General features: G+C 55.5%; 5 protein-coding genes across 17 annotated transcripts in view; 1 reads left to right on the forward strand and 4 right to left on the reverse strand.

The window, feature by feature from the left end:
• NUDT18 (nudix hydrolase 18) overlaps nucleotides 1-1006 on the forward strand; it is a 2659-nt gene extending 1653 nt beyond the window's left edge. Inside the window, exon 4 of the mRNA XM_032855906.1 lies at nucleotides 1-1006. This exon is cut by the window's left edge and continues 33 nt beyond it. Coding sequence (XP_032711797.1) covers nucleotides 1-563 — 563 coding nt within the window. The 3' untranslated portion in view covers nucleotides 564-1006.
• Nucleotides 1007-2391: 1385 nt separating this feature from the next.
• FAM160B2 (family with sequence similarity 160 member B2) lies at nucleotides 2392-18799 on the reverse strand. Of its 3 annotated transcripts, none has more exons than XM_032855871.1 (17): nucleotides 18683-18799; nucleotides 14730-14808; nucleotides 12297-12469; nucleotides 8831-8935; nucleotides 8611-8733; nucleotides 8169-8396; nucleotides 7867-8063; nucleotides 7474-7582; nucleotides 7175-7251; nucleotides 6639-6828; nucleotides 5979-6124; nucleotides 5752-5880; nucleotides 5492-5582; nucleotides 5141-5284; nucleotides 4647-4787; nucleotides 4326-4426; nucleotides 2392-2846 (listed from the first exon to the last, which is right to left on the reverse strand). In XM_032855871.1, the coding sequence occupies exons 1-17, from the start codon at nucleotides 18725-18727 to the stop codon at nucleotides 2696-2698; spliced, it is 2229 nt and encodes a 742-aa protein (XP_032711762.1). In that variant the 5' UTR covers nucleotides 18728-18799; the 3' UTR covers nucleotides 2392-2695. The 3 variants fall into 3 exon arrangements, with proteins under 3 accessions (XP_032711762.1, XP_032711764.1, XP_032711763.1); XM_032855872.1 differs by lacking the exon at nucleotides 2392-2846 and adding an exon at nucleotides 3815-4087; XM_032855873.1 differs by lacking the exon at nucleotides 5141-5284.
• Nucleotides 18800-23948: 5149 nt separating this feature from the next.
• Nucleotides 23949-50280, reverse strand: DMTN (dematin actin binding protein). 10 transcript variants are annotated; one of them, XM_032855874.1, is made up of 16 exons: nucleotides 50169-50280; nucleotides 34105-34310; nucleotides 33749-33823; nucleotides 33197-33352; nucleotides 32232-32276; nucleotides 31802-31901; nucleotides 31367-31423; nucleotides 31003-31155; nucleotides 30199-30323; nucleotides 29530-29635; nucleotides 25188-25252; nucleotides 25001-25049; nucleotides 24811-24818; nucleotides 24568-24633; nucleotides 24213-24293; nucleotides 23949-24094 (listed from the first exon to the last, which is right to left on the reverse strand). In XM_032855874.1, exons 2-16 carry the CDS (start codon nucleotides 34120-34122, stop codon nucleotides 23981-23983), a joined length of 1218 nt encoding a protein of 405 aa, XP_032711765.1. In that variant the 5' UTR covers nucleotides 34123-34310; nucleotides 50169-50280; the 3' UTR covers nucleotides 23949-23980. The 10 variants fall into 10 exon arrangements, with proteins under 10 accessions (XP_032711765.1, XP_032711768.1, XP_032711766.1 ...); XM_032855877.1 differs by lacking the exon at nucleotides 50169-50280 and adding an exon at nucleotides 45640-45732; XM_032855875.1 differs by lacking the exon at nucleotides 50169-50280 and adding an exon at nucleotides 44460-44579.
• Nucleotides 50281-51002: 722 nt separating this feature from the next.
• On the reverse strand, nucleotides 51003-56130 carry FGF17 (fibroblast growth factor 17). Of its 2 annotated transcripts, none has more exons than XM_032855886.1 (5): nucleotides 55813-56130; nucleotides 55594-55630; nucleotides 52765-52909; nucleotides 52453-52559; nucleotides 51003-51508 (listed from the first exon to the last, which is right to left on the reverse strand). In XM_032855886.1, the coding sequence occupies exons 1-5, from the start codon at nucleotides 55845-55847 to the stop codon at nucleotides 51215-51217; spliced, it is 618 nt and encodes a 205-aa protein (XP_032711777.1). In that variant the 5' UTR covers nucleotides 55848-56130; the 3' UTR covers nucleotides 51003-51214. The 2 variants fall into 2 exon arrangements, with proteins under 2 accessions (XP_032711777.1, XP_032711776.1); XM_032855885.1 differs by having other exon boundaries at nucleotides 52765-52942.
• A 4991-nt stretch (nucleotides 56131-61121) lies between these two features.
• NPM2 (nucleophosmin/nucleoplasmin 2) overlaps nucleotides 61122-67096 on the reverse strand; it is a 21007-nt gene continuing 15032 nt past the window's right edge. The window contains exons 4-8 of the mRNA XM_032855924.1: nucleotides 63324-63417; nucleotides 62397-62569; nucleotides 62169-62203; nucleotides 61355-61388; nucleotides 61122-61267 (exon numbers count right to left, since the gene is read on the reverse strand). Of these exons, the coding sequence (XP_032711815.1) occupies nucleotides 61223-61267; nucleotides 61355-61388; nucleotides 62169-62203; nucleotides 62397-62569; nucleotides 63324-63417 (381 nt within the window). The 3' untranslated portion in view covers nucleotides 61122-61222. The remainder of the gene's footprint in view (nucleotides 61268-61354; nucleotides 61389-62168; nucleotides 62204-62396; nucleotides 62570-63323; nucleotides 63418-67096) is intronic.

Raw genomic sequence — 67096 nt, forward strand, 5'->3', positions numbered from 1 at the left:
CAGAGTCCCTGCAGGCTGGCTGGTACCCACGAACCTCCCTACCCACTCCGCTGCGAGCCCAGGACATTCTGCACCTGGTAGAGCTGGCTGCCCAGTACCGGCAGCAAGCCAGGCACCCTCTTCTTCTGCCCCAGGAGCTTCCCTGCAGTCTGGTCTGCCAGCGGCTCGTGGCCACCTTTACAAGTGTCCAGACAGTGTGGGTGTTGGTGGGCACAGGGGGGATGCCTCACTTGCCCATCACTGCCTGCGGCTTCACTCCCATGGAGCAAAGGGGTGGCATCAAAATGGCCATCCTGCGGCTGCTACAAGAGTGTCTCACCCTGCACCACTTGGCGGTGGAGACCAAGGGGTTGCTTGGACTGCAGCACCTGGGCAAAGACAATGCAGATGGCATCTGCTTGAATGTGCTGGTGACTGTGGCTTTTCGGAACCCAGGGATGCAGAGTGAGCCCCCAAAGGTTCGGGGTGAGAACTTTTTCTGGTGGAAGGTGATGGAGGAAGACCTACAAAGCCAGCTCTTACAGAGGCTTCAGGAATCATCTGTTGTCCCAGTCAACAGATAGGAAGGTGCCTTCGTTGTGCAAGGAGCTGGGCACCTGTGCCCCCCACTCCACCGCAGCCCTGCCTTCCTTTGGGGAGGCAGGAGGTTGGCAGTCAGGGGTCTTGTTGCACTGGGAGCAGGTGATTCTCCTAGTTCTCAGGGTAATTTCCTTCTCTGTGGAATAGGTCCCTACAGTGCACCGAAAGGACAGTGCCTTTAACCAAACAAGAAGGTCAGAGCTCAAGGACCTAATTGCCCTGTGGGCAAAATGAGGGCACTACTCCCTAAGGGGATGTGGGAACTTTCTGAACCTGAGAGGGCATCTACTTGTCATTTTCCATGCTTGCCTCAGTAAAGGCCTACACCTGGATTCTCATGCACTTAGAACACAGACTTGGGGTGCTGGGGGAGGTTGTTCCAAGGGAGTGGGCTCCATGCTGAGTAAATAGGTGGTTCTTGCTTTGCCTTCCTGTCTAAATATCTCTGTGGGGAGGAAGTGAGCAGGAAGGGGGGGGACTGCATCAAAAAATAAGCTCCTCCCCTTGTCCCAGCACAGTCACCCACGTCTTCCCAGACAGCAAGCGGGTGTCCCAGACTGCAGGTGACTGGGGCGGGCAGGCTTCCTGCCATCCACCATAGCCTCTGTGGCCCACTGGGGCTCTTTCTCTGGCCTGCTGGGGTGGGATGTGTCCACCTCCCCTCCAGGGTTTGAACTGTGAGAACACCAGAAGCTTCAGGTGGGCAAGGGGTCATATAGGAAGAGTCTTGCCTCTTGGCGGAGTTCCATCTCCTTGAGCTTCCTTGTTCCCTCCCTGCATCACTCTGCTGACCTCCAGGCTCCTGCCTTTCTACAGCTCCAACCCCAGCCCGACCATAACCCTTTATTCATTTCTGCTCAGCCCAGTAGAATCATGATAAAAACTCTTTTTTAAAGAGAACTTTACTAAAACTTAAGGGAAAACCACAGGGAGTGAACAAAGAAAATATACTGTGTGCTACTCACTGCGTGTAATACAGATTTCTGATTCTGAGCAAGGGAACACTTGTCTAGGCTTCCCTTCTGAGGTAACTCCATTCTGACACTGATCGACCAGGATAAGGCTCCTTTCCCTTCTTGTGCCCTCTGAGGACAAACATCTCCTACATGATGGAATCAAATACTTTCTCTTTCGTTCCCTTCTCTTAGCATCTGAGGGACCCACCAGTCCATAACCCTGTCGAAGGGCAACCTTTGTTCTCACTTTATTTAACCTACAGTGGTTTTCAACCTTGCCATTAGAATCGCCTGGAGAACTTTAAAAACAACTCTGGGCCCTCCCCTGAGCCACCGATTCCACAGGTATTGTGAAAAGCAAACCAAGTGATTCTGATTCGCACAGAGGTAAGAGGCGCTCATCAGCCCTGTCCGAGTTTTCAACTTGCTGTGTCCTGGAGTTGTCTCAGCTACCTTCCCGAGGGCTTTTTAAAACAGGAGGTCCACTAAAGCATTCACACAACTCACAATGTAAACACCCCAAAATGAGACTTGCGTACAGATGCTCCAGATGGCCCCTTCTTCCCCCGTGTCTCCAGGGCTAGCTGGCTCTCAGCTGTAGGTAAGCTGGGCAGAAAGTGTTGCTTGGCCAAGAAAGGGCCTGGTTCCTGGCAGGCGCTGGGGAACATCGGATGTGCTCTGCCAGAGCCTGTCTCTATTTACCACCCCCGTCGCTACCCCCAACCCCCGACACCCAGCACACCACCTCCCTCCGCTCCAGTGCTGGAAAAGCAGTTGGTCTTTCTTGCGGTGGCAGATGGGCCTGAATGAGCAGTGGAGTCCCACGCAGGAGGACACGAAGGGTGGAGAACAGGGCTGTGTCTATGCAAACCTTTTATTGCTGTGTCGTCTGGGGGCACGTCTCAGGGGGACACAAGGGCAAATGCTGAAGGGGAGGGAGGAGGGGAGTATCCGGGACCGGATGCTCAGCCGTTTTCGGACTTGAGGAGTTCAGACCCAGTGTGCCCTGTGAGCTGTGCTCTCCCGTCCCATGCCAACACCCACGTGTGCAAACACACATGCACACACACGCACGGTGTCCTTCAGAGCCACGGCCGCGTCCTCCCCAGCTTGGAGGAATGCAGGAGAGGGAGAGGTCACCGAGTTCCTCCTCTTCCATGTCACCTCCTGGCAACCTGCGGCTGGCTTCTAGAAGCGGCACAGGCAGGAAAAGGAAGCGAAAGGGGCTCTGGCCTGCTCCTCCTTGCCCAGGAGCGAAGCCAGCAGCTGCAGTCCCGCTGTGAGGTAATGCCTGGCGCCGCCTGTGTGTTCCTGCAGGTTGAAACAGATTCAGGCCGGGTGGGGTGGCAGACCCAGCCATGAAGGGCACACAAGGAGAACAACACTACGACTGGCTGCCGGGCCCCAGCGCCTCCCCTCCAGGCCTTGGGGGCCTGGAGTCAGGTGGGCATCCTGGCCGCAGTCTGTCCCAAGCTCCCCAGCTTCCTGGGGAGAGGAGTCCATCGAGGACGCTGCAGGCTGGGTGGAGGGCTGAGGGCCGGGCCTGGCCTCCCCCAGTCTCCAAGCCCCTCTGCCCAGGTGTTGAAGACCTGCCGAGACGGGTTCAGAGGCGCCAGGGAGAAAACCAGCTGGAGCTGGAGCCTGGCACCCAGCCCCCCGCCCCCCCTTCCCAAGCCCTCTGCCGCCCTGGCTGCAGTCGCACCAAGGCGCTCATTAGCAGCTGCCCCCGCCCGGGCGCGGAGCACGCTCTGGCTCTCGGCCATGAGGCAGTTGGGAATTTTGCAACAGTCTCCAGGAGGGCTGGGCAGGGAGAGTGGGCTTCCCCTGCCATCCACTGCCCCTTTGCCACGGATTAAGCCAAGAAGGCAGGAGAAAAAATGTCAAGTTTCAGTAGTGTCTGTGGTACCCGGCGTGACAGAGACAGGGCTCCTTTGCCCCCATCTCTCTTGGCTTACAGTCGTAACCAGCCTCAGAGCCATCACTCATTCCTCTCTGTGCCCTGGAACTGAGCCACAGGACTTGGCCCTGGCCATGAATGGCCCGTAGACTTAGGGGTCAGGCACAGAACACGTGAGGGTTTGGGTCTGGGTGCTCACCTCGCAATTACCCAGCTCCCCTGAGAGGGCCCCGAGGACACCATGCTGTCTGGGAGGCCATCTCTTTTGCTCCTTGGCTTCTGGTACCTTGGAGACCCACTCCCTAAACCCAGTCTCGTGTGGCTGACAGGCCAGGATCTTCTGAGACCACCTGGGAGCGGAAGCCCAGGCCTCCCCAGAGGCAGAGGTGCCTGGGATGCAGAGAACATGGAGCCAAGTCCCAGCCTGGGAGGCAGGCAGTGGCGGCGGTGCCAGGTGGGAGGCGGCTCTTGGGCCGAGGTGTGCACAGAAGTCTCCCTTCCTGTCCTGCTCCTGGCTCAGACGTGCCCTTCTTGGGGAGGGGAGAGGTGCAGGTGAGGACCATGTGGGGGGAACTTGACAAAAGCGATGGCAGCCAGCTCCTTGCAGAATTCCTCAAGAACCACCACGCCCTGGAGGAGAGTCTGGTGGTCCAGCCTGAGGGAGACAGCACGGCGGTAGTGGGGTCACAGCTGGGAGGCGGTGGGAGTGTACCCAATATGACATCCCAGTGTCCATGAGGCACATTCTTAGCGGCAGACACCCTGAGTGAAGACGGAGCCCAGCAACAGGCCCTCTTTGCACCGCTGGCCCATGCTCCTCTCACTCTTCTTGGGCAGTCTGCCTTCCCATCCTAGGATCCCTCCTCAGGCACCCATCTCCCTCAGTTACTTACTGCTCCCCAGGGACCTGACCCATCAGCTGCTTGCGCACCAGGAGCAGTTTGCCCGAGAACTGGGGTACCCTCTGAATTCTCTGCATCAAGTCCCCGATCACCTAGAGTGGGAATGAGACAAGGCTGGGGTAGGGGCTGGTGACACTCATGCAGGGTCCCCTAGCTCTGCCGCAGCACAGTGGAGGTGGGGGGGTGTGTGCCTGTGCATTCCCCTGGAGCTGTCCGGAGTACCCACTCCTGCGGCTTCCACCCCGCCCCATCCGGATCCCCTCCCTTCCTGCAGCTCCACCGACACACACCTCTGGGCTCAGGCATCCTTACCCTGACGAGCACAGAGAACAGACTCCTGCAGCCAGGGGCCAGGTTGATGTAGGGATCCAGGAGGTACTCGTGGATAAGGGGGTGGGGGAAGAGGGCAAGCCGGGACAGGACTGAGGTCACTTGCAGGTTCAGGCTGTATGGCTGTAGGGAACACAGTGGACAAGCCGAGGGTTGGCAGGGGGCCACGAGCATTTTTGCACTCCCCCAGCAAGGCGCCTGGCCAGTGTGAACGTGTGCGGGGGTGGGAGTCTCACGTGATATGTGTGTGTGTCATGGATTCCCTGGGGCTGAGGGCCAGAACATGTTAAGGCATGTGGAGCAGAGGCAAGATGGGGCTTCCCGCCTGGAGAAGGGGGAGGGGTGGGGGAAGGGGATATGGAGCTGAAGAACCAAAGAGGAATCTAATACCCACCCCCACCCCCCACCAGGGCACCTGCCTGGAGTTCTCCCAAGGGCCCTCACCCTGTAGCCGGGGCCCCAGTTCCACTGGCTACCTGTTCCAAAATCCGGGACATGCGGTCAAACAGCATTCGGAGGAAGTGACCCTCAAAGAAAGGCCGTTCAGGCTCATGAGGGTCCAGGGGTGTGGGGCCCAGGGGCCAGCCCCAAGGGGCAACTCGGGAGCTGCACTCCTGGAACTGAAACAGGAGTGAGAGTTGAGGAGGTGGGCCCAGTGGTCAGGAGGCTCCCGAAGACTGAGGGAACCACGGAGGAAGGATGGACTCGAGGCTCTTGGCCGGAGCAGGGAGCACCTTGGGCAGATCACAGAGGGAGAAGGAGGAGTTTATCAACACCCCAGCTTTGAGGGACAAGAAGTGGGCGTTGGTAGAGGCCTCAACACTCACCAGTCCATAAGCATCGTGGACGTATGTGTCATATCCGGTCTCTTCTAAGAAAGCTGAGGTCTTGGCTTCCTCAGGAACCAGGCAGAGGAAACTGAGACACAAGACCCTAGGTGAGGAGGGGCACTGGCTCGGCCGCCCTGCTCCTCCCCACTCCACCTCCAGCTCTGAGGGAGCACTGCCTCCTGGGCTGCGCCTCGTCCCGGCTATGGCCAAAGACAGAACAAACCTCAAGTGGCTGAGATTTCCGGACGACTCCCTACCTGTTGACGATCTCAGTCACTGCTGTTTTGCCATCCGAGTTGGTGGCAGGGGCTGGGGGAGGCTTTGTGGAGGGCTGAAAGCTGGAGTTGAGGAAGCCGTCTGTGAAGTAGGGGTCTTCCTCCAGATCTCTGTGGCACCAACAAATGAATGAACAAGTGCAGGGGTGTGGGGGGCCGTGAGGGTCCCACTGGCCTGAGGCCTCCCAGAGGCACACGGTTCCACTTACAGGGTGTCCTCGTAGCTCTCGGGCTCAGGTGAGCCCCGGGCCACATAATGGCGGCCCTCCAGGTTGCACAGGACCAGGCCATGGATGACCTGCTCGTGCGGCTTCTGCAGCAGCTCCTCAAATAACCGTAGGGTGGTGATGCTGATCTGGGTAAGAAAGGATCAGCAGGACCCCGGTTCTAGTGGTCCTGGGAATTGCTCACTCGGATAGATAAGAAAAGAGCAGGTGGCAGGTTTTGGGGGGAGTGGGGGGCAGTCCTTTGGGGGGAGTGCTGGTCTGGGAGCCGGAAGTCTGCCCGGTTCCGGTTCTATTACTAATTGATGTGTGTTATCAAGTGAGCCAACTAGCTTTTCTGTCTGTTTCCGTGGCTGAAAAACGGAACAGTGGCCTCACCTCGCTCGGAGTAGCTATAAGCCTCAAACAAGCCAAGTGAATATGAAATAGGTTTGGAAAACAGAAAATCACATGGCAAGCATCTGGTCACAGAAAATCACTGTGTGACAAAAGCAGCCACTGTTTTTTGGGGGTATGCATTTCAGTGCCTCAAAGGCAGTACCACCTGGTAAGGTGATGCAAGAGGGCTGAAACACTCAGGGGACCCCTTGGGCAGGGGTTGGTTGGTGGGTGCCAGAAGGACGACACCCCCCTCCCCCGCCTCACCTCGTCCGAGAGGTGGTCGCAGTGCCCGATGAGGTGAGCACACAGAGTGCGGGGGCCGTCGTCAGGGGCTGCAGGCTGTGGGTCTGTGCCCAGGAGGAAAGCCACAGCCTCTCGCAGCAGCACAGGGGAGCGGAGCTGACGCAGCATGGCCGTGAGCAAGGCGGTGGAGGTCAGGACACTCTGCTCAGAGCTACAGGGAGAGAGCGCTGAGCCAGGCCTGGGGGCTGAGAGCCAGGTTGGGGAGAGCCAGGAGTAAATGAATGTGGGGGTGACAGAACCCTTTCCTGGTTTCCTTCTGCCTTGGCTGGTATTTCTCTGTTTGCTCCCTAGCTCTCCTGAGGTCCTGGAGTCAGCCCACGTGGCTCTGAGCCACCTGTGTGTCAGGAGGCCAAGCCCGGCAAACATTAACCATGGACCTGCAGACCCACGTTACTCTGGCCAAGGAGTTCCTGGCCTTAGGGATGAGTAGGGGCCCGGTGGGGCGAGCAAATGGGTCCAGACCATGGCCAGCCCCAGGGAATGGGACACAGACTTACACATGCAGGAGGTGGGGTTGCAGAATCTCCACGAAAAACTTCTCAGCCACAGCCTTTGCCAAGGCCTCGGCAACCACCTAGGTGCCAAGGACATGTCTTAAGCACGTTTTACCTCCGTGACAGTTTTCCACTGAGAAACTACTGTGTCCTTGCACAGTGTCTAACACAATAGGCAGGCCAAGGGCCCTGCCTAGCTCCTGTGAGGCCCACTGGGTCCTCAAGGTGGACACAGGGAAGGGAGTGGGGTCAACCGCAGAGCACCCCCACAGAGGGTCCCACTGGGGCCCACCCCTGCTCACCGTATGTGCCTCTGTGATGAGGTGGTCACAGTAATCAAACCAGCCCAAAAAGGCAGCCAAGGCCTCCTTGCCAGGGAAGGAAGCTTCATCAGATGGGGCACTGGGCAACCTGAGGGAAAGCAAGGGAGGGGCTGTGAGGCATGCCTCAGGGATGTTCCAGAATCTGGGCCCCTTCTCCCTGCAACCTCTGTGGCCAGTGCTGGGCGGAAGAAGGAGGGGGGAAGCAAAAGTGATGTTCCCTTGGAGGGAAAGCCCGTGAGGATGGGCTGTACCCTCCGGAAGAGGGTGGCCAGCTGCGGTCCCCAACCCTCCTAGAAAACCAGAGGACAGGGAGGGCTTCTAGCCACTTAAAAAATAGCCCAACCCAGCTTTCCCCCACCCCCAAGCACCTACCTCCAGCTGATGCCCTCTAGTGCAGCAATGTCCGCTGGGTCCAGGAAAGGGGGCAGGGACTGGTATAGCTGGCAGAGGTGCTCGGCGACAACACGGCAACAAGGGCTGCTCTGCACCAGGTAGGTGGCAGCGGCAGGCCAAGCCACACTTACCAGGAGCAGCAGGTTCTCCTGCGCCTTCAGAGCCACCCGACCTTTCTAGGGGACAGGGTCATGACTTCAGGACATACATCTGAACCCCTGGATCCCCTCCCAGCGGTTCGCCCTCCTCGTCCCTGCCCACTCTGTCTTGGCAGCTGGCACCTTGCTCTTGCACAGCCCGATCAGGGCGGTGATGAGGTTGCTTTCTCCAACCGCTCCTTCTGGCTCCTCTGTCTCAGCAGGCAGCTGTGAGCTCAAGGCCCGGGCCCTGCACAGACTCATGTCAGGAGCCTTGCTGCAGGAGTGGTCCTTGTCCTGCACACTGGCGGCCTCTCTAGGCAGGATGGTGGGCTCTTTGGATGACTTCTTCCTACTGACCATCTTTTTGCCCTGCAAAGAAGGTTGGGTGAAGCCATGTTACGGTGCAGACCATTGCCCGGGATGCTCCACTGGGAAGGCGGGATGTGCTGGCTGTCAGGGCCTCAGCATGGAGCAGGAGGGGAAGCTGCCTGGGCGCCTGAGGACCTGCTCCGCCCTCTGCTTCCTCAGAAGGGCCTCAGAGGCCTGCCCTGCAGTCTGGGCCCTCCCACCCCTGTGTGCTCACTTCCAGGATGTAGGTGAGCAGGGCTGGGTCCTGTTGGATCTTGGAGCAGAGCACGGTGGTGAACTGTACCTCCTCCTTTTCTGTTTGGGATCCAGGAACTGTCCCACCAAGTCGGAGAAGCTTCTAGAAGGGAAGAAAATTAAAAACAGAGAAGAATGGGGGTAGCGAGGAAAAGAGAAGCCTTGACCCTCAGACCCTCCCTGGTCTCCTGGTCTCTCACCTGCACAGGCTTGTGGACGTTGAGGTAATGCAGGAGCGGGTGCTGCACCTGGGCCAGAACCTTGCTGAAGAACAGGAACACCTGCTGTCGCATCCCTGGGGGGTACTGAGGGTCAAGGTGCCCGTCAGAAGGTGGAGCCCACCCACTGCAGGCAATGCTCCTCCCACCCCGCACCGGGCCACAGCACCAGCCTCCCACGATCAGTGCTCAGAGGGCACCTTTTCTGGAAGCCTCCTTCCCTCACTACAGGCACACCTCGAACACTTCTCTTCCAGACCACCGCAATAAAGCAAATATTACAATCAATGGATACTGCAATAAAGCAAGTCAAATAAATTTTTTGGCTTCCCAGTAAATATAAAAACTACATTTATGCTATACTGTGGTGTATTAATTATGCAATTGCATTATATCTAAAAGGCAACGTACATAACCTTAATTTAAAAATACTGCTACAGGGCACCTGAGTGGCTCAGTGGGTTAAAGCCTCTGCCTTCAGCTCGGGTCGTGATCCCAGGGTTCTGGGATGGAGACCCACATCGGGCTCTCTGCTTGGCAGGGAGTCTGCTTCTCCCTCTCTCTCTGCCTGCCTGTCTACTTGTGATCTCTATCAAATAAATAAATAAAATCTTAAAAAAAAATATTGCTACAAACTGCTAACCATCATCTGAGCCTTCAGCGAGTCGTAGCCTTTTTGCTGGTGGGGGCTCTCGCCTCCATGCTGGTGGCGCTGACTGATCAGGGTGGTCGTTGCTGAAGGTGGGAATGGCTGTGGCAATTTCTTAAAATAAGACAACAGTGAAGTTGGCCGCAGGGATGGACTCTTGCTTTCAGGAATGACTTCTCTGTAGCACCCCAAACTGTTTGATGCATTTTACTCCCAGTAGAACTTCTTTCAAACCTAGAGCCGGTGCTCTCCAGCCTGCGGCCGCGGCTCTCTCGACTCTGTTCACACGACGCTCTCAACAGTCTTCCCCGCGTCCTCCCCAGGAGCAGATTCCATCTCAGGAAACCGCGTTCCCTGCTCACCCACAGCAGCAGCTCCTCATCTGTTATGTGATCATGAGAGGGGGGTCATTCGTTCCCATCCTCGGGCTCCACTTCCGGTTCCCGTTCTCTCGCCCTTTCCCCCACGTGTCTTCCCTGAAGTCGTGAACCCGCCACAGTCACCCGTGAAGGTTGCGATCAAGTTCTTCCAAATTCCGGTTCATGCTGATATTTTGACCTCTTCCCGGGAATCACGAATGTTCTTGATGGCACCTGGAACGGTGAATCCTTGCCAAGAGGCTTTCAGTTTACTTTGCCCAAATCCATCGGCAGAGTCACTACCCGTGGCAGCCACAGCCTTACACAAGGTATTTCTTAAATAGTAAGACTTGAGAGTCCAGTGATCCTCCATCCACGGGCTGCAGAATAGAGGCTGTGTTGGCAGAAAACGATCATCTCGTTCTACAGCTCCCTCAGAGCTCGTGCCCAACCATGTGCCTTGTCAGGGAGCAGTCGTGTTGGGAAAAGGAGACTTTTTTCTGAGCGGTAGGTCTCAACAGTGGACTTAAAATATTCCAGAAACCATGTTGTAATCTAAAGAGCTTTCACTCAGGCTTCGTTGTCCCGTTTACAGAGCACGGGCAGAGTGGACTTAGCGCGATTCCTCACGACTCTGGATTTCCAGAATGGTCAATGGGCACTGGCTTTGACTTCAAGTCACCAGCGGCGTGAGCCCCGAACGAGAGAGTCAGCCTGTCCTTTGAAACTTCGAAGCCGGGCGTTGACTTCCCCCCTCCAGCTGTGAGAGTCCTAGCTGGCGTCTCCCTCCAAGAGAGGCCGTTTTATCCGCACTGGAAATCCATCGCTTAGTGCAGCCTCCTTCATCACCTAACCCCGCTGGATCTCCCAGAGAACTTGGGGCAGCGTCTACACCAGCACTGGCTGCTCACCTTGCACTCTGACGTCACAGAGACAGCTTCCTCCCTTACACCTCACGGACCCACCTCCACCACCTTCCGCCTTTTCTCCTGCAGCTTCCCCACCGCTCTCAGCCTTCGAAGAATTGGAGAGTCGGGGCCTTGCTTAGGATCAGGCTTTGGCTTAACAGAATGTCGAGGCTGGTGTGCTCGTCTATGCAGACCACTCAGACTTTCTCCACCTCAGCCATAAGGCTGTTTTGCTTTCTTACTGTTCATGTGTCCACTGGAAGGCACTTTGAATTTCCTTCAACAACTTTTCCTTTGCATTCTCAAACTGGCCGCTCGTTGTGTGGCCCAGCTTTTGGCCTATCTTAGCTTTTGACATGACTTTCTCACTAAGCTAAATCATTTCTAGCTTTTGATTTATTTATTTTATTTTATTTTATTTTTAAAGATTTTATTTATTTGACAGACAGATCACAAGTAGGCAGAGAGAGAGAGGGGAGGAAGCAGGCTCCCCACTGAGCAGAGAGCCCGATGCGGGGCTCGATCCCACGACCCTGAGATCATGACCTGAGCTGAAGGCAGAGCCCTTAACCCACTGAGCCACCCAGGCGCCCCTATTTATTTATTTTAAAAGATTTTATTTATTTGACAGATAGAGATCACAAGTATGCAGAGAGGCAGGTAGAGAGAGAGGGGGAAGCAGGCTCCCTGCTGAGCAGAGAGCCTGATATGGGGCTTGATCCCAGGACCCTGAGATCATGACCTGAGCCAAAGGCAGAGGCTTAACCCACTGAGCCACCCAGGCGCCCCTAGCTTTTGATTTAAACTGACAGACGTGTGATTCTTCCTTTCACTTGAACACTTAGAGGCCACTGTAGGGTTATTAGTTGGCGAGATTTCAATATCGCAGTGTCTCAGGGAATAGGGAGGCCCAAGGAGAGGGAGAAAAAGGGGGAATGGCTGGTCAGTAGAGCTGTCTTAGAGAGGCATTATTTGTGGTGCTCCCAATTACAATAGCAACATCAAAAATCACTGATCACATATCACTGTAAGAATATAATAACTAAGTTTGAAGTAGTACCAGGAATTACCAACATGTGAAACAGACATGAAGTGAACACACACTATCAGAAAATGGCGCCAACAGACTTGCTCAAGGTAAGGTTGCCCACAAAGTCCAACTTGTAAAAATTGCAGTCCTTGTGAAGCACTGTCATGTGGAGCGCAACTGAGTAAGTTGTGCCCATCTTTGAAACTGGCCTCCCCCACACTGTCAGGTCCCCGTCCTGCTTCATCGCTCTCCATAACCCCGTCATTGTTGAACAGACCACGCGTGGGCTCCCCTGATGACCCACCTCTCGCTGACTAGAATTTCTGTATTTTAACTACTGCTGTGTCCGCAGCACCAAGGACCCTGCCTGGCCCATGGCTTGTTCTCAGCACATCTTCGCTGAATGAACTCTGACTGAACAATGGGAGTGTGTCCACCACACGATGACAGGAACATGGGTGGACGAGCCAGGAACGCAGGGGCTCCCCGGGGTTCTGCCCACCTCAGCCTTGCCCAGTGTGCACAGGGTCTCCAGGATTTTGTGCTGCAGTAGGTACTCCAGACAGGGCCCAGCCTCGCCAGCTGCCGTCTGCTGCCTCTCCTCATACACCAGGATGTCCAGCATCTGCTTCAGCCGCCAGGGGATATCCGTTTTCTTGGCGGGGGTGTTTTCATCTAATAGGGATTCAGGAAACAAGGGTAAGTAGGGTGAAGAGAGGTTCTCTGGCTTGATGAGGTCAAGGCCCTGGGGCCTGTAGGTGGAGAGAGACTGAGGGTACGCCTGGATTAAGGCCCGGTTCACAGTGGGCTTCGAACGAAGACCAGAGAAATGGAAATTTACAGCTGGTGCCTCTATATTTAAAAAGACAAAAGACCTTTTGGCTGAGGCCCAGGATACAGCCCTCTGGCTGGGAATGTGTGCATACTCTAGAGAGGGAGACAGCATCATTTTTTCTGCTAATCCTGGGGCATACGGGAGTGAGGTGTACATTGCTCTGGGCCTGACTGAGAAGCTGTGGGCTTGGGGGTCTCCATCCTAGAATGTGAAGTGGTCTCAGAGCAGCTTTCCGAGAGGCAAAGCAACTTTCCTCCTGTCCTTTTTACACTCACAGGAGGCAGAAAGGAGAAACCTTTTTTTCTTTTTTTTACAGGAGAAGAAAATCCGTGCATGACCACGAGTTCAGAGGCAAACCTGCTCCACTGTGCAAAGGTCTTGATGGAGAAGCAGAGGCTTTCTTGGTGAGAGTCTCAGAGACTATATAAAGCAAGTTTTAGTGCTTTGGGACAAGCCTTGGAGCACCCCCTAGCTTATTTTGAAAGCATTGGCTTTTGAACAACAGCTCACCTCACCCATCCCTGTACCTATGGTCTAGGGAGTGTTCTGGAAATTAACAGAATCAGGTTCCGGTGAAGCCCCAGGGGGGACCTGAGTCAGTTCAGGATCTTTTCCTATATCCTGGTAGACTGGGGCTCTCTGTCAAGAGATCTTCAGTCTAAAAGGTACAGACTTCCAATTAAAAAGTAAGTAAGTCCTGGGCGCCTGGGTGGCTCAGTCAATTGGGTGTCCCAGTCCTGATTTTGGCTCTGGTCATGATCTCAGGGTTGTGAGAGCGAGCTCTGCATCAAGCTCTTGCTGGGCATGGAGCCTGCTTAAGATTCTCTCTCTTTCCCTCTCCCTCACACCCCCCTTGCTAAAAAACAAATAACGAAACAAAAACAAAAACAAAAAATAATAAATAAATAAGTCCTGAGAATGTTACATACACACAGTGATTATAGTTAAAGTATTGCACATTTGAAAACTGCTTAAAGAGTAGATCTTAAAAGTTGTCATCACAAGAAAAAAAATGGGTAACTAGTTAGGGTGATGGATATTAACTAGGCTTACTGTATTGATCACTTCACAATATATCCATATATTGAATCAATAGGTTGTACCCCCAAGTTACATGATATAATGTTACATCAACTATACGTCAAAAAAAAAAAAAGAAAAAAAGCTCTTCAGTTTAAAGCCATCGCTCTCCACCGGGGGTGATTCCGCCCCCAGGACAATTTGGCCATGTTTGGAAAGACAAGGTTATGGCAATGGAGAGCTGCTGCTAACCGTTCCACTGCGCACCCCCAGAAGCCCGCCGCCACAGAGAATGACCAAACACAAACGTCAGCTGTGCCAAGATCGCAGAACCTGGTCTAAAAAGGACACTTAGGGGATCCCTCAGAGTGTCCAAAGACTGCTTTTTAATTTCTCGGGCTGGCTCAGGCTGGAAATCAAGTCTTCAGGAAGGGGGTAGGCTGGAATCAAACCCCAGTGTGAACCAGGATGTAGAAAGCCGGGGATGCAGGACGGGGTTACCTGGCAACCAGCAAGTATCCACGAATACCAACGTACTGACTACAAAGCAGCCAATCGGATTCCGCCCCCTCTGGGAGTGCTCCTGCTGGGCTCAGAGCACCCGAAGCTTTGGCTGTCTGGGGTGTCAGCTGGGGGAGAAGGATCCGGACATGTTACATGTCTTGGCTTTTGTTCTCCTCCTACCCTAGATTTCCATAAGGGAAATCCCCTCTAAGTTAGCTCAGGGAAAGGAGGAGGAATTGATCCCGCTTCTTTTCTTTTCATCAGTAAGCCCTGGGCATGGGCCCTGAGGACCGCAGGCCTGGACACTCTGCCTAGCTGGAAGCCAGGGGCAAGTGGGGCTCACCCTCTGCCTTGCAGTCAGGTCAGTGACATGCCCGACTTCCTAGTCCCCACTTCTATCTCACACAGTTCCTCTCCCAAAAGGTCAGGGAGGGGCTAGCCCCCACTCTCCACTCCTGTGCAGCCCTTGTCACCCTCTCCAGGCCACATGCATCTCTGCCTGGCATGATGACACAGCCCACACCCTCCTCCCCACAGCCTGTGGGGCTCCCCTGGCCAGGGGAGACCGGGTCCCACCTGTACTTTCAATGTAGTAGTGTGTGATGCCCTTCCAGTGCTCCACGAAGGCCTCCAGCAGGTCAATGCTGGGCTCCCGCTGTGAAGAGAGCAGAGACACAGTATAAGGAGCTGCCACTGTGACCACGGGCTCCAGTGCCACTGCCGCTCATCACAATGGATGGTCCACCATCTACCAGGGCTCAGGTCAGTGCCAGGCCCTGGAGGAGGTGCCAGATTCTCAAAGGGGGAAGGAACACGTTTTCTCCAGGACAATCTCCTGGCCCCTCTCCCAGCCCCCTCTCTCCCAGAGAGGCTGTGCTCCTGCTACACATCATGATTCCACAGTCCCTGGCCTGGGAGAGCTAAGAACATCGGTACGGAAGATGGACACAGAAACAGATCATCTCAAGATGGTCATGCTACCAGAGAGGGATGTTGAGGAAAACAGGAGAGCACCCTCAAAACAACAAAATCAAAATGACACACAGGGAAAACATGGCAAAGACAAAGCTTCCCGGACCCTCCCTGTCCAAGAGTCTGCACAAATCTGTGTTCGAGGCCATTGAAAGAATTCGTTCAGCCAGATGGGTAATGTTAGCATAATATTCATGAGATGTCTTACTTCAAACATGCCTGCATCTTTTGTCCAAGGCCGCAGGCTGCCGGAGTTGCTGGGAAGGCACAGCCTGCAGCCCCAAGGAATTCTATTTCTGCTATGAGCAATGCCCCTTTTCCAGAAGTTACCTCTTCATCTCCATACCGGTAACAACTACTTTCCCTGAGAACTCCAGAAAAGAGCATTCGTTCTCTTTCCTTGCAGAGTAAACGTTTACAGGGAAAAAATACGTAATCAAATAGTCCCTCACCACAGGTGCTCATTTCTACCTCTCTGTCTCTGTTCAGGCCACTCCGCAGTCCAGGAGGCCCGGTGTGACCCTACCCTTGCCTAGAGCCAAACAGCCACTCATGAGGTCCAGCTGGTCCAGCTAAGGGCCACTGGCTCCACAAAGGCCTCACCAGAATTCTTAGACGCATCTCTTTCTAACCTCACACTTCACAGCATCACAGAACTGTCTACTCCCATCGGTTCTGGGCCTTTTGGCTAAGATCAAGTGCAGAACTGTCTACTCCTGATTCATTCAGGAAATCTCTTTTGAGTGCCTACTGTGTACAAGACACCGTGCTAGGTGCCGTAAGCAAAACAAGGCCATCGGAGACCCAGTGCCAGGGAGAATAGAATATGACAAACGCCCCAAATAACTCAGCTGTAGGAAGTGGTGTGAGAATGTGGGGCAGGTGGAAAGTAGCCCATGGGAAAAGAGCACTGGAACAGAGAAGGCTTTACTGAGGTTATCCTGAAACTAAAACATGAGGAAAGCAGTCCCAGGCCAATAATCAGAGATGAAGGCAAGACAGTTCCTGTGGAAAGAACTCTACAGAGTGTGTCTGGGACAAGGATGGATTGATGAGTGTGGGGGCCTGAGAACATCGAGCCACTGGGTCAGGATTGGTTCCTGCAGGCGGAGGAGGAAGGGGCGGGGGGAGGGAGTTCAAGGACATTTGCTGAGCTGTGTTTCAGGCAGAGTCCTCGGGCAGTTGCGTGTGGGAGATGAAGGCAGGAAGAATGGTTTAGAAGGCCATGAAGACAGGAGGAAGAAGCAGTAACACCAAATCAGAGGCCCTGAAACTCTCCCCACAACCCTCATCTGCCCAGGGAACCTTATCTTCTTTCATGGGTAGTTGTTGGGGGGCATGACCCTTACTGGAGCTGCATCTCCCACGGTCACTCCAAAAACACTGTCCAAATGGAGCCAACACGTCAAACCACGTCCTGTGTGAGACTATGATTGGGGAATTAGAGTCTTCCCTTCTACTAGACTGTGAGCTCCCTGAGGGCCCAGGTTCTGCGAGTTCTAGCTCTGCCTGCCCCTAAAGGGCTCTGCCACTAGTGACTACATTACATTCCTATTTACTCAATATCTCAGCAAACTCCTTTAAACATTCTTTCCATAGTTCCTTATCTCAGGAAAGCCCTCCGGGTCTTGACTGGCACCAATCATCTTCCAGAGCTATGCTGAGCTCTCATCTAGCCTCAAAATTCATTTACAGTCTCCTGAACCGTTACTCTGGGCTAACACTGAAAATGAACAATCCAGTGAGGACAGGAGACCCGGGAGAACACAGATGGTCAGCAAACAGATTATAATGAAACAGACTGTTAGAACAAAGCAAGGGGATCATCTTCCCCTGAATCTACTATTAATTATTATAGCTCCAAAGCCATTGTACCAAATGATTTATGTTAAAGAGAAATTATTAAATTACTAATTATCTTTGTTAATAATAATAAAGAATACTTTCTAAAAGAACTCTAATGATCACTATTCTGTTTTGTCAGAAGAGGGCAGGAAGGAGCACTCTTCCTCCCTTAACAAGGAGTCAAGGAACCAGCTGGGGTCTTAACCTGGAGATGGAGGCAGGGGAAGACCTATGCCCCTGATTTTGGGGGTGAGGGGGGAAGAGGGGGTACCCTCTCTCCTGACAGTTACACGGAGCCAGCCAAACTTCCCCGGCACTGTCTATGTAGCCTATACTCAGGGGCCAAAAATCACCTGCCTAAAAATGCCTCCTTTGATCACCAGTCCCTCCTCCAGTCCCTGAGGCTGAAATGCCCACATTGGAAGCATTAGAAAGTCACTTCTCAGGACTAAGGCTCTCTCTGGTCTGTCTACCTGCCCTATGTATGGAGCTTTCCCTGAGGGGTATGAAGTGGTTCGTCACATCACTTTCTAAGATGACAGCTGTTTTGACTGAGACAAGGAGGAGGGGAAGGCAAGATTATTCTAGAACCCCTCCCTAGGTGGGCAGCATGAGACCTCAGGAAGGGTGGGCTGGGACAGGTGGAGGAGAGGTGGGAGGAGCTTTTTCCTTTCTTCTCAAGTCTGATTAAGGCTGAGACTGTTCTCATTTATAATAAGCTCTCTTTTGGGGGGAGAAAGGAGGCGGAACACAAGGTTGTTTCTCCTGAGCAAGTCTGACAGAATATAGCAAATCGATCAATCAGAGGAGGGCTTCCACTTTGAGACAAAAGAACTGTTAACTTTACAGACAGATTCCTGGCAGGGTTACTTTGAACAGAAGGCATTCGGCCTCATTCTATCTAAACTGCACTTTTATCTTGCTCAATGAGGTGAACCCGCCTCTGACCAGCCTTCAACCCCAACAGAAATGGCAAAAACAAACGCTCCCTCATATGGCCGCCCCAAGGTCCCCCCCATTGCTGGCCGCTCCTGACTCAAGGTCACTCTGGCCAGCGCTCGTGCGGTGTGAGACAACATTCTGGATACGCCCTGTGGCCCGCGGCAGGCTCCTTCCTGGGCCAGGCGCCCACCCTCCCCCGGACTGTATATATACAGGCTTCCTGGGGACGTGGCGGATCTCGGCCGGAACTTCCCAAGTGAAGGCTGAGAACACACCGGCCTGACTGAGGTCTTGGGGTTGTCTGGGGGCTCAGAAGGAAGGGAAGAGGCATCTATTTTTCCAGCCCAGGTGACCAGGAAGGGAGGAGCGTGGGGCGGAGTGGGGGGGAGGACGGCAAAGAGCCTGGGCTAGGGACCTTGGGGAAGAAACTACTGGGTGACAAGCGAGCCCTCTAGCACAGAAGAGTTTGGGAACTGGGAGCAGGAAAAATAGGAAGCCATTTCGGGAAAACGGTTAGGGGCTGGGTTGATCTGGAGAGAAGCTGGGAGTAGGCGCGATCGACAAAGAGGCCACGGGAAGCAGGAAGGGCTGTGCGGGAGGGGCGCGACCGCGGAGAGAGGGGGCTCCGCGAAAGGCCGCCGCGGCCTGGGTGGGGGTCCCTTCCCCGAGACGGGCCCGCGCCCTCCGCTGGCCTGCCCGCCGGCTCCTCCCCCGGCCCCCGCCCGCCCTTCCGGCCCAGGCCCCGCGCGCCCGGGCCTCCCTGGCCTCACCGCCCCCACGGCCTCCTGCAGCAGCGCCCCGAGCCGGCTCAGCATGGTGGCGGCCCGGCCCGGCTCGGCTCCCAGGCGGCGGTGGCGGCGGTGGCGGCGGTGCGGCGGCGGAGCTCGCAGGCGGAGGCGGCCCCGGAGGCGCGGCGAGGGGGCGGGGCCCTGCCTGGTCCGCCCCGCCCCGGCCAGCTGGGGGCACCTACCGCCCCCAGCCCGGCCCCGGTCCCCGCCCGCGCTGTTGGGAAGGAGGCCGGGCGCAGATGTCGCCCGGCTAGGGAGAGCAAGTTGGGGTGGGGGGTGCGCCCTGGAGCCCGGAGCCGCAGCGGTGGGGCGCCGCGGGGCAGCAGGTTCACGCGGCCCGGTGGGGGGAGCCAGGTGGCAGCGAGAAGGGCTAGTGGGACCAGGAGTTTCTTCCACGAGGAATGGGAAGGTTTGTGGGTCTTGTAAGTCTCTAGACGCCCCTGCCCCCACCCCCTATCTGATACAGTAGCCACTGTCCGCACGTGGCTGTCGAGCCCTGAAACCAACGTGCTAGTCCAAATAGAGAGGCGCTGAAGAGTACCCCGGATTCTGAAGACTCACTACAAAAAGAAGATATAAAATAGCTCACTCGTGATGTTGTATGTTGACGACTTGTTGAAATTGTAACATACTCGATATATTGGGTTAAATGAAGTATATTATGAAAATTAATTTCACTTGTTGCTTGTTCCTTTGCGTGGATACAGCACTGGTCCAGAGGTCCTGCAGAGGAAGTGACAACCGGCCGGACTATCCCAGCAGCGCCCAGGAAGGAAACAGAAGGTGGGTCTCCCACGTCAAGAGGCCCCCTGCCCGGGAAAGTTGGGCCCAAGAATTATGCAGGTAGAGCGGGAATGTCCAGGACATTTCCTGGAATGTCCAGAGCGACAACTCCGCCTGTTTAAAGCCCATTCCTGCCACCCTCTGGAATAAAAAGATCTTCTGAGGAGAGGGCTGGTATCTGTTCAAAATTTATTTCTGCTGACCACAGACATATGATGAGAGGGTGGGGGGGTTAATGTGACACTAGAAAGGAGGGTAGCCTCTACCGCAAAGCTGTAGGACCCAGAGTTGTGGGGTCTTGGGATTTCACTGCACTAGCCCTGCTACTTTGGGCCCCATTCACGGGTGAGGCCGAGGCCCAGGAGACGCGGACCGCTCCAGAGACGGCTGTGTACCCTGGAGTAGAGCCTGGAGTCCGGCCTGAGTCACCAGGGGTGGGGGCAGCATTGTGCCCAGCCCAGATGTGGCTAGCTTTTGGATCTCAGTTCTCAGACAGCTGCCTGGGAAAAATACACGTTTTTAAATAGCCCATCTGCAAATGGGCCGCTGTGAGGAACGCTATGGGAAACAAGAGGAGGCTTTAAGGCCAGAATGTATAAAAACAAAGGGAAGAAACGGGCCTGTTTTGTATCCAGAGAGGTGACTGGGAGAGTTGGGAGACCTGAGTCCAGTCCTGCGCTGTGGTTTTCTGGGCCTGCTTCTGCAGAGATCAGGGTAGCGGCTGCATGGATTAAATCCGCTTTCCCCAGGGAACTCTAGGGGATAGTGAGAGTGCATTAGGAATCCATAGCCTTTCATTTGGCTTCACTTAAAATTTTATCTTACAAGTTCAGTGGATACATTTATATGTGTTATATGCCAAAAGCATTAGAGCCCACGGATGTACAGGTGATCCTTGGACAACATGGGTTTGGGTAGCACACGTCCGCTGATACATGCGGTTAGTGCAGTACTCAAACTGTATTTTCTCTCCCTTGTGATTTTCTTTTTTAAAAAATATTTTTAAGTTTAATATTTTATTATTATTATTTATTAAACTCTACACCCAACATGGGGCTCGAACTCCCAACTCTGGGATTAAGTGTCGCATGCTCTTCCAACTGAGCCAGCCAGGTGCTCCTCTCCCTTATGATTTTAATATTTTTTCTCGGGGTGCCTAGGTGGCTCAGTTGGGTAAGCATCTGGCTTCAGTTTAGGTGATAAGCCCGGGGTCCGGGGATCAAGTCAGCATCAGGCTCCCTGCTCACTGGGGAGTTGGGTTCTCCCTTCCTTCTGACTCTCCCCCTGCTGTGCTCTCTCTCTCTCTCTCTCTCAAATAAATAAATAAATAAATAAATCTGTAAAATTCCTTTTTCTCTAGCTTACTTTACCGTAAGGATACAGTATGTAGTGCATATAACATGTGAAACGTGTTTATCGACAGTTTATATTAGTAAGGCTTCTGGTGAACAGGCTAACAGCAGTTAAATTTGGGAGCAGTCAGAAGTTATATGCAGATTTTTAAAGATTTTATTTATTTGACAGAGAGAGACACAGTGAGAGAGGGAACACAAGCAGGGGGAGTGGGAGAGGGAGAAGCAGGCCTCCCGCTGAGCGGGGAGCCCGATGTGGAACTCAATCCCAGGACCCCGGGATCATGACCCCAGCCGAAGTCAGATGCTTAATCAACTGAGCCACCCAGGCGCCCCATAGATGCAGATTTCTGACTGTGTTTTCTAACAACCCCCATGTTGTTCAAGGGTCTTTAAAGTCTGCCAGATTAGCTCATTTGGGAGAAAACCTTTGAATAATGCCATTTCTTCTGTCAGTTTAAATGAGGGCCAAGGCTATTGCTAGGTGAATCATTTTAAATGCACGAGTCACTAAGCCCAGCTCCAAGAAGAGGGGACATTGACACTGCGCTAGCTCCATGGGAGGAGTGCGAATGGGTTTGTGTGCATTTCTAAACCATCACAATTTTGTAACTACTTATCTGTGTGGATCAGGATTTTCCTGAGCCGGTGCAGTCAAATACAATAGTGAGTGAGCTCTCATGTGATAAAGAGGCAACTGTTGTTTATAAATCTTAATTTAAAAATGTTTTAGTCATCAAAGCTTCTTTGTTCTCATTCATTTTCATCATTATTAGTTATAAAATTTAACTTGTAAATGTATTCCAATTTTTTAATTAAGATATAATTTTTTTTTTAAAGTTTGCTACTGAAAAGATTTGGAAACTGCTGGACTAAGTGATCACCAAGGTTTGGCATCCTTTCACATGCATATGCTTGTATACAATCCTGTGTGTGTGTGTGTTGTCGGAAGGAGCACTGAGAGATTCTCCTAAGGCTTTGTCTTAGGGACCCAGCTCTACTTCAAGTCTCTCCACATCTCAAGAACTTAAAATCCTCTGGGTCTTAGCCTGCGGTCTGCCTCACCGGGAGCATTTCCCAGTGACCTGTGACCAAACGCTGCCTCAGCACCCAGGGAGCTCTGTGGATGGGGGGTGCTGGCCTCCCACCACTGTATCCCCAAGTACTGGAACAGGGTAAGCTCTCTAAACATTGGCTGACCACCTAAAATTGGGTAACTATTCCTCTCCCCCACCCCACCTCCTCATCTGCCCTCCCTGCTGCCCCTTGGGGAAGGGGCAGCCCTTATATTGGGGAATTCCTGGGTTAGCAGTCGAGAAACTTGCATGTAGCTTCAGGCTTCAAATGAACAGCCTCTTCTAGAACGTTCTCTTTCGCTGAAAGGGTTGAAATGATCTTCACTGGCACCACACAATGTCCTCCTTCTGATCTTCTGGTCAGATCTGCACCCTCTCCAGCCACATCCACACTCCAGGTCCCTGTCTGCACCCCCTGGGAGGCCTTAGCCAAGTCACTCAAGACCATGGGACCCCCTCGTCTGTCAGCCTCCACTGAACCCGGGGTCCACTAGATCTCACCCATCGTTTTTCCACTGCTTGGTTTTCCCTGCCTGCTCTTCAGTAGTCCCCTCACCCCTACTTCTCCACGGCTGACCTCCTCTGTGGTTTGGCCTCCCCGCAGACTAGGAGCATCGGGCCATGAAGGGGGCAATCATGTCCCATGTTGATGAGCTGGATTACCAAGCTGAGCGCTCAGGGCCTCAGCACAGGACAAGCCGGCTTTGCCCCTGACTTTCTGCCCTTCCTCTGCATCTCCGTGCTCACCCAGCCCCTGAAGAGGAGGCAGCAGCTGGGACCCTGCAAGGCTAGCCCTGCTGCCGGGGCCTGGGGTTGAGGGAAGGGCAGTGGGTCTCTGCTGTTTCCCCCTCTTCCAACCCTTGGTGCTTCCCATCTGAATCCTCACTCCCAAGACTTCCCTCAGCCTGGCGTCACCTCTCCCTCTTACCCAGATCTGGTGGCTCAGAAAGAACAAACAGATTTGGGGACCCAGTGCAACCTTTTAATTCCAAGCAGAGTCCCCCTCCCACAGCATTGTCACACACACACACACACAGTGGAAAGGGATGCCAGGGTCTGGGCAGGAACAAAACCCAGACCTGGGCAAAAATATATATATAATTATATACACATATGTATCTGTAGAGAAGAGAAGCTGGGAGTGTGATTAAGGTAGGGCAGAGAGTTAGGAGAGAAAGCAGCTGGGGGGTGCCCCAATAAATTACATTCTTTAGACAGCGTGGTGGGGGTGCATGGGAGTGGGCAGGACCTGGTGGCCAGGACACTCAGCCTGGCCTCATGATCCATCCAAGAGCGCCTGGAGGCCTGGGTTCTGCCCAGGACTGGGTGCTGAAGTCTAGCTGACTTTGCCTGGAGGCTGACGGTGGGCCGGGGTTCTGCTGAATCCCCACTCTAAGCCAAGGCTTCTGGGGAAGCCACAGGGCTGGAGCAAGAGGCTTTGAAGCTTAGGGGTCGTGAGGAGAGAACAGGGTGAGCTGGAGGACAGGGTGACCTCATTGCTAGAGGCTGAGCTCAAGTCGCTCCTGCTAAGAGTCGGAGAAGCCAGAGGCCCAGGTGCAGGGGAGGCTGTCCAAGGGGAGGTGAGGAGGCGTGCCTGGGTTTACACGGAGTCCCGAGGCTCTCCCTGCCTGCCCAGCTGCTTCTCACCGTCACCCTCCTCCCAGGAGGCCCAAGGGTTCTACCCACCCACTGGTCAAGATGGCCAACACACCTGCCCACTAGGTGCTGCCTTCCCTTGTCCTTACTCTCTTGGGGGGACTCTCCTGTGGGGGTGGGGTGGGAGAGGGTGCAAACATTATCTCTGTGTGTGCTGGGCTCCAGACAGGGTTTGCCCTGTGCCGTGAGAGCCAGTGGGGAGGGAAAGGGGCCCCTGGCTCCTTGTGAGGAAGCAAGTTCAAGTCCTACAACCCCGGCCCTGCAGAGGTCTTGGCTCCCCCTCAGCTGGGGGATGGAGCCAACCCTACCTATGTCCCCCCGGCAACCTGCTCCCTTAAGAGATGATGCCTTGGGGTCTAGCGGCCCCAGCTCCAGAGCAGGGGAGAGCATCAGTCACAGAGTGGGAAGGGTGATCAGAAGAGAGAAGCCTTTTTCTTGAGTTCATTCCGCTTCCACAGGGCCAGCTTGCTAAACTCTTCAGGAGACATGGAGAATACCCTTGAGAAGTCCTCAGCTGACAGGTGTCTCTGGAAAGGGGACACCCCGAGGCAGCTTAGGGACAGGGGCTCGGGGCGGGCGGGGCCAGGTGACTAAGGGAGCACTCAGAAAGGGCCCTGGACTCTCCCACCCATTTCCTCTGCATACCTCAAGCCTCATCCGGTCCACACCTGGAGGCAACTTGGTCCTCCCCTTATTGGTCACCATAAGCATTTCGTAGGGATAGATCTGGGGGAGATGGGAGGGGGCAGCCTTAGGCCCATAGAGCCTCCTGTCAGCGTAACCCCCCTCAATTCCCTGGGCCGCCTATCAGCCTGTAAGGGCCACTGGGGCCCACGCCATTTTTGCCAACCATCTCCCCCAACTTCCCTGCTGCCCTCCCATCACTGACCCCTTAGTGCATTCGCTTCCCTGGCTTCTCCCCACCAGCTGGCTGGCCCGCCCCCACTGCAGATGGTTCTGTCCCCTGCCCACCACCCCTGGCTCTGCCCCTGCCCCTCACCTTCTGCTCCAGCACACAGGGCAGGGAGTTCCCCCGGTCCATCCTCCCCCTCTGGCCCTCTCCGTTCTGGGGAGACCAAAGCCGCAGTGAGCCAGAGTGGGGCAGGGAGACCTCCCCAGCCTTACCCGGGGCTTCTCGTGTCTTTACCATGCAGCTCTGTGGCCCCGCACCTCCCCCCCAACACTCCCGTCACCCGTCTGTGGCTTCTGCTGCTCCGCGTGCTCCCCTCCAGAAGGAGCTCACCTGCAGGCCTGCAAGAGAGAAGAGTCACTGTCCAGAGGCAGCTCTGAGGTCAACAGGCCTCCAAACCTGCCAGCACCACCTCCCCAACCTCCAGCCACAGCCCTGCCCACATCACAGCCACGGGCTACCCTGGGGCCTGTTGGGGCCCCTTTCCCAGCTTGCCTGACATGGGGTGGTCCCTGCCTCTCACCTGGGCTTCCAGTCTCACTCCCAGAGGGGCTGAAGTCTGTGGACTGTAGCTAGAAAGGACATGAAGGGGTCAGAAGGAAGCTGGGGAACTCCGCACTGCCCCCCAGGACGCCCCAGTAGCTCAGTCCCTCCGAGGAACCCGACAGCACACTTCCCTTGCAGTCTGTGGTCTTCCTCTGTGATCTTACCCGGCTCAGCGTGGTCCTGCCATAGGCGGGGAGAGAAGATGACTTCGATGTTCCTGCGTGCAAGGCTGGGAGAGAGCAAGAGGGCCCGTTCAGTGCCTTTGTTCTGACCATTATTCTTGAGAGGGCTGCCTCCCTGGCCTCCCCTGCCAGAGGCAAGGTGGTGAAACATGGGCCTGGGGGGGGCCCAGGGGGGCCCTTCTGGCTTCTGGCTAATGCCCATTACCTTCCACAAGTGCCCTGTGCTCGCGGCTCTGAACTGTCTCACTAAGTACACATCTGGGGACACCTGAATGAATCTGTCGGTTGAGCATCTGACTTTGGCTCAGGTCATGATCCCAGGGTCCTGAGATTGAGACCCGCATAGGGCTCCCTGTTCCGTGGGGAGTCTGCTGCTCCCTCTCCCTCTGTCCTCCCCACTGCTTGTGCTCTCTCTCTAATAAATAAAATCTTTAAAAATAAATACACACACACACACACATACACACACATCTGGGTGTAACGCCCGAGTGTTAGAATTGATAGATCAATGATGGCCAGAGGATCACCATCCTAAAATGAAACTCAGAGCTACAAAAATGTATCTGAAATTTAGTCAAAATAATTAGAACCATTACAATCTTATCATTAGCAATACTAGTGATCAAATTTCAGATGTTTGATACTACAATACAGAAATGATCGTTTCCCCCCCACCCCACCCCCCGCACTGTGAGCTGCTAGACTGTACCAGCAGCCACTGTGCAGCACATCTGTGGGGAGCCTGGTTGGCTCCGTCCGCACAGCACAGGACTCTTGATCTCAGGGTTGAGAGTTCAAACCCCATGGCGCCTGTAAAGCTGACTTAAAATTATATACGTAGACTTCCCATTTGCAAGATCAGATGTCACTTTCAACTCACACATTTCATGGTAGCGCTTAGCTTTCTTGCACAGCAGACTATAACTAAAGAAAACTGGTTTTCAGTTACTAGGTTTTCCTAAAAAAGAACTTTATAACTAATATTCTTAGTTTGGCAAGATCTCAAGACTCTTCCATGTCCAAATGCTAGAAACCACTGGCATTCTATGGCAATCATTCTGATAAAGGTTTTTAAGGTGTACTTAATTATTTAAATAAGTAATTTCTATAGCCAATGAAAGGCTCGAACTCATGACCCCAAGATCACTAGTCACACACTCCTCCAACTAAGCCAGCCAGGCACCCCAACAAACATTTTTGTTTGATAGATTCAAAACTGTAAGAAATTGTCTTCTTAAAACATTCTTTTAAAAGCTGTTTTTTGGAAGTTTTGTGAGAACAAAATGTGTCTTGAGGAACTTGTTTTTCTTTTCTTAATACTTTTTTTTTTTAATACTTCTTACTTTTGTACAGGAAATTATCTGTTTCTACAAAGATCAGTCATTACTGAAGTATTTCACTTTTTAAAAAAAAGATTATTTATTTACTTATTTGACAGACAGAGATCACAAGTAGGCAGAGAGGCAGAGGGAGGGGAAGCAGGCTCCCTGCTGAGCAGAGAGCCTGAGGCAGAACTCGATCCCAGGACCCTGAGACCATAACCCTGAGCCGAAGGCAGACCTTAACCCACTGAGCCATCCAGGCGTCCCTTAAGTATTTCACTTTTGTATTTATTAGAGAGAGAGAGAGAAAGAGACAGAGAGAGCTCGTACAAGCAGGGGGAGGGGCAGAGAGAGAGGAAGTAGACTTCCGGCTGAGCAGAGAGCCTTAAGTGAACCTTGATCCCAGGATGCTGGGATGTTGAAGGCCGATACTTAACGGTCTGAACCACCCAAGCACCCCAGCATTTCCCTTTCCTGAGAATAAGTAAACATTTACATTTCAAGTGACTGATAGAATTTCAACCTACAAAGCACGTAAGATTTTTACTTCAAATTACTTTTATTTATTTTCAAAGATTTTATTTATTTGACAGAGAGAGACAGAGAGAGAGGGAACACAAGCAGAGGGAGTGGGAGAGGGAAAAGCAGGCTGCCCACTGAGCAGGGAGCCTGAAGCAGGGCTCGATCCCACGACCCCAGGATCATGACCTGAGCCGAAGGCAGACGCTAAATGGCTGAGCCACATGCTTAACGGCTGAGCCATACATGCCTCCTTCAAATTACTTTTAGAAAGCTTATTTATGTTTGAAAGTGACCATTTCAATGTTACTACGAAGTCAGAATGACATGCCTATTCATAATTCTGAAATTGCTGAGGGCCCCTGAGTGGCTCAGTGCGTTAAGTGTCCAACGTGATTTCTGCTCAGGTAGGTCATGTCTCAGGGTCCTGAGATGGAGCCCCACATTGGGCTCAGGGCTCAGTGCAGAGTCTACTTGGGATTTTCTCTCTCTCTGCCCCTCCCCCTGCCTACACACATGTGCTCTCTCTCTCTCTCTCTCTCTCTAGTAAGTAAATTTAAAAATCTTAAGAAAACAGTCTGAACTTGTTTAGGTGGATTAGATATGACCGTAACCTGTGCAATCACATGATCACCATCACATACAAGTTCAGGGATGCCAAAGACGATGAGGAAGTAGACATTTGGCTCTTCCACTTTGTCAGGCCAAAATGGAAGTTGAAAGGCTAATTCTGACTGAATAGCAAAATCTGGTGGAACATGAAGATTGAATCCCACCTTCGGGGCATCTCTCCACCTGCCTCTTTCTTCAGGCCTTCAATATTCTACATCCTCTAAGAAGGCCCTATTGTAACTCTTCCCACTCATACTGAAGCATCATCCTGGGGACTCAGTGTCCCTGTGGATGTCCGTGCACATATGGCCTTTACGGCTCCCTGAATCCCCCACTCCGGTGGCCTCCACCTGCACCCCCCGTTGAGGCAGCCCCTTACATGGCCACCCCCGGGATCTTGTCTACAACGCCAGCACCTTGACATCTGAAGCCCAGGAATCCCACTTTGCAGCTGCTGCACCACACCCTTGTTTGCAGCTTCCCCTTAGCCTCACTCCCAGCACATCCATTCATCAGGGTCGTGGGGACCTCCAGGGTCTTGATCTCTACCCATGTCCTCGAGTTTCGCTCCGCGGTCAGCAGGCCCCCGGCCCCTCCTCCCTCAGGGCCTGCCTCATGCAACCCTAACCCTGGATCGACCAGCTCCCCGTCCCTGCAGGCCTCAGCTTCTCCTGGTACCTGCTCCTGGGCCCAAGTTCCCAGCCCAAAGAGCAAGAGGCATTTCGAGGCCAGAAGATGGCCTCTTGCATCCTGAATCCTGCTTGGGGGCAGGTGGTGGGGCGGGCTCCAGGGCACAGCCTCGACATCCTCCCTTCCCTCTCTTCTCTGCACAATCCCATTTTCTCTCAAGGTCTTACACAAGCTGAAGACTCACCTCACCCTGCAAGCTTCCGGCTCAGTTAAGACCTGGCTCCCTACTACATGTGCTTCAAGCCCAGCATGTCCCAAACCGGTCCCTTCGTCCTTCCCCCAAGACCCACTCCCTCATCACCTCAGTTCCAGGTTTGTCCCCACCCAGCACCCAAGCCAAGACCCCCCCACTCGGCTCTCTCCCCACATCCAATCAGCCACTTAGTCTGGCTGACTCCATCTCCTATATGTTTCTTAAGCCCACAGCCCTTCTCTGGGCCTCAGCATAGCTTTAGCCCTTACCCAGCCCCTTGGAAAATGTGGTGGAGTGTCTCCGAAGATGGCCTGCCTGTTCTCTCCCAGCCTGTGTGCCTTTGAGCCACTGCCTTCATCGGGCACTGGAATGCCTCTCCCCTCCCCCCAGTGGAAGCTGCCCGCTGAGCTGCTCTGACCAACTGGAGTGGGGCTTGGCTCCGAGGCTAGGCTTTCATAGGCCTCAGAGTTTCAGCTTGGATTCTCACATCTCCCTCCTTCTGCTGCAGCTCTGGGGAAGTTCGGGCTAGATTCCAGCGATGGACGTATAGTACCCAAAGCCCAGGCCACCCTGTCTCTGGCTGATCCGTCACCCCAAGGCACACTCTGGGTTCTGGAACTGCAGACTCCTGCAGGCCTGTAAGTGGACCAGGACGTTTCCTGTTCCTTGCCTCTGCTCCCACGCTGTCCTCAGTGTCTGAAGAGAATATATCTTTTGACTCTCTAATCCCGTGTCCAGCATACGTTAGACACTCAATAAATGTTTTGTCAATGAAACAAAATTTGCTCATTCTGCTTTAGCTGATACTTTTATCACCTAGTCTTATTCCATGATTGGTATCCTCGCCTGAGGAGAGCGTGAGGGCCTTGACATGCCAGTGACAGAACCTTCTGTCTCCTGCACCCCCTTATGATAGACGGACTCAGACTCTGTGGTTCTGGCCTCCAGGTCTGGCCACGTGATTCAGGGCCCCAGCTGTGGCACTCACAGGTATGAAAGGGTGTCCTGTCAGGCAGTGAGCGGGTTTTCCTCCGGATAGGCAAGGACTTTTCCATCTCTTCTTTCAAGATCATCTTTCCCAAGTTGGAAGTAACCTGGAGAAAGAGAGATGAAGACTTCCGTACTCAGTTCTTACCTCCATCGGAACCGGATACCTGCATTCCTGAGCCGCTGGCTTGTGCCCTGGAGCCTGTGGGGCCTGTCACTCTGGTCTGAAGCGCTGCCACGCTGGGTCTGGCCACCCCCGAGAGCAAGGAGTCAGCGCTGCATCTGAGTGGCCTCTGTGTCGTCCCAGGTCACTCTCCCAGAGCACCAGCCCCAGGCACTCTCATGGCCTTTCCATGACTCCTGACACCCTCTCTCCTGCTGTTCTTGCTCCTCTTCCCTGAACTTAGCCTCCTGAAGCCTGGCACTGGGAGGGGGGCACTCTTTTCTTTCCCTTAACCCTAAGTTAACTAGTGTTCCCCCAAAGCAGCGTGAGGTCCTGATGTCCCTTCAGCAGCAGCAACCCGATGTCCCGGGAAGAAGCGTAATTCCTCATGTTCCTACAAGGATTTTCTTCAGGTACAAAACCATTTAGAACAGAACAGCTAGAGACCTGGGACTTTTGTCCCCAAGAAGATATGGGCAGGGTGGCTAGGGTGAAGTGAGATGCTACCTTACTGAGTTCCTCTCGCTGACGCTCCCTGAGAGCCTTCATCTCCTCCCCGGAGTCATCATCTTCCTCCTCTTCCTCTTCCTCTGCCCCCCTCCGAGATGCCTTCCGCTTCCTCCATTCTGTCTCTGGGGAACACAGGCACAAGCAGGCTCATCAATCAGCCATTCACTCACCAAGCATTTATCAGGCGCTGGGCTGCCCCTTCAAGAGAACACTACAGATTACTTTGTAAAAAATAAAAGGAGGGGTGTCTGGATGGCTCAGTCGGTTGGGCATCTGCCTTTGGCTCGGCTCATGATCTGGGGGTCCTGGGATCGAGCCCCACATTGGGCTCCCTGCTCAGCGGGGAGCCTGCTTCTCCCTCTCCTCCCTGCTGTGCTCTGTCTCACTCTCTTTCAATAAAGCAATAAAAGCCTTAAAGAAAAATAAAAGTAATGTTCTCTAGCCTTCTGGTAAAGCTGAGTAGGCAACACACAGTCACATGAACTAATTCACTAGGGACCAAGACCTTGTCTCATTCCTCTTTCTCTTTTCCAGAACAGAGCTCCAATCCCAGAGCCCAGGATGCAGACGTTTGGTCAATGTCTGCTGAGTGGTCCAGTAAGTGAATGGAAAGGGAGGGGAAGACCAACAAGCAGGACCACATACACCAAGAGCTAGAGGAAGGCAGGGAATAGAGAAGGGCCACAAGGGTCATGAAGGACAGAGGGTAGCAGTGGGGAGAAGGTGGGCTCGTGGAGCTTCAACGCAGACTATGAGGCGGTGTCCCGGGCCTCCCCTCCCCTCTCCAGCAAGGTCTCCTACCCACGACCGCCAGCGACGGGGGGCATGGCCAATAGTCGGTTTCAATCTTGGCCGGCTGGTTGGGGTCGGGCGGCTGGGCTGCAGGGAACTTGGAGGACTCGATGATGAGGTCCTCGATGAGGTGCTTGCTCTGAGGGCTGCCTGCCGTGGACTCTGCGGGTGGAGGTCAGGGTCAGTCCCCACCCCGAGTCAGGCCACTTCAGCCCACCGTAGCTCCAACTCTTTAACCTGTCCCGGTCATACCCGAGGCACCATGTGTGTGAAAACAGGGCACAACAAAGGGCACTGGACAGGGGTTATGTGCTGTTATGGACGGCTTTTCTCCCACGGCCTCCCAGCCCAGCTCAGGGAAGGGAGCCCTCACCTCTCTGCTTGTAGATGGGTGGCTTCTTGTAGATGTTGGAATCTGGGCGGGTGGTCTCTGTGGACAGGGAGCAAGAGCCGATGAGAAGGATATGCTGATGGTGGGTGAGGCTGGCTCATTGAGAAGGGCACAAATGGGATGGGAGAAAGCAAGGAAACTCAGGGGCTCCTGCCCAGAGCCAAGACAGAACTGGAGTTTCTGGAGCTGTCCCTCAAGGGGCTGGGGCTTTTCACACTTTTCTTGTTGGATGGGAGCAAAGGCACAACGGGACCCATCATTTTGGGGTGTTCTGCTTGTGGTCCTGGCAAGAGGAGGTCTGGCCATTCTGGGGTGAGCCTATACCCCAGAGAGTGGGGTCTGAGAATAAGAAGCTTGGGTGCCTGTAGGAAAAAGAGGTCCTAGGGGAAGGGTGCCCCACCCCACCATAAAACCTACCCGGATGGTGGAAATGGGGTAGCGGGGTCCGGGGGGTCCCAGTGGTTCTTGGGGCTGAAGCCTGAGAGATGGTTCCAGGGGACCGGCTCTCTGCCCACACCTGCAGAGCAGAAGTGCGGTTGGCTGAAGCTCCCAGGTCCCCCACCCTAACCCTCTCCAGCCCATGGATACACTGCTTCACCTCACTCCACCATTTCTGACCCCCCACCCTAGCAGCCCATGAGCCCCCAACCCCAGGGCGGAGGAAGGGTGTCCAAGGACTCGACCTGCTGGTGGTGTCCGACCCAGGGCGAAAGGGCTAAATGAGATCCTGGGTCAGACAGACAGATGGCCCCAGAGCTGGTCGGCGACAGGATGAGGTCATCCTGCGGGCCCTGCATATGTGTGGGGGTGGGGAGCTGGGCAAGTGTCAGGTGTGGGGCAGACTCACCTCTGGGGATGGTGGGGGGGAGGTGGATTTGGGTGACAGTGAGCGCTGCGGATGGAGAGGAGGCTGGTCAGAGCCACAAGGGTAGGGGTAAATCCTCAGCCCTAGAACCCCGGAGGGACTGCCTCATCCCCCACCCAACTCTGCACCCGTGTCTGGCAAATCTTGGAGCCGCATCTTCTCTCTCAGTCCTTGCCAGTTCCCAGCACTGGCCCTCCAGCCTTCTCCCTCTTAGTGCTCTCCTGGGCAGAGTCCTCTCTTTCTCTGCAGGTGCAGAGAAGGCACGGATCTTGCGCAGTGTGCTTGTGGTCCTCAGGCCAGCTGGAGGTGGCTCTGGCCCCATACTCGGAGCCTAGCACTCAGGGGAAGGGCCAAGAGCCATGCGCATCCAGGATGGAGTCTGGGCTCCCTGCCAGGCGGTCAAGTCTCCCCCTCAAGCCTGCCTCCGGCTCCCAGCTCAGCGGTGCCACAACCCCTTTCTGGAATAGTTTCCAAAGCAGCTGCCGTGGGTTACCTCTGGCACTTCCATCCCCAGCGTGGAGGGTGGGCGGAAGTATCACCTCTATTTTACGGGAGGGGAAACTGAAACAACGCCTTCCCATCGTCACTCAGCTAGGACTTCCAGCCTCCCAGTCCAGGGTTCCCCGGGGCTTCGGGCCAGTTTGGTCTTTCTGTGCACTCCCACGCTTCTCCTCCACAGCCCCTCACCCCCTGCTCTGCGAGGCTGCCATTCAAATGTGGCCTCCCCTGTTCTCCACGTGGAGCTACCCTCCAGCCTCCAGCCATCTCTGCTGGCTCTCCACAGACACTGGGCGGATCATTGGTTGATTTCTGCCCACAGTTCCCTTTCTTGTTTTGGAGTCTGGCCGCCAGGAAAGGAAGCAGGAGAGGGATTCCGCCTCCTCCCCTGTGTGGCTGGGGGAGCCCTTCCCCCAAGTCCTGTCCAAGAGGAGCCTCCCAGCCCTCACCTCCCGGCTTCTGGGCAGCTCCACATGCTCCAGGAGAGAATAGGTAAAGTGGGGCTCATAGATCATGAGGTCAGGCCGCTCGATGTCCAGGATGGCCTTGTCCTTGGGGATGGCAGCCAAGTCTTTGTAGCCCAGCACCTGATTGTCCATCTTGGCCTAAAGGGAAATGGCAGGAATGGAGCAGACGTGCTGAAGGCCTCACTAGCATTCTGACCTTACAAACTAGACTTGCCATGTCTCAGGAAGAAAACGGGCAGCCATTTGAGATGCCAGCTCCTATTAGTTAATAATTCTATTGTTTGAATTTTTAAAGGTCTAGAGAGTCACCTTAAAAAATGATGGTCCTTCACCTAGCACTTTGGGTACAAAGGAGGCAGGACCAGTCCAGCAGAAGCCGGCTGCAGGGAACCTTCTCTGGATTTCTGGCTTCTCTCTGCCTACCAGTCCCGGCAGAACCGTCGTCTGGGAGGCTCTGGGTGAAGCGGCCCAGCACGTTCCCCACCCCACTCCCTCGTCCCTGCCTGAGGGTGCTGGTGGCTGAGAGGTACTCACCACGATGCTGGAGGGAGAGCCAGGAACACTGGAGTCTCGGGAGGAGCTGACGCTCCCAGGGGAGGTCAGTGGTTGCTGGGGAGAGTGAAAGGCGGGCGGGTGGGAGTGAGCGTGCGTGCCAGGGCCGGAGCGGGCAGGGCTCTCCACCAGGCCGAGGGCCGGGCGGAGGCGGAGGGGGGGCGGGTTTGGAGGCTGGGGAGGGCTTCCCTAGGTCTCTGGGGACGCGGGGTGCGGCGCCGCGGGCAGCCACCAGGTGGCACCGTCGACGCCTGACCTGCCCCTCCGCAGGGAAGCCGGCCCCCACCCGCTGCCCAGGCCGCCCACCGCCCGCGGACGTGGGGGCGGCCCTCGCGCACCTTCTGCAGCCGTTCCATGCAGCAGGGAGCTGGCCGGTCGGGTCACTCGCAGAGCCCCGTGCGCGAGGGGAGACGACAGGGCGTCAGGCTCTGCCAGGCTCCTGGGCGCTGCGCGCTCCGGGCCACGAGAGCAGGGAGTGCGTTCCGCCGGGCTGTGGCGTCCTCATCCCTCAGTGACTCTCCAGGCGGCTGACCGAGCGCCGGGCCTGCGAGGGGAGGGAGAGCGTGCCTGTGAGCGCGGTGGCGCCCCGGACCTCTGGGAGCTCGGGAGAGCAGGGCGGAAGGGAGCCGGCGCCCTCCAGGATCGCGGCTTTCCATTCGCTCAGCCCCAGGAGGGCCAGCGCGTGTGGACAGCGAGGCGGGAAGGCGGAGGGGCTGCACTTGTTTTTGAGCCATTGTTCTCTGGCTGGAAAGGAAATGACTGCAGGGGTCAGCAGTTCCGTGCAGCCTCCGCATTCCTGCTTTGTCACACCTGCCCGGCCCTGCCCTGTCCTGGGGCCGCAGTCGGGTTTCAGGCCCAGCTTCTCACTCCCCTTGGCCTTTGCCAAGGCTTCTCCCTCTGGCTCTGGGCTGGCCCCCGACCCTCCCCCCATCCCCCAATCCATTGGCCATTGTGCTCCCCTCTGTCTCATAGCCTAGAGGGTCCTACTGAGCCTATGAGGTGGACAGACCATGAGGACTGGATGGAGCCAAACTGACTTGGCATGAGGGGTCAGGTCCTGGCTGGGGGCGGGCGGGGGGTGGGTAATGACAGGGAGAAGAAGGGAGGGGAGGCTGGAGGGAGCCCACATTCCCGTTGTCCCTGTCCCTGTTCCCTGCAGGGAAGAAGGGAGAGGAGACCGGAGGGAGCCCAGAGCCCCCCACATCCCTGTCCCTGTCCAGCAGTCAGTCCCACTTGCACACAGGTGACTTGAGGTGGAGGCCACATCCCAGCAGGGCGCAGCCTTCTCAGGACACCTGTGCTGGGGTTGCCCTCTGCACTGCTGCTTCAAGGCAAGGCAGCACTCCTGCCTGCACTGCTCTTTCTTTCTCCTAGAGAGTTGGGTCTTGTCTGCTGCAGCAGATTATGAGTTCCCTGGGGCCACAGTCCATGTCTTGGTGTCTCCAGCCTTCATGGGCAATTCCTTTAGCAATCCTCCCTCCCCTCTCCCCCAGATTGATCATGCAATAACCATTCAGTGAATGGCTGGCTGGGTTTCCAGCAGTGGGGGCAGTGGGACTCTCTGTGACCCTGGGCAAGTTACTTCTTCCCTTTGTGCCTCACGCTTCTCATCTGTAAAACGGAAGACAGTACTAGTATCTCTGTCCTGGGGCGACTCTGAGTATTAGATAAGTTATAACAGGCGAAGTGCTTAAAACATTATCAAGTCTAGGGAGAGTATTAGCTATTATTATTTCTTTTTCTTCAAGGACTAATGAACTTTGATGTCTATTCCATAGCCAGTCTTTACCACAGTGGGTAGTGGCTATTAGTGCTCCCAACCTTATCACCTGTTACTTTGTATCAGGCCATTCTTGGGCTCACCCTCTCTCCACCCCCAAAACCACCTGCAGGAGCAGCCCTCACTCCCACTTCCCTGCTTCTGCGCATCCCTCCCACTACTCTCTGTCCACCTCCTCATCTCCCGGATCCTGGATACTCTTGCTCTGGGAGGCCTCCCCTGCTATGCTAGTCCTTCTCATAGCCCTTCACTGAATTCCAGTGCGACTGAAAAACAGACCCATATAACTTAGCCCTTCATTATATGTTGCCTAATGCAGGAACATATTTTTTCACTAACCAGAATGAGGGCTAACTTCTGGAGGGCAAAATAACAAAGCAATTGCCATCCTTTTTTGAATGCTCATGCTAGGTACTTTGATAAGCACTTTTTTTTTTTTAAGATTTTATTTTTAAGTAATCTCTACACCCAATGTGGGGCTCAAACCTACAACCCCAAGACCAAGAGTCACATGCTCCACCAACTGAGCCAGCTGGGGCCCCTAATAAGCAGTTTAAAAGGATGATTCGTTTCATCCCCTCCAATATCCCTATAATGCAGACCCATTTACAGATGAGAAAACTGAGGCTCAAAGACGTTAAAAAGTTGTCCACAGTCATGGAGCTGAAAATGACTGTGTCTTCAGCACTGGCATGGTTCAAAGCGCCTAGCAAGTACTGTGTTGCTAGTACTGTGTCAGATGCATTGTGGGGATAGAAGAAAATCTGCCACATTTCTCAAGTTTTTTTGGAATTCTAGAATCAAGTCTTCTCCAAGACAAGTCCCTGGCTGTCAGAGTCACACTAGGTATTTGGTGCCCATGGAAAGACTCCATTCCAGAGCTTTATCTTTCTCCGGCCTCCTTAGCTCTCCCTTTGTAATGCTTTTATAACTAGGTGTCTGAGGATCAGCATAAACACTAATATACATTCAAAGAGCTGTTAGCTCTCCTTCACTTCTCTCTGATCTTTACTGTTTTTTTTTTTTTTAAAGATTTTATTTGTTTGCCAGAAAGAGAGAGAGAAAGAGCACAAACGGGGAGTGGCAGGTAGAGGGAGAAGCAGGATCCCCACTGAGCAAGGAGGCTGATGTGGGACTTGATCCCAGGACACAGGGATCATGACCTGAGCCAAAAGCAGACGCTTAAACGACTAAGTCACCTAGGCATTCTTGATCTTTACTGTGTTAATAGACATTGTCAAACTAGCTATCTACATGGCTTAGCTTTACAGCCAAACACTCATTCATCCACGTGTCTATCCACCTATCCATCTCCATCCGTCCATCCATCCATCCATCCACCCACTCACCCATCCATCCACCAGTCAACTACCCACCCACCCAGTCATATCTTGCTTTATCCATCCATTCACCAAATACTTCCTGAGCTCCTACTCTGTAATAACTGTAGGCAATGCTCTGTGATAAGTCTTATGGAGAAAAAAAAGATGAGGCAAGGGAGCCAAGCTGTCCCTGCAGAAATGAGGCATATATGTAGATAATTCCCACACAAAGCAGAAAATTACATATGCCAGATAAGATAATAGAAGGAGCTGTGAGAGGTCACAGGACAAGGGATCACTTCTGCTGGGGTGTTGAGAAAAGAAAATTAAAAAAAAATATTCCTTACAGGAGGTATTTGAGGTATGCCTTGAAGGCCCAGTTTGAGTTCATGCAAAAAACTAAAGAATGGACTCTTGAAAGAGAAGGCAGCGTGAGCAAAAGTAGGAGCGTGGGGCCGGGGGTGGGGGGCAGCACTGGGTCTGCCTAGGGAACAGCAAATATGGCTGAACTGTAGAGCTCATGAGGTTGAAATCTGTGTGGGGCAAGAGGTTGGGGGTCACATTATGGAGGCCTCCAACCCAGACCAGGGGATTTCGATTGCATTTTGTGGGCAACAGAGGCCACAGAATGCTTAGAAACTTCTTTCAAATAACTAAGTGATAGATCCAAGTAGTGCTTTGAGATGATGAATGTGGCTGGGAGAGAGGACTGGACAGAAAGGGGCAGCGAGGACAGCCCAGCCTGGAAGCTACAGGAATAGTTCTGGCAGGGACTTGTGAGGGCCCAGACCCTCGCGTGTGGCCCAAGATGGACTAGAGGCCAATGGGAGAGATCCTAGAGGGAGAATGTGCAAAACAGACTCCATCTGGAGAGCCCCCAGGACAGAGGTGGGTGGCTGGCTCAGAGCAGAAGAAGGGGAAGCAGTGAGCTCACTTGGTGCCTGCTTGAGGTGGTGGTGGGCACCGCTGACGAGCAGGAGGACGCAGAGGCTGACGGAGGAGCGGGCTGGAAAGAGAAATTTAGGAGCCATCTGACTAGAGGGGGTCTGAACATGAGGTCACCAAGGGAAAGAAGTTTAAAACCAGCATCCTAGGAAACACCTAGGGGACTAGAAGAAAAATCATCACAGATGGCACAAAAGGGACCAGGAAAAAAAGATGGCTGCTCCCTGGGAGCAGGGAGTGTGTCTAGTGCCTCTGAGCACAGGGAGTTCAGACAGGTAAGAGCGAGGGTGGGAGGGAAGGGCTGAGGAAAAGCCACGAAGCCCAGTCTGTGGCCAGACAAGGAGAGACATGCTGGATGGAGTATGACTCTCCATGTTGGTGGCCTCTGGGAGCATTTCCAGAGGAAAAGTGAGGCCTCCTTGCAGGGTGGGCCTGGCTAGGACACAGGCAGGGGAGTGGGGCAGAAGGGCCTGAGAGGGGTCGGAGAGTGGCTTCAGAGGAGGTCTGATTGGCTGAAGGTGTTTAAGGAAAGGGGAGACTGGAACTCACTTGCAGGCAGTGGGGAGGGAAGAGTGGAGAGGAAGAAGGGTCCCCTGGGGGTGGGATGCAGTCCCGGAAGGGTTTGGGAAGGGAAACTCGGCTTCCCTGGAAGGACAGAAAAGGGAAAGAAAAGGGAAACAACACAGGGCTGTGTAGCCTGGGCCAGGCCCTTATTTTCCCAGGAAAAGGGACAGGGAAGGCCATAGGCAGCTCTCACAGGTTGGTGGGACAGAGGCTGCGGAGAGTAGATGAGGCTGGGTGGGAGTGAGGCTGAGCCACCAGGGAGAAGAGAGTTTTGATGTGTTCTGGAGCCTCAGACTGAGCCTGGTGGTGGCCGGGGCACCCTCCCCTTGAGGACCAGTGGGTGGGGAGGGCAGGTGGGTACTGTGGGATGTCAACTGTGCATCAGAGAGGAACTGCCCGGGGAAGGAGGGAGGGGAAGGACCCCTATGAGCCAAGTTGCAGCAGAACACAATCCCACCCTGAAGCCACACTCACAGGTATGCAAACACTGCCTTCAGGCAGCGCTGCTCAGAAACAGATTCGGGCTTCGAAATAATGATGTCTCTGCTCTGGTCCCCAGACCCTATCCAAAGCAGTCTGCAAGCCCGTGCCTGTTCCCTGGGCTGGGTCTGTCCCCTGAACCTCAGGGTCTCCCTGACCCTGGGCCATACTTGAGTTTGGGGCTCGCCTTAAGAAGTGAAGTTCTTACTGATGAAATATTTGGGGTGGAGTGTCCTCTCTCTCAGGAGGGAGAGTCGGAGGAGAGTGAGAAGGAGGAAGGAAGGAGAGAGGGAGGGAAAGAGGGTTTTCTTGGCTTCTCTCTAATCCCATCTTGCAGGCAACTCCCTACCCCCCCCCCGCCCCCCACCCGAAGCAGCCCCCTTCCCAAAGCTCCTTCCCTCTCAACACCCCCCTCCCTGTTCCCCAGTCCTGACCCTCTCTTTGTCACACACACACCCTGCCTGTGTCACACAGGCACAAGGCACAGCCCAGGTCCCAGCAGCCTCTGGTGGACAGAGACCAAGAGGGCAGGCTGCAGCAGGAAGGGAGGACAGGGTGGAAGGAAAGGGAGAGAAAGGCAGTAGAGGTAGGCAAGCCCAGGTGGCGGAGAGGACCTCCTGGTGGCTCACTCCCCTCACAGGCGGGGCTCCTCGCTTCTCCATCTCCACCCCGCACCGCCCCCCTGCCCTCCCCCCAGCAGTGGGCCTTATCAGAGCCACCAGCCCAGCCCCACCTCACACACACCCCACCCCCACCTGGCATCTGCATGTCCAAAAGGACTAGAACCTCTGGGCTTCAGGCTGGGGGTGATAAGAGCCAAGCGCCAGGTAGGACTGGCCCTGGCTCCCTGGTTGGGGAGAACCACCGCTGGGGGCCTCCTGTCCTAAGCCCACCGGGGCTCCCGCTGTGCCAGCCACTAGGTGGGGACGTTCAAGCATCCCCTCTACCCTTAGGGCAGGCCAGCGCCCTCCCCACTTAGAGCCCAGGAACCACAGCTGAGAGGAGGACTTGCCAACGGCCACTCAAAGAGAAGTCGGGCTGGAATTCCAACCCAGGCCTGTCTCGGGTCAAAGCCAGTGGACGCTTCTCAGTGTGTCCCCGGAGATCCCACTTCAGTCTGAACTTGGCCGACATGGTGGAGCCACCCAGATCCCTGCTCCCCAGCCTGGCCTGTGGACAAGGAGCCGAGAGGCTTTGTGCCCCCGGGTGGGGTCAGGCCAGGCTGGACACTGGTGGTGCAGACACTAAGGGAGTTACGAAATGAGGCAAACGAGCTGTCCAAGTGGGCTGAGGTCAGGGTGGGCAGGAACGTTGCCCCTCTCCCTTTTCTCTAGTTTCACTCACAGTGGGACCGCCTGCCTTGCCTCCTCCCTGGTCCTTCTCCAATTCTTCTTTCCCTTCCCCTTTTCTTCTCTTTCTTCATCTTTCCTCCCTCAGCTCTGTTTCCCTTTCACACTGTCCTGCTCCTGGCCCCACCCCCACAGTTACTGTGGCAACAGTTCAATGCCAGAAATAAAGGCAGGATCCAGCTAGGTCACCAGTTCCCAAAACAGCATCCCATCCCAGGGTGGAGCAGGGAAGGGCGGGCAGGCGCAGACCAGCAGCAGCCCGGGAGGCCTGAGGGTGTGCGTGTGTGTAGGACGCACTCATGCTTGCCCCTGTAGGGTGTGGGAGAAAAGGGGAAGGCTCCTAGCTTTGAGCTGGGGTTCGTGGAGCACCCCTGAAGCCTAAATCCTCTCTCCCCTTTTCTCCATCTCCCCATCCCCCTTTTTAAAGCCCTGCTCTGTCTGCTAGGACGAGGGTTGCGGTTCCTCTAATGGCAACACTACACAGCACCCTCTCACACTCTGATAGAGCCTCAGGCAGGGGCAAGTGGGCCCCCGAGTCTGGGTCCCTGTCCGAGAATCCCCTGCTCAAGCCCTGCATGGTCTTTGCTCCTGAGGGCAGCAGGCCTGGGCGCAGGCACCCCCTTGCATTCCCCCACCTCACAAATATGCAACTTGTCATCCAGTTTCTCCTAGATCTCTCTTGGGTTTCTGTAGCCTTTCTCTCTACCTGAAGAGGAAGAGGACTCTCTTTCCAAGCTCCCCCCAGCCCCTCAGGCTCGAGTGGTCCTCAGAACATTTGTGCTCTGGCCTCTATCTATAGTCTGTCCAGCTGGTGGGTTGTGGTGTCTCTTGCAGAGGCTGGATCGAGAGGGAAGACACAAGGGTCTTGTGTCCCAAATTCAGCTTTCTGAACTCTGAGGGGATCCCTATTCTGGTACACACACACACGCACATGCACACACATGCACACATGCACACACGTGAGCTCCAAAAGAGGAATCCCTACAGACCTGCACCCTGAGGTGAACAGCACGACTTAAGTGTTCAGCATATGGAGAGGCCGGCAGCTCACACGTGGACACAGCACCGCACCCCCACACAGGAGCCCACGCTGACACACAGTTGCAGAACCCAGGCGCCCTGCTCGCAAGATCACGCCCCCACTCTGCCAGCAGGGCCCCCCCTCCCCACTGTGACACACGGCACCGCTCACACCCACTCACACCCATCCCCAGAGCCTCCCTGGCCCCCTGCCCACACCCACCCGTGTCACATGCTGACACCCCCTTCCCTGAGCCGGGCACGTGTACCAGAACACACACAACAGCACCCCCCCCCCCATTTACCAAAGCCCAGCCACCTTCCTTCTCTTACACCTGTCCCTGCTCCCCTGACTCCCAGGCCCCGGCAACACTGTCCCCTGGGAGGGAAACACCTAGCATCGCATCTGCCCAGAAAGGGGCAGAGCCAGCAAGAGGGCGCCTCTGGGTCCTTCGGGGCCTGAGCATCTGCTCAGCCTCCAGCCCCTCCAGTCCCTCCAGGCCCTCCAGCACTCCTGCGGCAGGGCCCAGGAGCGAGCAGTGGCCAGGAGCAAGTGGTAGGCCTGCGGCCACGCCCTGCCCCCCAACCTCAGTCTGCATTTCGCTCTTACCGCAGCCTGGCCAGCCAAGAGCAAGAAAGGGGCTCCCCAGGTACCTCCCCACAGGGAGCACACCCATCACCACCAGCATCCAGGTGTCTGTCTGTGTGTCTGGCTTGCCTCTCAAGATCTGTGGCTCACTGGGAGGGAAACTGCTCTCCTCCCCACACGCTCCCTGTTATTCAGCAAAGAAAGAACAGCGCCCCTGCTCACCCTTGTCCCCTCCCTCCCATCGCTTGGACTTCTGCACCACACAGCTAGGTGAAGGGAGTACTGGGGTGACAGTATGGAACACCCCAGCCCCCTTCCTCAAATCAGGTTTGAGGAGCTCAGACCCAGCTAGTCCCAGGGGCTGGCCAGGCGGGACCGGTTCTCCCACTGAACAGGGGCCACGGCTGACCCTCCCCCCAGGGGATCCCTGCCACCACCCACCACCGCCCAAAGTGCCCACAGAGGGGAAGGGAGGGATGGGAGACCTTGGCACCTACCTCTTCCCAGACAGTGTGGCCCAGACGCTCTGAGGCCCCAAGGCTGGCCTAGGTAGGCGCAGGCCCAGGTCCCAGGGCCGCTGCTTTTTCTCAAGAATCAAGGTAATAGGCGTCTTTTCCAGGAACCCAGCCGTGCTTTCCCAGAGCACAAATAACAGGGAAAAAAAAGCCAGCTTGGGGTAGGTGGGTGGGTGGGTGGGGGGAGCTGGCACAGGAGGGGACCTACCCTCTGGGCCCCCACCCCCTCGTCCCCACCCAGCTTCTCCGGAGCGGGTGCGTGGAGCCTGCGTCTGGCTGGTGAGGCGGGCCACTGGCTCCCCGGGCTGCACCCTCCCCACCTCCAGCTGATAGCAGCCGGCTGGAGGGTGTGTGCGTTTGTGTGTGTGTCTGTGTGTGTCCGCTCTTCCACCTCGCTCGATGCAGCTCAGTCCATTTCGAACAAGAGTAGCATTAACCAGGCATCATGACGAAGCAGAATCGGAAGCAGGCGCGACGAGCTGCTGGCCTTTTTCCCTTTCGTATAGCCCCAGCCCTGCAACACTCATGCACGCGCACACACACACACACACACAGCCCCTCAAGCCTCCTCAGAAACTGCCAGAGTTTGAGTTGGGGTCGGGGCCAAAGGGGGCTCTGCTGATAACCCAGGGATGACACCTGGTTTCTCCCAGCACCTGCGTCTCCTCCTCAAAACCCGAAAGTGGCCACGGAGGATCTCTGGGGGCCCTGCCTCCCTGGGGTGCTGGAGGGCACAGATACTCAGGGGCAGGGAGAGGGCAAAGATGCCTGAATCTGTCATCCAAGGAAGGATTCGTTCCCTCCTGGTGAGGCATGAGCGGGAGGATCTGAGAAACCCCGTCCTCAGCCTGGGAGATTGGGTTGGCCCTTCGGTCACCCAGAGCCCCTGGGAACTGTGAGAAGGACCCCATTTTTCGCCAGGGCAGCTGCATCGGGAGGGCATTTTCCTGCCAGGTAATGGCCCAGTCCCAGCATAGGACTACAGGATGTGCCTTCCCTGAGTGGGAAAACCTTCACCAATCCAGGACCCTGCCATTGGCCCTTTGCTTCTCCCTGGGCTCAGAGCAGAGCCTGGTTCATTTGTGATCCCTGGGGGCAGGGCAGGGAGCCCAGCCCGCTGACCCTGGCCATGGCCCCAGCCTCCTCTCCACCTCACAGCAGACTTGCCTACCTAGGCAGACCTTGCTGTTGCCCTGGTAACCGCTGCCCACAGCCGGTCAGCTGATGGTATGAGCTGTCCTTGGGGAAATGTAGAATCTGGGGAGGGGGCTCTGGGGTATATGAATGGAAAATCACAGGGGAAGGGGTTTGAGGGGGACCGGTGAGAGTGTACCCCAGACCTCTTTCTCAAAGAAAAGGGGACAGGAAGGGACAGGTAGGGACAGGAAGGGAAGGATGTCTGGGGTCGTGGAAGACAAACGAATGCATACAGAAGATGGGCTCCAGCGAGAAAGGAGAAATGAAAAAGGCAGGCAGCTGAATGGATGGGGAAGGCTAGAAAGAATTCAGACTTAGCTGCTGGGGAGTGGCTGGGGAGAGGGCCTCGTAGGAAAGAACCAGAAAGCCTGGGAAGAAACATTTAATTAGGGGGAAAAAGGTCAGGACCTGATGCGGGAGGGGGTGTACCTTTGATGTGGCAAGAGGGGCCAAGCCCTGGAGGAGGGGGAATCAGGCCTTTATGGGTAACCAGCCAGGTCTCAGCCAGCCTCTCCGCTTTCCTGCCTTCAAGCCCACCCTCACTGCCTCGGCCCCGCCCGGCCGGTTGTGCACAACCTCCTGCCACCGTTCTGGGAGACCAAGCACCAGGTGCTTTTCCACCACAGCCTGTTAGGACCCCTGATTTTTCCCACTACCGCGGTTCCTGACCTGCTCCCGCTCGCCCCCTAGCAGACCCCACCCCAGGAGATTTGTCTTCTGGTGCAAGGGTGGCCAGAGGTAGGGCAGGGATGAGCTGTCCCGGGGAAGGACAGCTGTGGACAGGGGCCTGGAATGAGGTGTCTCATGAGGAATGGCTAGGAGTCGCTGGGCGGGGAGGAGGGGAACATTCTCTGTGAAAGAAGCACATCGGATAGAGTGGGGGAAGCCAGGGGAGAGGGCAGGGAGAGGGGGAGGGGAGGGCTCTCCGGTACCTTCAGGGGCCTGGGGCGTGGGGCAGGAGCACGGCAGCTTCCTCGTTGACATACACCTCCATCCCTCCGCGCATCTCCTCTCCGCCTCCCGTTGCCAAGACAACCTGCCGGCTCAGCCTCGGCAGCAGCAGGGAGGGGGGAGGAGGCGGCTGTGGCTCCCACTGCCTCTTCGGTGATGGAGGGAGGCAGCCTGAGGGCTGCCTTGGGTGGGGGTGGGGGAGCTGCAGGGCTAGGGCTCCCACTGAGTCTCCCCTAACCCCTTCCATGAGGCTCTGGGGTTGGCCCCTGAGGGCGACCTCAGGACAGCCCTAATTCAGGGCCATATAGCAGGCCGGACTTGCAGACAGAGGCAGCCCTGGGCAGTGTCGCCCATTCCAGAAAGCTTGGTGTGCAGCTGGGGAAGAGCGATAGGAACAGGGAGGGATGACCTCTGTTGAAGGGTCAGAGGGTGGCTTCCAGCAGGAAGGCAAGGCCCTGATCATGGCTGGGGTGGACATGGGGCTGAGGGCCCAGAATTCTGCCCCCGATCTGACCTCAGCTCTCTCTCTGAGCACCTCCTCCTAGCCCTGAACACTATCATTCCCCTTGACCAAGAGGAGAGTCTTCTAATCCTGTAAAGCCCATTCCCGCTGCAGCCCACTCTACAGGAATGCCCTTGCACAGGGTGGGAAAGCTACCTTGCGCCCGAAGTCTGCCTCCAGCCAGCCCTGGAACAAGGCGACTGCGGAGTTAGGGCTCCCTCTGTCGGCCTGAGGTGTGCTGGCTGTCAAGGTCATTCCTTAACTGAGAGGGATGGGGGGTGTGTGTGGGTCTGTGTGTGTGTGTGTGTGTGTGTGTGTCCCCACCCGCCCATGGGGAGGGCACAGCCAGGCCAGGAGACCCTTCTCTCACCCTTCGTGTGCCCCCTCTACCCTCTACGTCCCCTCTGGTCTTGGCCGACAGTGAGACTTGCTTGGCCCACCAGACCCTTCTTCCTGAGAAGGCCCCAGCCTCCTCAGGGCAGGCGGACGACCCTGCCCAGTCGCTTACCTGCCTTCCTTTCAGGCTGGGATGAGAAGGGAGGCAAAATCTTCCCCCCAGAAGCAGGCAACACTGGACACCAGTGCCTGTTGTCCAGGACCCAGGGTAGGCTTCCTGGGCACCGCTTGGCCATACCCAGCAGCTGAGGGGACCAGCATACCTTTAAGCTCAGGAGTGCCTGGAGGCCTTGAGGATGGCTCCTTGCGTCCCTCTCAGGCAGGCAGTCCCAGGGCCCAGACACATAGTTCTTGGCTCCTTTCTGCAGCGAGAGCACTGGTGCCGGACGTCCTGACTGGACTCTGGCCCTGCCGCCAGCCCCCTCCGCCAGGCCTGGCAATAGGCTTCCTTCCTCTCTCAGTCTCACTCCATTGCCCCTCGCCCCGCCCCATGCACCAGCCTGCTAGGGCTGGGAGCACCAGACACTCTCCCCTAAGCCTGGGCCATCTAAACATTAACTCCTGGGGAGGCTGACTAAGGGCACCTAGGCACCTAAGGAGAAGGGAAAGCTGACAAAGAACTGGGCCACAGGAATAAAAGGAAGGAGGAGGAACTAGCAGAGACCTTTTCTCAAGAGTTCAGAAGTCACGCTCCCCACCTCTGTACACTGGGCCATCTGCCTCAGGGACCCCAGACCCTCAGTTCCCAGCACGCTGCCGCCAGACCAGCCTCCCCCCAAACCCCAACACCACGACTGCAAGGTCACTCTCTTTCTCAAAGCCCATGCTACCACAAAGCCTTCCACAATGTGACCCAATCTTTCCCTGCCACTCCTCCAGGCAAACTTACAATTCTAGCCAAACCCATGGACTGCTCACCTTCCCCTGAATGCGCCTCACATCTTCCTGCCTCAAAGCCTTTTTTCTCATGCTGTTTTCCCTGTCAGTATCTTCCCTTGCCTGTCTTTTCTGTGGACTGGAATCCTGCTCATTCTTTTATTTTGTAAGAGGTGCGAGGAGGGGCAGAGGGAGAGAGAAAGAGAGGGAGACAGAGACAATCTCAAGCAGACGCCCCACTGAGCTTGGAGCCTGATGTGGATCTCAGGACCCTGAGATACTGACCTGAGCCAAAATCAAGAGTCGGACATTTCCCCGACTGAGCCACCCAGGCGCCCCTGAAATCTTGCTCATCCCTAAAGATCATGCAAACCCCAGCCCTGGCCCCATGCACTCTCCCGTCCCTGAACCCACCGTGCCTGGCTGGAAGTGGAGACCATCCCACTCAGGTGATCAAGAAAGGCAAGAATCTAGACGGTAACCCTCACTAGCTTCGACCACAGATGAGTTCATCTCTCTGAGTCTGCGCTGGCTCACACATGATATGGGAACAATGTCACCCCCTGAGGAAGGGGTTATATGGGGGAATGCCTCACATACTGCCTGGAGCATCTCCGGAGTTCCGTGTGTATCAGTGTCCTTATTTCCAATAGCTCCTGTCTCCTTTTTCCCTCTTTTGGGATGTACCAAATGCCACTTTGCTATCTTTTTAGGTTTGAGAGAGAGATTTCCAGAAGTCCTTAAATTTCAAGTGTCTTGAGATCTTGACAGGGGATGAAACAATATCTTGTCCACCTTTTTTGTTTGCTGAAGGGCTAGCGCAGTGTTTGTACATTGTAGGGAGTAAATAAGTATTTGGATTAACTGCTTAGGACCCGTCCCTGCCCAAGTCCCGCTAAGGATGGAGGGTGGAGGCAGGATTCTGGTTCTCATTCTGCCTCCATCTCGAGGGACTGCAAGGTACTGGGCCAAGGGCTTCTTTCTCAACCTTCAGTTGGTTTAATTCCCTCGATAAATACTTGTTGTGTAACGCCCTGCGCTGGGGACTATGGGGGAGGCAAACACCGACTACTTCTACGTCTGAGGCACTTGCTTTCTAGCATAACCATTCCACAAGCAGGAATAAGGACAGTTCTGGACAAGCTGTGGTATGTGCCATAAGGCCAGGGCAAGTGGGCAGCCAGAGAGCCCCGTGGCACCACAGGCGACTGCTAGCCCAAGAGAGGAGGCAGGTGTACGGAGCACAACAGACAGCAGAGATCTCGGTGTGCAAGCATTCTGGAGAAAGGCGTGCTGGACAGCAGGAACCTCATATTCAAAGATGGGCACGGGGTGCTGGCCCAATGGCAAGGGCTGCTGTTTTGCCACAGCCCCTGGAGGGGACTCATAGGGACAGGGCTGAGTGGGGTTGTACAGGAGCTAAGAAGTCCACTGGGGATCGCATAATGTGGGCAGAGCTGCGGTTTAGGGTGATGTAGGATGAGTGAAACGTGTGATGTCCTGGAGGGGGTGAGGGTGTCGGGAGGCAGAGACAGGACTCGGAAAGCTACTGTAGTAACTGAGACAGACCCTAGCGAGGTTTGGCAATGGTGCAGAGTTTCCGAGTGTGGGAGAGAAAGCAGTGGTGTGCAAGGGGATGATGGCTGACGTGCTGCATTGCTAGGAGAGACTCAGCAGGAAGAACAAGGCAAGAAGAGAAAGGCAGAAATCTTAGGCAATGTTTCTGTGAAGAGGAGCCAGGGAAGTGAAAGGTCCCAGTGACAGAGAATGAAGAGGTAGGAAAGAGCTTCAAAAAGGGACAGTCCTTCATGGGATCCAGGGCTGTGAGGCAGAGGACACCTAGGTCTGAGGCCGGGGAGCTCACTGGCCACTGAAGTATGAGGGATGGGGCTCAGTATAGTGACTTTAATAGAAGCCAGCTTGCAGGGACTAGAAAATGAGTGGATTTCCGCCCCCTGCCTCATCTGGCTGTTGGGAGGACAGGACAGAGGAGGGGAAATCTGTATGCGGGCTGTTCTTAACTGGAGGTCTTGGTAATCCTGACCAGCACAGGATCTGAGGCACCTGCTGCCGCCTCCCTCCACTTGGTCACATCCTCCCAGAGATGGATGCACTCGTCTTGGCCTAAGTCTTCCCCCACGGTGTCCACCCCCATTTGCACACTTGCTTAGAAACTTCTGGCACATAGAAGCAGCTGGGATTGCTGCAGGCAGCTGTGGGGTGGTCCGAGGTCCTCAAGGAAGCCTTCTCCCTCCCCTACCCATGTTAAATCCCTCGAGACTCCATGATCCGAGATCCATTCCTTTGGCCTGTTTCTTTCAGCATCTTTGAAATCAGCCCGAGTTTGGGGGAATGAGCAGAACAGACTTCCCCAGAGTATGAAGAGGCCCTCTGGGTATGGAGCCTGGACTTGGCAGAGGCATGAAAAGGTGTGGTAAGAGGGTTCAGAGAGCCAAGCCTGAGACCCAAGGCCACCAGCAGGCGTCAGACGTGCCAGGCTCCGGGCTCGGGACTCAGGGCGGGGCGAGGCGAGTCACTCTGAGATGGCACAGGCCTCAGAGGCCGCCTTCCTCCCTCACCCTGCCCATTCCCAGTCCCTCCTCACCAGGTTTCACCTCAGAAAGCAAGAAAGGAAACAGTGAGGGCTTTCTGGAGCTGGCCCCCAGAGGCCTGTCTGTGCTGGGGAGGTCAGAGAGAGGGAGGGAGAGGCAGGAGAAAGGCGGAGAAGAAAGCAGAGGCAAGACAAAGGGCCCCGGTCCACCTTTGAAGCCGTCTCTAACCCAGCCAGGGAGGGTGGGGTGGGTCTGAGAAGCCGGCTGGGGGGAGGCAGTCTAGAGTTTTAAAGAATGTCTTAAATTCCTGCGGAAATCAGCAGGATTGTAAGAGCCCCCCTCGCCAACACACCTCCTCCCCAGCCTCCTACCCCTGCCCCCCAAGTCCAGACCTCCACACCTGGGGGCCCCAACCCTTTGTCCTCAGGTAATTGCTGGGTGTTGCCCCTGTGTTTAAAATCCCATTGAACTCACCCGTTATCAGCTGTGGCTCCGGACCACCCTCTCTACCCCCCAACCCCCAGAAAACCACCCCCAACACATCTCCCGCAGTCTTCACCAGGATTAAGGCTCTTTGTGATGTGTGTGTGGGGGGAGAGCAACCTGGTGCAAAGCACTGATGACAAGCTGGGGGAGAATGTCTGTCCCGGGGCCTGGGGGACCTCCCTCTTGGCTGCTGCCTTCAACCTGCTCAGAGCTGGGGGTGTCAGACCGCTCCAGTCCTCACCGAAGGAGAGGCGAGGGACCCCCAACCCCCACCGACTCCGACTGCTGTTTCACCCACCTCCCATTTTGACCGAACCAGGCTCCTCCCCGACTTCCCAATCGGTCCTTATTTTTAGGCCATTCTTGGGAAAAGTCGGGGAGAAGGGAGGTCTATTCATCCTTTCCCCCCTCTCTCTCCACAACACTTCCCTCTAATAGCTTTGCCGAAAGAAGAAGGGGAAACTGAGGCTGGGGGTCCGACGACAGAAGAGCGGGCTGGGGCGGGGAGCCTGCTAGCGAAGGGCTTTCCCCTCTACAAGATTAAAAGCCAGCGCAGAGGAGGAAGGAGGCAGCCTTTATGGCCTCTTAGTTCACTCCCCAAAAGCACACCTGGAGGCGTCTGGGAAAGCCCACCCGAGAAGCCCGGGCGGGGGAGGGGGCGCCGGGCCCCTAACCCGCCGGCCGCGGGCCCCCCTCCCCCCCAGGGCCGCGCGGCCCAGCCCGCCGCCTCTAATTGCGACTTCCCCTCAGGTGTGGCCCCCGCCCCCGCCCCCCGCGGGGACCCGGGGAACAAGAGGACGCATTCTCGCCCTCACTCCCCCTTCCGCTCGGCCGAGCCCTCCGCCCCCACCCCCCCGCCTCCCCTCCCCCCTCCTCACCGGAAAACAGCAATCCGGCTACCGGCGAGGAGGCTGCGGCGTCCTCCGGCCGCCCTGGCGGGCGCTCGGGCCTCTTGCCCCGGCCCCGGCCCCGGCGGCTCGCCCGCCCAAGGGCTTGGGTTTGCTTCGCCCCAACAGGTAGCACGGGACGCGCCGTGCCAGCCAGGAAACCGGAGCCCGCGCGGAGGGAGGGGCGCGCCCGTGGGTCCCGGGCCCTGGGCCCAACCCCGGGGCCGCCAGCCTCGCGCGGGGCGGAGGTGCCGGGCCTTCCCGGGGCCACCCACCCCCCGCTTCCCCTGCGGGCGGCGCTGCCCTTCGCGCCCCGCGCACCGCCCCTCCACCTGCCGGGTCGCGCCCGGACCCGGGCCACGGGCCTGCCGCGCGCCTTGTCCGGGTTCTGGTCCGCGCCGCTCCGAGAGGCAAGGTTGTTATCCCCGCGGTTTGGGACTTGGATCCCTCCACCCCACCTTCAGATAACCCGTTTGCAGGAAAATGGTTTTATTCTGGGACTCGAAATTGGGGATGGGGGTGCAGGCCTGGGTAGTGGAATGTGAAGAATGGCCATCTCTCTCTCTCTCTTTCTCTCTCTCTCCCCCCTTTTCTTTTTTCGTGAAACAAACACAAAAGTCCCTTCCTACAGTCTGGCCAGGAGGAATGTGGAGGCTGGGAGCAGACTGAGGAAGACTCCGCAGGCAGAGTTTAAAGAGAACCACCTCTGGACCGTGTCTGCAGGGCCTTGAATCTGCTGCCCTTTCCACCTGTTTCAGGGAGCCTGCGTCCGAGGGAACACTACAGTTCCTCGCCTGGGGGTCTGCCCCACCCCCACCCCCTATTTCAGTGCGGGGTCTGGGGCGGCTGCCCCGAGGCCCCAGCGCTGGTTTGTGGCAGTCCCGCCCCTTTCCGGCTCGAGGCTCTGACGCTGGTTGGTCTTCCCGGTCCTCCTTGGGGGCTCTGGTTCCCCTCCCTCCACCCCAGCCCAGTCTTGGGATTAGGAAGGGAAGGGGATGGGAAGGCTGGTGAGGGGCAGCTGCCCCCAGTGTCCCCGACTACGTCAGGGGCTGTGGCCTCCGAGTGCGCTTGGTCCGGCGCGTGGGGGCTGAGCCCACGAACTCGAACTGCTTCTGCCTCTCCGCGTGGTTGGGGAAGGGCAGCTGGCCCTGGTAGAGGCGCTTGATGAAGTGAGCCTCTCGTTGGTTCTGGCGGCTGCGAGAAGCCTGGCGGGGCCGACCCTGCCTCGTGAAGGCCATGAACCATCCCTCGTGCCGGGCATTCTGGAAGGCTGTGTAGTTGTTCTCCAGCACGATCTCCGTGAACACGCAGTCTTTGCTCTTCCCGCTGGGCTGCGGAGGGAGGGAGGGAGGGAGGGAGAGAGAGGAGGGGTGTTCGTCCACCCAACCTGTCTGGGGTGTCTGACTTTTGGATCAATTTTGTGGGACAAAGGAGGGAGCGGCAGGGGCCTGTGTGCCCAGGGGTTTCTGCCTGGGGAGGTGGGTGCCCTTGTTGGAGAGGTAAAAGTGGGAGAAGGGAACAAGGTTTGCTGGGAGTCAGATCTGAACTTGAATACAGGTTTGTCATTTGGAAGTTGTACGCCTTGAGCATGGTGTTTAGCCAGTGGTATAGCATGGTAACTGTTGGGGGGAGGCCAAGGAGGCAACAGTCTGAGGAGAAAAATGGGCAACTGTCTACAGAATAAGGACTATGTCAGAAGCCACATGGTCATCCATTTGGCCCGATCCAAAACCTTGACCCTATGCCCATTTTTATAGACGAGAAGCCTGAGGCTTGACCGAAATCAGCAAATATTTGGTGAGAACAGCCAGAACCAGAAGCCAGGATTGACAAATGCTAAAGGAAACGGAATTCTCCCTACGCAACAGCGCTGGACCTGCCCGAGAGCTCACGCCAGCTGGTGCTTACACTAGTAGGCCCTTCATGTGCCGTCTGCTTAGAGGGATCCTGTGAACCCCACTGAACTTGGGGGAGCTTGTGGCCATGTATGAATGCCCACTCTCAGCCCTGATCAGCACTTGACCCTCAACACGGGGTCTGCAATCTCATGAAGGTGCTAAATCCTGACTCCCTGATTGGACGTTGCCTGTAAATTGGAGCCCAAGACACTTAGGGATCAGTAAGTGTCTCATTTAAATGGAGAAACAAGAGTGGCAGAGTGTTGGAGTGTGAATAGAAGTCATCTTGGCTTTTGCCCAGGGGAGGGGAGTGGGGTGCTGTGGGGCAGGCAGAAAGATTGATTCATTCCTTCCCTCGCCCTCCTTCCAGTTCTCACCTTCCCAATGAGCTTGCCCCTCTTGTTCATACAGATGTATTTCTCACTCTCAGCCCCCTTGATGCGCACGCGGCTTCCAAATGTGTCCGTCTCCACTATGAGTTTGGCTGTGATGGGGAGGGGGAGAAAGACCTCTGTCCGTGGGAGTTGTGGGCTCAGGGGTGTGGCAGGGGGCCCCCCAGACAGCCTGACCTCCCAACTTTGGTTGTGGGGGGGCACCGGGAGGCTCTTCCACTTTGGGCCCGTGCCTGGGCATAGGATCTTTTAGGCCACCAGTGGTGTGAGTGGCCTCCAGTGAGGGCTGGGTCTCACCGAACTTGTTGCCGTCCTCCGCGGTGGCAGAGATGCGACGCCCGGTGACCTGCACGTGCTTGCCACTGGTCCGGCTGTAGAGCTGGTACTCTCGGATCTGCCGCCGGCTCAGCTGGTCGGTCATGGCACCCTGGTCCCTCACGTACTGGTTAAAATTAGGAGACGGGTGATTCTCCCCCTTTGCGGTTACCAAGGGAAAAATAGTGTCAATTTGCTTTGGGTGACACCACCACTGGTCCATCCAGGGGAGAGGGGTGTGGAGGTGAGTGTGATGGGGCAGGCCACTGGTCCTAGGAAGCAGAGGTGTTGGGGACGGGGACATAGGACCTTCCCAGGCCAGTGGGTGAGCAGGTCATGATCTCTTGGCTCTCCATCTGCCCAGGCTTGGGGGACACCTGTGATCTAGTGCAGACCTGGAATCGTGACTCTGGTTGCTAGAAGGAACCTTCAAAGTTATGGAACCCAAGTTCAGCACTAACGGTGGGATCCTGAGCTTCTGCATGACTCCCCTGCCCCTCCCCCGGATGCTCAGGACCCTCAGAGGAGCCCGTCCACCATTCAGTGTTGTCCCTCTGGGGGTGAGGGACATGGAGGGTGCAGCAGCAGGAGGAGCCAGCAGCGTGGTCCAGGGGCGCTCCCGGGAGGTGCCAGGCTGCCTGTGCCCCAACGTAACCGAGGCTGGTGGCCAGTAGGGGCACTGTTGCCACCAGCTTCCAGGTTCCACCCAGGCATGGTGCAAAGCCAGGACGAGCACCATCTCCAGGCCCAGTCTCTCCCTACCTATCTGCAACACTGAGTGGGAGAAAACCACACCACTTCCTGCTCTCTCTCCAGTGAGGTGCAAACCAGATGCCATTTCTGAACTGCTGGTGACAGCTTCAACCCTAGGCTCAAATGTTTCTCTCTCTACCCGATCCTGCTGGCCCCACTCTCCCTGGCCCAGGTCCCTAAGGCCACCTTTATACCAGGCCCAATCACAACCACTGAGACAGACCTGGACCCAGATCAGCATCTGTTGGAGGCCACCTCTGTTGCAGAGGGAGGAGCAGGAACTGGAAGGATCAGCTTTGAGGAAGGGGGTGGTGAGTGCTGTGGTGGCTCCAGGCTGACCCTGTAACCTGCTCAGGGTTAACCCTTCGTGTGTGTCACTGCTCATTTCCCACTGCAGCTCGGCCACTGGCCAGAAGTGCCGCCAGCACCTCCACCTATGACAGCAGGGTCTGGAGACTCAGAGCCGCAAAGTGCGCCCCGCACCCCACCCTGGAAAAACCCGAGGACAGCATTTGGGGAGGGGGCTAGCCTCCCTGCCAGGGGGTGGGTCTAGCTGGCCTGGGACCCTCAGTTGGGTCCAGCCCAGCCCCAGCCCCCAGCCTCCTGGCCCAGGTTCAGGCCCTCCGCCCCTCTTGGCGGGCAGCCTCCTTCTGGCTGTCTGTTCCAGGTCAGGAGCAGAGAGGGCCCCCCTGAAGCCCCCTCCTCTCCTTGTCCCCCTTCAGGCCCTGCACAAAAGCAGCCCCACGCCCCCCCCCACAGCCCCACAGCCCACAAGTCGCTCTCCCCGCGGGACCTGGCCTGTCCCTTTCATGTTCCCGCTGCGGGGGGACCTCCCCTTCCACTGCTGCAGACAGCTGCTTGTCAGACAGCCCCTCAAGCATGGCTATGGTCCGGCCTGCTGGCCCCCCCTCCAGGGGGGTGAGGGGGCACTTCAAGGGGGAAAGGACAGCTTTGCCACCTTCCCTGAGTCCTGAATGGGGCCTCAGCCAGGCCATAAACGCCCGGCCAGCCTCACCATTGTGCTAATTCCCCTTCCAGAACAGGTTGGGCCCACCCCCAGCCCCCTCCCAGCCAGGCTGGGGGCTTTCTTCTTGCTCTCCCTGGATGTGTGAAGCAAAAGGCCTGGAACGGGGGCTAGAGCAAAAGGGGGAAGGAAAAGAGGGGGGGAGTTGTCTCTCTCTCCCACCCCCCCACTGCTTCAAAGGCAGCCCCTTTCCCTCTCCCAGAGAAAAGGCATTTACCTTCAAAAAAAGTCCCCACTGGATATGAAGAGAAGCGGGCCTCTGGCCTGGGAAAGCCAAGCGATCTCTCCCCAGAGCGGTTCTGGACCAGTGCATTTTAATAGCTGCACTTTTATGGAGGATCACAAAAAGGGACCGAGCCTCGCACAGGGGGCTGAGGCTTGGGGTGGGGGGTGTGCATGGGGGCGCTGGCATGGGGTGGGGGGAGTGTGGAGATGCAAACCCTGAATCTTGTCCCAAACAAACCTCTTTGGGCTTGACCTCGTTGCACTGTAGGTGAGGAGTCACCCCGCCCTGGCTGGGCATTGGGACTGCCCACGAAGTCCCCCAGGGCAGCGCACCCCTGGGACATCTGTGATGGGGGCAGTGGGGTAGGAAGTGGAATGCACAAGTGGTTTTGCATGGAAACCTGTGTTTTCAGGTAGCTCCCAGTACAAGCCTCACCTGAGCCAGCACCTCTGCCCTCTATCCATCTCTCCAGAGTCCATCCCTCAAGCCTGGGCGGTTAGCCTTGGGGGAGGGGGGCGGAACCCGTGTGGCAGTACAGAGGGAGAAATAGAGACTCCAGGACAAGTAGGGATAGGGAGGGTCATGGAGGGAGGACAGATAAAGACCTCAGTGCATCCCCAAATGTGCCTTAGTCCCTTCTACCCGCCTCCAAAGGCTGACACCTCCACCCACTCCCCACCTCAGAAACCCTGGATCCAGGGAGAGGCCAGAACCTGCCTCTGTCCACCAAGAGGAGACTACCCCCCCGCCAAGCTGGGTGGGGTGGGGGAGACAGGGAACAGCTAGTGGGGGGGGGGCACCCGCCTACCTGAGTTTGACAGCAGAGAATCAGTAGCTGGAGGCACCTGTGTGGGAAGACAAGGCAGACCCTGGTGTGGGTGCCAGCAGTCAACCCAGGATGAGCACCCAGGCACCCTCCCCTCACACCCCTCCTCCCGCCCCTCCGGGTGGGAGTCCCGATAAAACGAGGTCTGCCCCAGGCTGGAAAGGGCAACTAAACTTCCACCCAGAGAGGCAGCACACTTACAGAGTGACGTGGGGCAGCAGGCAGGTGGCTCCCATCGCCGCAGAGAGTCCTTGGGGGTGGTGGCCTCCCTGCCCCCAAACTCAGGAGCAGATATGGGCAGTCCCCAGGGGTAGAGAGGGGTAGAGTCCCAGAGAAGCCAAGGTCTCTTCAAGCCACAGGTTTTCAGGGGGGAGAGGAGGAGAGAGAGGGGAGGAGGAAGAGAGAGAGGGAGGGGAGGAGGAGTGGGGGAGGAGGGCGTAATTGGGAGACTGAGGTGTGAGGTGTCCACCTTCCTGGCCAGTGAGCGGGCAAAGCAGCCGCTGGCGGGGGCTGCCAGCCTCTTGCGGGGCTGCCCGCGCACAGAGGATGGAGCTGCTGGCTAAGGAGGCTGGACTCCGTGGTCTCCCACGTTTTCCCTGACCCTCAGACCTGGATGCGAGGGCCCCGCCTCCGTTCCCTAGGGTCCAGCTTCTCCTGCCCTCAGGTCTGGCGCTCCACCTCCCCAAGGGTGAGCGCAGGTATCATTCCCGGGCCAGGGGTTGCTGAGTCTGGCTCTGGGGGTGGAAATTCCCAGAAGCAGCCTTAAAAGGAGGAGCCTCCCTCCAGGGGGCAGGCGGTGGGCTTGGCTAGGAGCGCTGGCTTCCACTGCCTCTGTCACCCCTGGCTCCCCCTCTCTGCGGTCTGGCCACCCGGTTAGAAGTGTCAAGGCCGCCCCGACTGGCAGCAAATAGCGGGTGCAACAGGTTGGGGACCAGGGATGGGGGAGAAGGTGCAGCTGGGGCTGTGGGAGGACCCAGTGTGGGCTTGAGAGCTGGCCTGCTGACTCAGGACAGACAGGCTCTGAGAGGGGCTGATGCATTGGCACAAGCTCCTTTTCTTTGGGCCCCGGGCACTTTTCTAAAAAGTGGGGACAGTAATGTCAGAGGGCCAAATGAGATAACCGCACTGAGCAGATGTCAAAAATAACACGTTCTTGGGCCTCACCCACCATCCTCTCTGGGGCAGTGGCCGTCCCTAGGGCCTCCTCCCTGTGCCCACCAGCCCCTGCCTGGGATGAAGAGCCCACCAGCCTCTTCACATGACCTCTGGTCCCACCCTGCTGTGTGGTGGGACCAGCCTCTTCACGTGACCTCTGTTATTGGACCAGTATTACCCCATTCTACAGACAGGGAAACTGAGACACACTGGTAGATGGTTAGCTCAGAATGACCCAGCCAGTGAACGGTGGGACTGGGCTCTTGAAGTCCATGGTCTTTCTGTTCCACGTGGGTCTCGTCTGGAGCCTTTCTGCTGTGTCCACGCCCTCTGGGCCAAGATATCCAAGGCCCCAGAGGCTGGTGATGGGGACTGTAACTGTCCCTTTCCTTCAGAAGGCGGGTGATGGTGACTGTGGAAGCAGGCTTGTACTTGGGGGGATCTCTGAGGGAAGCCCCCATGTAGGGAAGCAGAGCTCACATCTCAGCTCTGGGCTCTGAGGTCTAAGCGCCCCCAGGATGGAAAGAGAAGGGGAAATGTTGGATGTGGATATATTTACCTAAAGAGATGAGCAGGAGAGCGAAACTCTCACCTCCAAGCCTCCTTCTCACCTTCCTGAGCTAGATCAATCCACAAAGTTGTCTGCCACCCCTCCCCCGCCCCCAGACAAGCCCCAAGGCCACCTCCTGGCCACCTCCAACTGTCCAGCTCCAGCACCTGGCTCCCAGCTCCGCCCCGGCACCGCACAGCGGGGCTCAGGGCCCTGTTCAGCCTGACCTGGCCTGGGGAGTGCGGGTTGGGGGGAGCCTTGTAACTGGGGGAGTCCAGGGTTGGGACCATACTTGAATCATATTGTCCAAACTGGAAGGGTTCTTCGAGATTTTTCATCTGGTCCAGCCTCCTCACTCACTGATGAGGCCCAGGGAGGGTCTCACAGCTAGTTAGTGAGTGGCACGTGAATCGGACAAGGTACCAGGTACCCAGACTCCCGGTCCAGTGCTCAGCATTTTCTATGCATGCCGCCCTGTCCTGATCCTCTGCTTTCATCCAGGCTGGTGCCCCTGATGATTTCCATTTTCTTTATTTGTTCACTTTCAGCCCGATTTAAACTCTGCCCCTTCGAGGAAATGCCCAAGTCCACCTGTCCACTGTGGCTGGTGCCAGCTCTGGCTCTCTTCTCTGGGCAGCCAGGGACCTCACCCACGTATTTGTCTGCTCCTAGCTCCCGGTAGGGTGCTCAGAGCTATCTCCTCCTGCCCTCACTCCTGGGATGACAGGTGGGAATGGACCCATGGAGGATGTAGTTCAGACTTGGGGTGGACCCAATGAATTAAGGAGTCAGGTGTGGGAATTGCCACCTAGCGCTGTCTGGGCCCCAGTTTTCTGAGCCCAAGTGCCTGGTTCTTATCGGTGGGGGAGGGGCTTGTTGTCACCTGCTAGCCCCCCAGCCAGGCCTGGGTCTCCATGGTAACAGATGCCAGCAGTCAAGCTTGGCCTTGGGGCTCAGCCAGGGGCCTGGGCCGGGGGACTCTAGGGCATGGGTGGGTAGCCTATTTTATGGTATGATACCTGCTCCTTGTCCCTTCCCATTGTGCACCTATGGGCCGGGCCTCCTGACTCAGCTTGCTCCTTGACCCCACTGGGAAGGCCAGTGCTGGCTTCCAAGAGGGGAGGCAGCATGGAGAGTGTTCCATGGATTTTATCCCCATCCCCATGACCTGTCCTCTATGGGCTGTGTGACCTATGGTAATCTCTTCATTTCTCTGGTCCCACTTCCTAATTTGTAAAAAGGAAATGGAAAATGGCCATTACCAATGTTGTCAAAACTGCCACCGTGAGCATCAGCTGAGGTGGACACTCTCTGAAAATTATCAAGGATCAAAAGAATGGGGGCAAGGGGCCTAGATCCTCTTCTGGGGTCCAGACTCAGTTTACCTACATTTTGACCCAGTCTCTCCCTTGACTAGAGGGAGCTGGGAGGCAGAAGGTAGGGTTCATTAACATTTATGGGGGGAGGTGGCAGGAGGTGATAAGGGAAGTGAGAAGTAGCCCCGGCTGCGTTGGTTAATCCCCACCCCCTAGTGCCAAGTTCAACACCCCCCAACTGAGGCGTCTCACGCCTGCTCCTTCTAACAGCCCAGCTGGTGCAGACACAGAGCCTGCAGAGCCCACCTGCAGACCTGCCACTTGTCACCACCTGCTTCGACCCCAGCTCACCCTTTTCCTGTTGAAAAACAGAAGGGCTGGAGCTGGGGCAGGGCAAAAGGCAAATGGACCCTTCCAAGACGGGGAGCCCTCCATCTTTGCTGCTCCATCCCTACTGCCGGCCAGCACCGGGAGATCAAATCGGCTGGCGGCTGGCGGCTGGCGTAGCTGTCCGTGTAGCTGTCGCCCGCTCTTCTGTGCAGACTCAGGGTGGAGCCAGACTGCTGGGGCGTTTGCCAGGGGTGAGGTGGAGGGAAGAAGTACCTGTGCGAACCCCTGCTGGGCTAGAAGTGGCTGGGGCTGCCCATCCCAACTACCAGACTTCATTCTAAGGACTGCTTTCAGTTCGGGAGACTTCCTAGCACTCGGGCTGCTGTGCGCTCTCTCCCTCTCTGCCAGAGTAGTTAGAGAGCTCTGGGGCCAGACGAGCTGGAGGGAACCCTGGCCCCTCCTCTAGCTCTGGGGCCTTGGGGGCCAGTTGTTTCACCTCTTTGGGCCTCATCTTCCAGGTCTGAGAAACAGGGCTTAACGGCGTCCAGCGCCTTCTTCCTGCAATCACGGCAGCCTTCTCTTTGTTCAGACCTCCAAGCTTGCTCTGCCGCAGGCCCTTTGCATTCTTGGCCCCTGCTTCTGGGAGTGTCCTTATGCCAGCGACTCCTGGCGCCTGCCACCCGCTTCTTGTCGCTCTTCTCCTTTGAGGGGGGACTTCCTCTCATCTCCTAATAGTACTTCTCCAGCCCGGAAATTGGCCTGTTTCACTTCCTCCAAAGCACTGGACAGTAACTGACATTTTGTCGTTGGCTTTTGTTTCCATGAGACTTAAAGGTGAAGAATTTGTCTCCTCTGTCCTGTGTCACTGTGGCATGAAGCCATGGAAAATGCCTACAGCCCACCATCCTGGGGCCAGATGTGAAACCTTAGCACTGTCCAGGTAACCCGAGGTCAGTGGCTCATTCTCATTTGTTAGAGGGTGGGGTGATGCCCACATCTGTCCCAGGGGATGTAGACAGCAAAAAGCAAGAAGGCTAGCCCTACCCTCCTCTGTCTCTTCTGGCTTTGAGAGAAACTGAGGCTGAACATGGACACGCAAGCCTGGTTGCTGACCTTCCCGTGCCAGCCTCTCACCTTCCGGGGCCCTGCCTCAGGATCCTGGAGAGAGGCAGGACCATCTTTCCCATTGGCCCACTTTAGGTTTGGTTGGTAGGGGTGTAGGGGAGGGCCAGGAAGAAGTCAGAGGGCCTGCGAGCATTAAGCCCAAGTAGGGGGCCATCTGTGTGTCATGATGGGTGACCCAGACTTCGGGTCATTCACCCCCTTGCTAGTCCAGACACTTTGGGGAGCCCTGTTCCGTGGTTCCGGGCGCTGTCCTGGGGGAAGCCTCCTCACACGGGAGTTAAGAGTGTTCACCCATCCAGCCCTTGTGAGAGACCCTCTACAGGCTGCCTCACTCACGTGCCCTGCCTGGAAGGGTCTCCTCGGAGGTGCAGGCCTCCGGGCTCTCGCCTGACACAGAGCTTCACACAAATGAGCAGGAGCCCACCCTGAGCAGGAGGCAAGCCTGGGAGTGCACAGCTAGCATCCCCCCTCCTGGGTTCCACCAGATGTCCTGTGTGTTTGACAACTGACAGACGTGATCAGGGCCAGGAGAGATCCTCAGGCTAGTCTGACGGGGGCCAAGGCCCTTCCTGGCAGGGTGGGCGGCTCTCACCCTTTGGTTTGGTACCTGGAAAACTGGCTAGCCACAAGGGAGTGTGGACACAGGAAGACCCACACCAGCTGGAGCTCCGCCCCTCAGGCCGGAGGCAGAGAGCTGAAGCTGGGTAAGGGGTTGAGACACTTGGTTCCCCCCACAACAAAACTGGGGGGAGGTGGGAGTTTGAGGACAAGAGAGGGAGAGAAGAGCAGCGCAGAATCCAGCTGGCACATGGCCGCCCTCTGCTGGGCACACGGGCTCACTGCAGCCATCAAGAAGGCTGGCCCCTGCGAACAGATGGCAGAAACAAGGTCCTGGCAAAGCAAACTTTATTGTGGCCCTGAGGTTGGAGTTTCCCTCTGGGTCCTGCCGAAACTTGCGTTGGGCTGAGGGTCTCTTGTGTCGCCCTTAATAGCTCCATCCCATGCAGACTCAGATGGAGAGAGGCTGGTGGTGGGGGGGGGGAGCCTGCAGAACGTGCCGAGGAAGGAAGGCCAGCCTGCACGGTGCTTTAGCTGGCTCTCCCTCGGTCACTGCAGCCAGGACCCTCCTGGCCCCTCATTTCTTGGATCCGGGCTTTTTAGGTTTGAATGTGGGTTTGGCCTACAGAGAGAAGGGTGGGTGCCCGTGTCCCACTCCCTCCATCTGCCCGTCTCGCCACCCCCTCCCCGCCCTTCTTCCGATACTCACCTTTTTCACAGGACTCTTGTCTTTAAGACTGGATCTGGAATTGGGTGGGGTGGAGCAGGGAGGGGGAGTGGGTGGGAAGGAGAGAGTGTTCAGCCTGACACCAGTAGCACAGACCCTCTTCGTGCCCACTGGGAGAGTTGGGGGCTGCAGAATTCACCTCTCCACCTGTCACCTGCCGGGGACCACTCAGACTCGCTCTTATTCTAAACAACATATCTTGTTCTTCTCAGACTTCCATCTGCTTTCTTTTTTCGATCACAAATAGGTCTTTTTCATCATAAAAAGTAATGTTTAACTAAGTGCCACAAAATATAGCAAATAGAAATTAAGTTACTTATTTCCCTACCAGTATTAACATTTTGGTGTGTTTCCTTTTGGGCTTTTTGCTTTGTTTTCTTCTAAAAACATGTGAAATAACATGAAAGTGACTCTCCTGTCTTTTTTAATTCTATAAACACTTTCCAGGATGCTATATTCTTCATAGACACTAGGTCACATTCCATTGGGAAAATGTGACATAGCTTAATCAGCTAGTACATTGGTTGACATTTAGAATGCTTCCATTTTTACTACTACTTAAATAATGCCTATCTCGGTGCCTATCATTTTACAAAATCCCATATTTTGGATGGGATCCTTGGGAAGGAATCTCCATAGTGGAATTAGGTCAGAAGGTAAGAATACTTTCATGCTTTTCCAAGAGGTGTGGCAGCCGGCAGGGGACTCATACCGTGTGCACATAGGCCAGGCCCTTTCTGGCCCTATGCACCCTTGCTACAAGATTTTGGCCAAGTTAATAGATGGAAAGAGTTACCTCACTGCCTCCTCTTCTTTTTCCACCTTTTTTTTCTGGAAACCAAACAGTGGTGTTGGGCCAGTTAGGGTGGGGCCCAGGGCCAGAGCGGATGCCCGCTGGGCACCTGGGCTGAGCACCCAGGCTGAGCAACTGGCGGCCCTGCCCAGGCTTCGGCACACTCAGGCACACTCCGTGCAAAAGGCCTGGCTGGGTTTCTGAGGAGCCTCTGGGAGTCCCTTCCCTCACCTTGGCAACGCTTGTCTGCTTCTGGGACGCCGACCTTTTGACTTGTTTAACAGGGGTGTCCTCCTCTAGGGACACATCTACATCATCATCATCATCATCATCATCATCAACCTCCTCGCTGTCACCTTCTTCTTCCTCCTCCTCCTCCTCCTCCTCCTCTTCCCAGGGTAGGTCTGCATGGAAAGGGGGCAGGGCCTCGGAGCTCAGGGTCTCCACCTAGCTCCCATTCCGTGCCATGGGTCTTGTTCTCAGAGCTGCCCTGGGGAAGCCGGCACCTGACACCTCCTCAAGACCCTTTCTGGCCTGACAAAGTGGAGGCTTGGGTGGGGTGAGGGGTCCGGGAAACCAGAGGGCAGGGGAAGCGGCCAGCTGTGGCTCTGGCTGGGAAGGAGCCAGAGGACGGCGGCGAGGGTGGGCAGAGGGAGCAGCTCAGGAATGCAGACCTCATCCTGAGGGAAGCAGAGTCTGCCAGGGGCTTGGGGTAGGACGGTGCCCTGAGGGAGGAGGGACAACTGGACAAAGGAGGCTATGAAGGGAGTCAGCAGCTCCCTTCATAGGGAGTTTGGCTGGCTGGGGCCCATATTACTCTCCCAGCTCCATGCTTCACGGCAGCTAACCTTCCAAGTGCGGGTCGGACTTGGCATCATGCAAACTTGTTCCTGAATTTCCCGTGTATCCCTCCCAACTGCTCCTTGAAGATGAGACCAAGTACACCCCACCCTCATGCTCTAGGCAAGGGAACTGTGGCCCAGAGGCGCCGGCAGGTAAAGGAGGACTTCCAGTCCAGACCACTGGCAATCACGCTGCCTTTGGGGATTTTCGCCAGTAATTCCATAATCCCCCGAGCGTTGGAGTGCCTCTTCCCTCCTTGGCCCTGTGCGGGGCACGGTACTCTGAGACTTTCCCCGGGTCCAGGATCTGACTTACTGTAACGTTCCTGGCCACTGAGGAACACAGGCCCAGAGCCAGACCGCAGCTGGAAAGTGACTGGAGGAGAAAGCTCCAGTCCCATGAGGACGACCTGCAGGGAGAGGGATATGAGGGCAGGAGCAGAGAAGATGGGCTGGCTCAGCTCTGGCAGATGCCTGCCAGCTGGTCTCTGGCAGAAACACTCAGAACGGATCCCCCAGACCCCAACTAGACACATTGGGCCTCACTGTGTCATCAGCCCCTTCCTGCTGAGGTGGGTTCTGTCGGAGGAGAATGGGAATCTGATAAGCCCGTTCTTGTTAAAGATCCCAGACAGGCTTCCAAACTGAGGGGCCACTGTTCCGTAGAGAATTCTGACGGCTACTGACTGAGTTGTATCCCCCAAATTCTTACGTGAAGCCCTAACCTCCAGTGTGAGGTATCTGCAGATGGGGCTTTTGAGAGATGAGGTCTTGAGAGCTGAGCCCTCAGGATGGGATGAGTGTCCTTGTAAAGGAGACCAGAGCGTTCCCTCTGTTGCTGTCTCTCTGCTATGGGAGGACAGAGAGCAGGCAGCCACTGGCAAGCCAGGAACAGGGTCCTTCCCCAAATCTGACCATGCTGGCACCCTGGTCTCAGACTTCAGCCTCCAAAACTGGGACAAAATAAATGTCTGTTGTTTAAGCCCCTCACTCTGTGGTATTTTGTTAGGGCAGCCCACCCAAATAAGACACTGACCAAATGGGAAAAGCAGACACCAGGTGGTATGTACAGTACCAGCAGTGTGGATGTACGTGCGAATAAGTTAGACTTCTCTTAAGTGTGAACCACAATTTTCAGTGCACAGTACAATATTTCTTTTCCTTACACTTCTGCAAACTTCCCAAATTTTCTGGAGTATTGATGATGATACTCCTATTTACTGATTGCCTACCATATGCCAGGCCCTAGGCCAAGCATTTTATGGGCTTTATCCATTGAGCCCCTCCTGACAGTCCCACAATGGAGATGTCCTGACTTCACAGAGGAGGGAACGGAGGAGGTTTTGGGAGAGGAATTTAGAGTTCTGGGCTCAGAAGGGAAGGAGATAAGTGAAAACTGAAACTCTGCAGCCAGCAACACCTATAAATGCTGGATAAAATGTGCTCCAATGTTTTCATTGCATGGCTGCATAGTAAGACAGAAGGAAGGGGTCCCGTGCACCAGAAATGAAGGGGCAGCGTGCGCAGGGGCCGAGCGCAGCTGAGGGGGGATGGGCCTGAAAACATCTCTGGCCTGGAGTTCGTTTGCCTAAAAATTACTTATTTGCCAGAGAGAGAGGCAGGCAGAGGGAGAAGCAGGCTCCCCACTGAGCAGGGAGCCTGATGTGGGGCTCCATTCTAGGACCCTGGGATCATGATCTGAACCAAAGGCAGACACCTATCCCACTGAGCCGCCCAGGCGCCCCATGACCTTGGGTTTTAACACAAACTCATGGATAGGAGACAGGGCCTGGGCTTAAGAAAGGAGTGCTGTCACGGAGCCTGCTGAATAGAGGCCAGGACCCTCCAAGGGTTGTACCTCAATAAAAAGCTCCAGGGTCAGGGTGAGGTAAGGAGACTCCAGAATTCCAAACCCACCTACCAGGAACTCCTCCTCCCCCTACCACTGATGGAAGGAAATGCAAAAGGGATAAAAGAAGTCTTCTGTGAGAACCCAAAAACCCATGGCTGTACCTCTCACTCACACAAAGTTTGAATTCACTTGGTGAGTACTGCCTAGTCAAGAAACTTGTCTAAAATCCCAGGCTGGTGACATTCCTGAGCAAATGGCAGATACAAATGCAAAACTATTCCCTTGGGACACTGTCAATTTTCTTCACATGGAATCCTTTCAGAAAAAAAACAAGACCCTGAAGACATCTCCCCATCTAAAATTACAAAACATTCCTCCTCTCCCTCTGCCATTCCCTCTGGTTGTACTCTCTGGCTCTCTCTCTATCAAATAAATAACATCTTTTAAAAAAATTATTTATTTGTCAGAGAGAGGGATAGAGAGAGCACAAGGAGGCAGAGAGAAGCAGGCTCCCCGCTGAGCAAGGAGCCTGATGTGGGACTCTATCCCAGGACCCTGGGATCATGACCTGAGCTGAAGGCAGATGCTTAACCAACTGAGCCACCCAGGCAATACAATAAATAACATCTTTAAAATTACAAAACAGACAAGACACAATCCTGTTAGAGTGAGCAGAAGGAAACAAAATGAGGACAGACCAGCATAGGCAAGAATCTGAATCAAAAGAATAACAATCTAAACAATTGTGAAATCAGATTGATGAAAGTCAAATAAACAAAAATAGCAATCAGAACCATGAGAAGAGGTATTAGGAGAAATAGAAAGAACCAAATGCCCCCTCTAGAGTGAACAAAGGGTTAAAAAGTAGAATAAACCAGCTGAAATAAGGATCAGTAAACTGGAATCATGCTGTGAAGAAACTGCCCAGTACCCAGCAGAGAGAGATAAACAAAATACGAAAGAGAACCTGAGAGGTATGGAGGACAGAATGAGCAGATCCAACACGCGTCTACTCACAGTAAGGGACTAGAAGCAATGGAGTCAGTACACAGAGTAATAACCAAGAGCTTCTAGAAACCATCAAGGACACAGATCCTCACATCCAGGAAACCTATGTCCTGAACAGATAAATAAAAACAAATGTACACCTGAACATGCCATAGTGAAACGGTGGACAGCAAAAACAGAGTTTATCTTAAAATAAACCAGAGAGGAAACACAGATTTCCAAAAAAGGAACAATAACCAGACTGAAGGTTTTGATAGCAACGTCAAAAAACAGAAGAGAATGTCATCCTCAAAGGTTTGAGGGAAACTACCTCTCTATGTAGAATTATACACAGCCAAACTATGATGAAGGGATGAGTAAAATAAAAGATATTTCCAGGCAAAGCCCAAGTAAGTTCACTACTCCCAGACCTACTCAATGAGGTCTCAAAAAAGATGATAATTAACTCACGCAGTCACTCTGGAAAACAGTATGGAGTTTCCTCCTGTTCCTTAAAAACAGTATGAAGGTACCCTACAACCCAGCAATTGCACTACTAGGTATTTATCCAAAGGATGCAAACATAGTGATCCAAGGGCACGTGCACCCCAATGTTTATAGCAACCATGCCCACAATTGCCAAACTATGGAAGGAGTCCAGATGTCCTTTGGCAGATGAATGGATAAAGAAGAGGTGGTACAGAAAGGAGACAAACCATAAGAGACTTTTAATCTTAGGAAACAAACTGAGGGTTGCTGGAGGGGGGAGAGGTTGGGGAATGGGGTAACTGGGTGATAGACATTGGGGAGGGTATGTGTTGTAATGAGCGCTGGGTGTTGTGTAAGACTGATGAGTCACAGACCTGTACCCCTGCAACAAATAACACATTATATGTTAATTAATTGAAATTAAAAAAAAAAGAAGAGGTGGTACACAAACACACACACACACACACACACACACACACACACACAGGAATATTACTTGGTCATCAAAAAGTATAAAATCTTGCCATTTGCAATGACATGGATGGAGCTAGAGGGTATCATACTAAATGAAATAAATGAGTCAGAGAAAGACAAATATATGATTTCATTCATATATGGAACTTGAGAAACAAAACAGATGAACATAGGGAAAGGCAAGGAAAAATAAGATAAAAACAGAAAGGGTGGCGAACCCAAGAGACTCTTAACTCTAGGAAACTGAGGGTTGCTGGAGGGGACGTGGGTGGGGGTAGGTGGTAAGT

Source organism: Lontra canadensis, unplaced genomic scaffold, assembly GCF_010015895.1.
Source record: "Lontra canadensis isolate GAN:19392208 unplaced genomic scaffold, GSC_riverotter_1.0 scaffold10, whole genome shotgun sequence".
Taxonomy (NCBI): domain Eukaryota; kingdom Metazoa; phylum Chordata; class Mammalia; order Carnivora; family Mustelidae; genus Lontra; species Lontra canadensis.

Coding starts and splice junctions, on each gene's coding strand:
- FAM160B2 (XM_032855871.1), bottom strand. CDS start 18,727: ATGCTGAGCCGGCTCGGGGCGCTGCTGCAGGAGGCCGTGGGGGCG. Junction 8,064..8,168: donor TCGGGCTGTGCAAGAGCAAG/GTGCCAGCTGCC, acceptor CCTGTCCCCTAG/AAAGGTCGGGTGGCTCTGAA. Junction 5,583..5,751: donor GTGACTGAGATCGTCAACAG/GTAGGGAGTCGT, acceptor CTTGTGTCTCAG/TTTCCTCTGCCTGGTTCCTG.
- DMTN (XM_032855874.1), bottom strand. Junction 25,253..29,529: donor CAGGACACCCTTTCATACCT/GTGAGTGCCACA, acceptor GCTCTCTCCCAG/CCTTGCACGCAGGAACATCG. Junction 24,294..24,567: donor CCTGTGTGCTGGAGCAGAAG/GTGAGGGGCAGG, acceptor CATCTCCCCCAG/ATCTATCCCTACGAAATGCT.
- FGF17 (XM_032855885.1), bottom strand. CDS start 55,847: ATGGGAGCCACCTGCCTGCTGCCCCACGTCACTCT. Junction 55,631..55,812: donor CTGCTGCCCCACGTCACTCT/GTAAGTGTGCTG, acceptor CTTCCCACACAG/GTGCCTCCAGCTACTGATTC. Junction 51,509..52,452: donor GGGGCAAGCTCATTGGGAAG/GTGAGAACTGGA, acceptor CTCCCTCCGCAG/CCCAGCGGGAAGAGCAAAGA.